Source organism: Jatropha curcas, chromosome 5, assembly GCF_041381405.1.
Source record: "Jatropha curcas cultivar XTBG-Jc1 chromosome 5, XTBG_Jcur_1.0, whole genome shotgun sequence".
Lineage (NCBI taxonomy): Eukaryota > Viridiplantae > Streptophyta > Magnoliopsida > Malpighiales > Euphorbiaceae > Jatropha > Jatropha curcas.
In genome coordinates, this window is record NC_143155.1 from 2,979,233 (window position 1) to 3,035,602 (window position 56,370).

A 56,370-nucleotide genomic window follows, 5' to 3' on the forward strand; every position below is an offset into this window, starting at 1 on the left:
GAAATCGCCGGAGAAGTTGCTACAACAGTGCTGACCGTTTCGGTTGAGATTTCTCTCAATTTGGGCTCAAATTGTGCAAACCAAGGCTGAATCAAACTGCTTGCGACGAGTAGATATTTTTAGAGCATTTATTTGTTAGATTATTTTAATAATCTGTATGTGGCCCATGTGATTAAAGGGCTGGTTCTAATTAAGGTGGCCCAAGATGATGGTTATTGGGCTTAATAGATAAGAGCCAGTTAGGGTTTTAATACCCTTCCTCTGCCTTATAAAAGATAAAGGAATCAACAGATTAGGGTGAACACAGAAACAAGAGAGTGTGACGGCTACCTCAAACACCTACGGAGATAGTTTGTTTGAGAGAGCTCATAAAAGAAACTCCCGCAGCTGTTGATTATTCTCTGACCATTAAGAGAGCACTTACGGACAAAAGGCCAGAGTGAAGAAACGTAGATCTACTGTTACGGTGAGAATCGAATTGTCCCAACGAGGTAACCCATAACATAGATCTGCCGTTATGGATCAAGGTACGCTTCCGATTATTGTATATTCTTGTCAAACAAATTCTATGAACAATAGATCTGGGCTATATTAAAGATTATTTAACATATGGTATCAGAGCCTGTACCTGTTCTAGATTTATATGATAGCGTTTTGTTTGGCTCAATTAATGAAAATTAATTTCGTATGGTGAAATTTATTTATATGGTATAAGCGAAGCCAAAATTATAGAAATTTGAAAACTGTTTGTTTTCCTTATGCTTTATAAATTATTTTGTTATTATTTATAGAGAATGGTTATGACATATTATTGGGTTATATCGTTAAAGGTTTGATATATTAATTTAATCTCATAAAAGCTTTGCATAAATCAATGTTTAATGAATGGAAAACTTGTTAGTCACCAAAGTGGCCTTGTTTGGATTGTTTTAGACATTGATTATGCAGTTTTCAATTGTTCATATTTGTGTGATGCCGTTATATGACATGAAAGTGAAAATTGAACAATTGAGCTCGTTGATTATAATTTGTTAGGTTACCCAAAGGTAGACCATTAATTATAATCAATGGCATTAAAGAGACTTATCATTGTACGAATTAATATGAATGTATATCCAAAGATAACATGCATATTGTATGGAGCATTATTGAATAGTTGAATGGAATAAAAAAAAAGTAACTGGATTGCAGAAAGGAGCACGGGCGTGCTGCAATGAGCACGAGCGTGCTTCTCTCTGACTTGCATAAAGGCTCGAAAGTCTATTAAAGTATTTTTCTTCTTGGCATCATTATTGATTAAAGCTATGCATTTAAATATTACCCAAAGGTGAATCTAGGTGCATAATGAAAGTTGCTATTTGTTTGAATCCATTTTATGTTTACTCAAAGCATTAACGTATGAGTATATATGTAATGTTGCAGCTTCTTTTAACATGTTTGCTATGGGCACTGGGTTGATTAAGTTCAATGGATTGAACTATGCTGATTGGTCCGAACAAATCCATTATCAGTTAGGAGTTCTGGACCTGGATTTGGCATTAGTCTCTGAAAAGCCAGCAGCCATTACAGAGACCAGCACTGAAGCTGACAAGTCTCATTATGAGGCTTGGGAGCGGTCTAACAGGCTAAGCTTGAACTTAATGAGGATGACAATGGCTGAAAATGTTAAGCCATCAATGCCCAGAACAGACAATGCTAGAGAGTACATGCTGAAAATTAAGGAATACTCCCAATCGGACATAGATGACAAGTCCATCGTAGGATCCTTAATGAGTGAGCTGACGACCAAGAAATTTGATTGGTCACAATCCATTCATAATCATGTGATTGGCATGCAGAATTTGGCAGCCAAACTGAAATCAATGGGAATGGATGTGAGTGAATCCTTTTTAGTTCAATTTATTATTAACTCACTTCCTCTTGAGTTTGGTCAGTTCCAGGTGAATTACAACACCCTTAAGGAAAAATGGAACATTCAGGAAATCAAGGCCATGTTGATACAAGAGGAAGGGAGATTAAAGAAATTGAAGGAACACTCCATCAATCTCACACTTCATAATGGAGCTAGTAGCAGCAACAACAAATCAGGGAAGAAAGGGAAGAAAAGGGACAGTGCCCCAATGAAGGTTAATGAGGGCCAAATCCGTAAGGAATTGAAGTGCTACTTCTGTAGGAAGAATGGTCACTTTAAGAAGGACTGTCCTAAAAGGAAGATTTGGTTTGAAAAGAAAGGTATACTTTATGTCTCAGCATGTTTTGAATCAAATCTTATTGAAGTGCCTAATAATAACTGGTGGTTAGATTCTGGTGCAACTACTCATGTGTCTCATATTATATAGGGATTTCTTTCGATCCAACCCATAAACGAAACTGAAAAGTTCCTATTCATGGGAAATAGAATGAAGGCACGAATAGAAGGAATTGGGACTTATAGATTGATCCTAGACACTGGTTGTTAGCTGGATCTTGAAAAGTGTCTCTATGTTCCTGAATGTGCTAGAAATCTAGTTTCTGTAGGGAGGTTGGATAATGTTGGTTTCAGTTTTAAGATTTGTAATGGTGTTTTTTCATTATACAAACTTAAGTACTATTATGGTTTTGGTACTTTGATTGATAGTTTGTATCGTTTTAATCTTGATGCTGCATTTATTGAATCCCTGTTTAATGTTGAACACAATATAGGTATTAAACGTAGTGCACATAATGAATGTTCTGCTTTCTTGTGGCATCAAAGGTTAGGTCACATATCCAAAGAAAGGATTTTGAGGTTAGTGAAATGTGGAATCTTACCTCAATTGGATTTCACTGACTGGGATGTGTGTATATATTGCATTAAAGGTAAGCAAACTAAGCACACATTAAAGAATCCAGCCACAAGAAGCAGTGAATTGCTTGAACTTATACACACTGATATATATGGCCCTTTTGATGTTCCCTCTTGGGGTGGTGAAAAATATTTTATTACCTTTATCGATGATTTCTCACGGTACGGTTATGTATATTTACTGCATGAAAAGACTCAATCAGTGGATATCCTTGAGATATTCATTAATGAGGTAGAAAGGCAGTTAAATAGAAAGGTTAAAGTGGTGAGATCTGATAGAGGTGGTGAATATTATGGTAAATTTAATGAAAATGGACAATGTCCAGGTCCATTTGCAAAGTTCCTTGAATGTCATGGCATTGTGCGCAATACACAATGCCAGGTACACCTCAACAGAATGGTGTAGCTGAAAGGCGGAATCGTACTCTTATGGAAATGGTTAGGAGTATGCTAAATAATTGTACTGTACCTTTATCATTATGGATGCATGCATTAAAGACAGCTGCATATTTACTTAATAGGGTTCCTAGTAAGGCAGTTCCTAAGACCCCTTATGAACTGTGGACGGGAAGGAAACCTAGTCTGAGGCATCTTCATGTTTGGGGTTGCCCAGCAGAAGTAAGGATATATAATCCACATGAAAAGAAGCTTGATGCTAGATCAGTTAGTGGATTTTTCATAGGATATCCTGAAAAGTCAAAAGGGTACAGATTTTATTGTCCTAACCATAGTACGAGAATTGTTTAGTCTGGTAATGCTCGGTTTATTGAAAATGGCCAAATTAGTGGGAGTAGTGAACCACGTAAAGTGAATGTGCAAGAGATTCAGATTGAAAATTCAACTCAGATGGATTTTCCTAATGTCTCTTCTTCGGTTGTTGTTCCACTTATTGTATCACGGTTTAACAACATGGTTGAACAACAAAACAACATTCCGAACCCACAAAATGACCAGATAAATGATGAACCAGCAAATAATGAACAATTCACGAGTGATCAAGTGGTTTCACAAGAAATAGCATTACGGAGGTCATAAAGGAAAAGAAGGCCAGCTATTTCTAGTGATTATGTGGTTTACTCACTTGAGCATGAATGTGAATTGAGCATTGATAAGGATCCAGTCTCTTTCCAGAAAGCCATGGAATGTGATAATTCTGAAAAGTGGTTTAATGCCATGAAGAAAGAAATGCAATCAATGAGTGACAATCAAGTCTTGGATTTAGTCGAGTTGCCTGAGGGGTCAAAACAAGTTGGTTGTAAATGGGTTTTTAAGACCAAACGAGACTCTAAGGGCAACATTGAAAGATATAAGGCTAGACTTATTGCTAAAGGTTACACTCAGAAGGATGACATTGATTATAAAGAGACCTTTTCTCCAGTTTCCAAAAAGGACTCTTTAAGAATTATTTTGGCTTTCGTGGCTCATTATGATCTAGAGCTTCACCAAATGGATGTAAAGATAGCCTTTCTTAATGGTGACTTAGAGGAGGAAGTATATATGGACCAACCAGAGGGGTTTGTGGTCACAGGAAAGGAAAACTTGGTGTGTAAGTTAAAGAAGTCAATATATGGACTGAAGCAAGCTTCCCGTCAATAGTATCTTAAGTTCAATAATACCATCACTTCATATGGTTTTATAGAAAACACTATTGATCGGTGTATTTATATGAAGGTCAGTGGGAGCAAGCTCATTCTGTTAGTCCTATATGTTGATGACATTCTTCTTGCTGCGAATGATGTTGCGTTGTTGCATGATGTAAAGAGTTTTCTCTCTAAGAACTTTGAAATGAAAGATATGGGAGAGGCATCCGTTGTGATTGGAATAGAAATATTACGTGATAGATCACAAGGACTGTTAGGATTGTCTCAAAGAGCTTACATTGATAAGGTATTAGAGAGATTCAGAATGGAAAAATGCTCCACAGGAATAGTTCCAATTCAGAAAGGAGATAGGTTCAGCGAAATGCAATGTCCTAAAAATGATTTGGAACGTAAAGAGATGGAGTCTATTCCATATGCGTCAGTGGTTGGGAGCTTAATGTATGTTCAGACATGTACTCGACCGGATATAAGTTTCGCCGTAGGAATGTTAGGGCGATATCAAAGTAATCCCGGGATGGATCATTGGAAAGCTGCAAAGAAAGTACTTAGGTATTTACAAGGCACTAAGGATCATATACTCACTTATAGAAAGTCCAGCCATCTAGAAGTGGTAGGATACTCGGATTCAGACTATGCCGGTTGTGTAGATTCGAGAAAGTCTATATTTGGCTAGTTGTTTCTCCTAGCTGGAGGAGCAGTATCATGGAAAAGTGGAAAGCAGTCTGTCATTGCTACTTCCACTATGGAGGCTGAATTTGTGGCATGCTTTGAGGCCACTGTTCATGCATTGTGGTTGCGGAACTTTGTCTCAGGTCTAGGCATTGTCGACAGTATAGCTAGACCGTTGAGAATTTACTGTGATAATTCTGCAGTTGTCTTCTTCTTTAAGAATGATAGGTACTCTAAGGGTGCAAAGCACATGGATTTGAAGTACCTATCTGTGAAGGAAGAAGTGCAAAAACACAAAGTGTCAATTGAGCATATCGGTACTGATCTGATGATAGCGGATCCGCTAACTAAAGGCCTACTGCCCAAAATCTTCACTGGCCATGTTGATAGGATGGGCATTATAGATAAGTCCTTGTTAGCATGATGGTTAAACTTGTATATACATATACATATGGTTATTTTGCTCATATTATTGTGACACTTGGGAATTCAATTAAAGATGTGTTTTGCTTATTTATGTGTTATCCACATTATAGATGTATACAATAATGGTTTGAGTGAGATAACAATAACAGTTGATTGTAACAATGTATTGTTTGTTGAATAGTTTCTCCATTAAAGTTTTATGAATTGAAGTGGTCTGTGATATATGGAAGGAATCATGTCGTTCAATGACTTGTGACCGCCATAATCCGATCATCTTAATTCAAATTAAGGTAAACATGATAGACTCAAGAAATGCACATGGGCCAAGTGGGAGATTGTTAGATTATTTTAATAATCTGTATGTGACCCATGTGATTAAAGGGCTGGTTCTAATTAAGGTGGCCCAAGATGATGGTTATTGGGCTTAAAGGATAAGAGCCAGTTAGGATTTTAATACCCTTCCTCTGCCTTATAAAAGATAAAGGAATAAACAGATTAGGGTGAACATAGAAACAAGAGAGTGTGACGGCTACCTCAAACACATACGGAGATAGTTTGTTTGAGAGAGCTCATAAAAGAAACTCCCGCAGCTGTTGATTATTCTCTGACCATTAAGAGAGCACTTACGGACAAAAGGCCAGAGTGAAGAAACGTAGATCTGCTGTTACGATGAGAATCGAATTGTCCCAATGAGGTAACCCATAACATAGATATATCGTTATGGATTAAGGTACGCTTCCGATTATTATATATTCTTGTCAAACAAATTCTATGAACAATAGATCTGGGCTATATTAAAGATTATTTAACATTATTTGCCGGATTTGGTGACCAATGGTCGGAGAACGAGAAGAAAAGGGAAGGGGGGGTTTGTTGAGAGAGAATAGCAAGAGAGAGACGCTGAGTCTCTCTTCTCCTTTCTCTCTCTTTTTTTTTGTCTCGAATTTTCTAATTGGTTGATGGGATTTGGATCGATTTGAGTCTGGTTTGGTTTAAATCATGGTTTTAGCTTGATTTTTCAATTGATTTATGGATTTTTCATCTAGTTTTCGAAAAATTCAAGCTGGTTAACGGGTCCGATTTAACAATAATTAAATATTTGTTGTAAATTCTCATTAGTCGATTTTAAAATTTAGTTTTTAAATGAAAAAATCTATGAAATCAAATATTCGTGTCGTTTCACATAGTTAGATTTTAAAAATAAAGGTATTCTTGTGTTAATTTGACTATAAGTCCAGGACCAATTTATTTTTTCTCTTTAAAGAAGGATGAAATTAAAATTCAATTGTTTTTTTGATGGAGATTTATTTTCCTTTTTTATTTGTCTCAAATCGTAAGTCATTCTCCTTTTTAAAGGTACAATTAATTTCTTAATTCTTTAATATATGAGTAATTAGTATGTTCGGTTAACAATAATTTTTCTACTCTGATCTTTATTGAAATTACAATTTAATATTGGAAAGTGAAGCAGTCTTCCTTTTCTTCATGGACAGAAAGTGATATCATAATTAGCTCCACCAATGTAAGAAAATGTGCTTGTCAAATCATCATAAGCATAGCTATAAGCTTGAGGGCACCCATTCTTGAAAAACATGAATAATTCGTGGGTTTGCAAGTAGGTGGCGATTAAATGCTACACATGCACTTTTGCAACCAATCATGGAATTTCCATTTGGCCTTTTAATAGCTAACTGATTAGGGCAATCAGAGTTCATATTTCTTGCACAACTACTAGTAATGCAAGTATTACCGGAACCGCCACGTGGAGAGACTGACATTGGCATATTAAAACTGTCGACAAGACTAACGTCGTAGAAATCTTGACCACGGTTTTCTACTAAAGTGAATTCTATAAGAGAAACTAGTGGATTTCCTCCAGCACCATTGCATGAAATTTGTCCGGAGCCACATTCGCCAGTTGCACATGTGAACTTTCCAGTTGAATCGGTAGCACATTCTATTCGGCCCCAAAACCTTCCGGTGAATGGGGCTGGAACATCTAGAGATTGGGTTGCTTTTGTTGGTAACTCAAAGCCAGTTGTTGACTGTTGAGGTGAACAGAAAAGCAGAAAAGCAAAAATAGATGAAGAATTTGTATATTTCTTCTCTGATTTGAAGATTGTACATTGGGCTCTATTTATATTTACAAGTGTGTAGTATATTCTTATTCTAGGACCTACTGTATTGTACATTTCCTCATGTAACAGAATTACAACTGTAAAATGGGTTTGTTATATGGGTTGATGGGTTAGTTGGGTTTGTTATATGGGTTTGGGTTAAATAAAATGGATATGGTATGTGGGTTTGATATAAATAGAAAATGTCGTGTTTGGGTTTTAGGGTTTTCTTTGGTTTAGAACGACAGCTTCTTTGTGTTTGAGTTTTAGGGTTTTCTTTGTGTTTGGCTCATATTCGTTCACGCCCCCCTCAAGTTGGAGCTGTGGTAATGAAACCAAGCCCAACTTGACAGTCATGAGGCGAAAGTGGGAGATGGGTAACAGTTTGGTGAAAATATCAGCAAGTTAGGACGCGGAAGGGAGATGTTTTGTGTCAATAAGACCAGATTGAATGTGATGGCGGGTGAGATGGTAGTCAATATCAATATGCTTGGTGCGCTTGTGATAAACGGGGTTGGCGGCGATATGCAGTGCCGCTTGGTTGTCGCAGAATAAAGGTATGGGCTTTTTCACTTTTACCCGTAGATCTGTGAGTATCTTGTCAATCCAAATGATTTCGCACACGATATTTGCCATAGATCTGTACTCTGCTTCAGCAGAGGAGCGACTGACCACTGTTTGTTTTTTTATTTTCCATGAGATAAGCGAGGAACCCGGAAAAATGCAGTAACCTGTAAGGGACCGGCGAGTCTCGATGCAAGCCCCCCAATCAACATCACAGTATGTTTGGAGATCAAGCGTAGAAGAGGTAGGAAAAAATAATTTCAGATCTGTGGTGGAGGCTAAGTAGCGTAGAACATGGGAAGCAGCTATCATGTGACCTTGACAGGGATGTTGCATGTGTTGAGATAACTGTTGAACTGAGTAAGTAATGTCAGGTCTGGTGAAACTCAGGTAAAGTAGTCTCCCTACTAGTCGACGGTAACAGTCTGGTTCTGTGAGTAATGGTCCCATGTGTGCTGTGATTTTTTGACCTTGTATTAATGGTGTGGATGCATGTTTGGCGTGCTGCATGTGTGAATCTAACAGCATATCTTGAATGAATTTTCGTTGTGATAAGTAAATGCCATCAGTAGACCATAGGATGTCAATGCCCAAAAAAAATCTTGCACGGATGAGATCTCTGATAGTAAATTTGGAATGGAGAAATTCTTTGATGTTGCATATAAGTTGAATGTCAGGTCCAGCAACTAAAATATCATCCACATAGACAATAAGTGCTAGAAAGTCGTTGTCTTCTCCTTTGGTAAATAGGCAGTGATCATTCATTGATTGTTGAAATCCGTACTGGATTAATGTATGTGTCAACTCTTGGTTCCACATTCTGCCAGCTTGTTTGAGTCCGTAAAGGGATTTAGTCAGTTTGCATACTTGGCCTTTAGAAGCCTTAGAATATCCAGCTGGGGGTTGCATGTAGATGTATTCATCAAGAAAACCATGGAGATAGGCATTGTTAATATTGAGTTGGTGAAGATTCCATTGATATTTAGCAACTAGGGCAAATAGAATTCACACAGTCACCATTTTAGCAACAGGAGAAAAACTGTCATTGTAATCAATGGCTAGTTTTTGGTTGAACCCTTTAGCAACTAGGCGAGCTTTATATCTGTCGACAGTTCCATCCTGTTTGTATTTGACCCTGTAGACCCATTTGTATCCAATGGCCCGTTTCCCTTTAGGTAACTCAATTAAGACCCAAGTGTCGTTGTCTTCCAAAGCTTGCAGTTCAATTTGCATTGCTTGCACCCAATTTTCATTAGAAATAGCATGATGATATGATAATGGTTCATGAATTTTGTTGACATTAGATGCAAAAGATACATATGCATGTGAATAGGGTGAATTGGGTGAAAGATGTTTGTGATTGGAATTTGCACAATTTGTTACATAATCTATCATCCAAGCTGGTGGTCTGGAATTTCTTGTACTTCTCCTCAGTGGTGTAACTGGTTGGTCTGTGTGTAATGTCTGATCAGGGTCTGTCTGGATGGGTTGTTGGTGTTCTGGGTCAGTTGTAGGTGTAGTTTGTTGGTCTGTTTGGTCTGGGTTAGGCATATTGGTAGTTGGGTTTGTATGGTCTGCGATTGGTGGGTCATTGTCATCTAAACAGGTTGGTATGTTAAATGTACAAGACTCAAGAGGGGTGTTGTGATGGAAGGGGTAAACTGTTTCCTTGAATACAACATCCCTTGAGTAAAAAATCTGCTTAGTGTGCATGTCATAGATCTTGTAACCCTTCTGTTGAGCCCCATAACCCAACAAAACACATGGTTTAGCTTTAGAATCAAACTTGTCTTTGTGTGGTTTAGTATTGGTTGCAAAACACAAGCAGCCAATAACTTTTAAGTGTGTCAGGTTTGGTTGTGTTTGATTTAGTTTTTCAAAAGGGCTTAACCATTCTAAGAGTGCAGAAGGCACTTTGTTGGTCAGGTAAACAATAGATAAGAGAACTTCAGACAAAAAAATCTTAAGGAATTTAGCCTGAAAAAGTAGGGCTCTCCCAATATTCAATATTTCTTTGTGTTTTCTCTCCACTCTCCCATTTTGCTGTGGAGAATAAGGACAGGATAGTTGATGTGTAATTCCTTTAGAAAGAAATAATGTCTTCACTACATTATTCACAAACTCGGTGCCATTATCAGTCCTTATTGTTTTGATTTTGGTGTGAAATTGGGTGTCTATTAGGGTAGTAAAGTGGTCAAGGATTGAGTGGACTTGTTGTTTGTTTGGTAACATGTAGGCCCATGTGTATCTACTATAGTCATCCACAATGGTAAGCATATATCTGGCACCAGTTAAAGAAGTAATAGGATAAGGTCGCCATAGGTCAATGTGTACTAAATCAAATATGCCTTTAGCAATATTACAACTTGGATAAAATGGTAATCTTTGTTGTTTTGCAAGGGGGCAAACATTACATTCAAGAGTATCACTAATTGTATCAAAATTTATTACATGATTTTGTCTAGCCATAGAGATGTGACCCAATCTAAGATGCCATAATAGTCTCAAATGATCATCATGTGTAGTACAAGTAAGTAGAGCTTTAGTAGTAGTAATAGGCACAAAACACTTCTTATCAAGAAAATATAAGCCTCCATTCAACTTGCCAATAGCTACTACTTCATCAGTCTGCAAATCCTGTAATAAACAGTGGTCAGGTAGTGTTTTCACTGATAGTGCATTGTCTTTTGCAAGGGCTAATGCAGATAATAAATTGCATTTGAATGTTGGTATATATAACACATCCTTTAATAACAGTCTATCATGTATTATGATCTTGCCAACATGTTATGGTTCTGGTGGAGTTATCAGGTAGGGTTACTGTTCTAGGTTTAGGTAATTTGGTTAGTGTATGAAATAGATAATGCATGTATGTCATATGATCAGTTGCACCAGTGTCAACAATCCATGGAACTAATTCACATTTATCATGCACATTATAATGAAAATGAGAGACAATACCTGTAAAACTGACTGCATTAGCTGTAGGTGTATCTGCTGCCTTATCATCATACTGCATTTTATCTTTGAATGCACGCTGGATCTCCATTCTCACCATTCTAGATACATCATTCTCATTGCCTCCTGAGTTAACATTCAACTGTGTATCACCTGCTTGTCCATAATGTGCTTGAATTTTCTTCTTCTTTTTGAGTTCAGTAAACCAATCTGGATAACCAGTTAGTTTAAAATAGGTTTCTCTAGTGTGGCCAGTCCCATTGCAGTGATCACAATGCTTATCAACTTTAGATCTGGAGTTATGGCTTGTATTTTTATTATTGTAGTTTGATTTTTGCACATACATTGCACTGCTATTCTCACTTGAATCATTTATTGCAGTATTCACCTCCCTCTATTTTTCAACACTCAGCACCATTGAATAAGCCTTACTCATACTTGGAAATGGATCCATAAGCAGGATTTGGTTTTTAACATTGTCATATGCATCATTTAGTCCTAAGAGGAATTGCATGAGCTTTTCCTCTCCATCTAGATCTGAGACTGCTCTCATAACACCACAGGTACATCCTTCAGCAATTCCACAGATGCATTTGGGAATGGGCCTTAAACAAGCCAACTCATCCCAGAGTTTTTTAAGTTTTGTGTAGTAATTAGCTATTGTTTGGTTGCCTTGTACAGTTACTGAAATATCTTTTTTTATTTGGTAAATCATAGGTCCATTAGATTCACCATACCTGGTGGACAGTTCATTCCAAAGATCCTTGGAACTTTGATAATACAGAAATGCTTCAACTAAATCTTTAGAAATTGAGTTTAAGATCCAAGATGTTACCAGATTATCGATTCTTTGCCATCTCTTTCTCAAAGGAGATCCAGCTAAAGGTTCCTGTTCTTCACTAGTGACAAATTAATACTTGTCTCTGGCCTTTAAGGCTATGGTCATAGATCTACTCCATTACAAGAAATTCCGGCCATTCAAGGAAATATTCATGAGGTTTGAAGCTGAGTTTTCAGATGCAGAAACTTTATAAGTCTCTGATTCAATATTTATGTTTTCATTGTTTTGGTTAATATGTTCTGCCATTGATTTCAGGAAAAGAAGCTTGAATGAAGCTTTAGAATTTCAGATACCAGATCAGGCTCTGATACCATGAACAGAAAAGCAGAAAAGCAAAAATAGATGAAGAATTTGTATATTTCTTCTCTGATTTGAAGACTGTACATTGGGCTCTATTTATATTTACAAGTGTGTAGTATATTCTTATTCTAGGACCTACTATATTGTACATTTCCTCATGTAACAGAATTACAGCTGTAAAATGGGTTTGTTATATGGGTTGATGGGTTAGTTGGGTTTGTTATATGGGTTTGGGTTAAATAAAATGGATATAGTATGTGGGTTTGATATAAATAGAAAATGTTGTGTTTGGATTTTAGGGTTTTCTTTGGTTTAGAACGACAGGTCCTTTGTGTTTGAGTTTCAGGGTTTTCTTTGTGTTTGGCTCATATTCGTTCATGAGGCCTATTACCACCGGTAAGGGTTGCTGGCCAAATTGTGTATGGACAATTGTTGGTGAAAGTTATTGTTGCCGGCTGAACTCCTACAATTGTACATCATTGCATGATTAGATATTAATAATTTAAACCAAAGATTATATATATGTGTACATACATAAATACATGTAACTAAAATGTATGTTTAATTATTTTCCATTTCATAATTTTTCTATATATACTAGCGAAAAAAAATTGAAAATTAATAATTTACTTATGCATTATAAATTTATAGCAGATGTTAACTATATATATATATATATATATATATATAAATTCATCTTATGCACATAACTTATCACATAAAGGCACCTTTTTTTTTAGTTTCAACCGCCATGGTTGAAAGGCATTTCTTATTATATATTGTTATTCTAATGAAGAAGAAGAAAAAGACACTAAAAATAAGAAATGCCTTGCAACCATGGCGGTTGAAACTAAAAAAAAAGGTGCCTTTATGTGATAAGTTATGTGCATAAGATGAATTTATATATATATATATATATATACACGCACATACACATAGCAGATGAATAAATTAAGAAAGTACCATAAAAGAGAAAAGTGAAGCTAAGGCTCAAGAGGGCTAGAGTTTTCATTGTTGAATTTTTTGGAATGGTTAGTTAGAAGGGAATGTATAATTGGTACATATAGCATCCAAGAATTGGAAAATTCGACGACGTATGCTTTGGGGTAGATTAAATAAGTTGTATTCCATCAGCATCAGCTATAGTGTTCTTTGTTTTTTTTTTTTTTTTTTTTTTTTTTTTTCAGTTGGAGACTTGAAGAGAAATGAAAACGGAATGAAAAAAGAATGTGTATCGGAAATTTTTAATGGAATAAAAGTGGCGTATGATTGTCAAATCACTAAAATTTAAAATTTTTAAATTTTTATATTTATATATATTTTTACAGTTGGAATTTGAAATCACTAAAAATATATATTTATATATTTTTAAATTTGAATTTTTTTTTTTTTATTGGTTTTGGAATGTTAGTTAGAAGGGAATGCATTGGTATATATAGCCTCCAAGAATTGGAAAATTCGAGGACGTATGCTTTGGGGTAGAATAAATAAGTTGTATTCCATTAGCATTAGCTATAGTGTTCTTTGTTTTTTTTTTTCAGTTGAAGACTTGAAGAGAAATGAAAATGGAATGAAAAAAGAATGTGTATCGGAAATTTTTATTGGAATAAAAGTGGAGTATGATTGTCAAATCTCTAAAATTTAAATTTTTAAAATTTTGAATTTATATATATATTTACATGTGGATAAGGAGTGGTATATTCTAATTTAAAAAAAAGAGTGCATTTATCAAATAATTAACTTTTAAATATTACTTATTATCAATAAAAGAAAGAATTCAAAAATATTAAAAATAATAATAGAAACTGTCCTTACTATTAACTTAAGCTCTCTCATCCACATAAATGTATTAAGTTAATCCAAGCTCAAGATCAAGAGTGAATTTATTTTTTATTTATAATTTAAGTCTTAATTATAATTTAAGGTGCTATTACAATAAAAGGTTAAAATTCAAGATAAAATTGGTATAAAAGTCAAATTAGAGTGAAATTGTAATAAACTATTAAAATTAGGTGAAAATTAGTATAAAAATTAAATCAGAATAAAATTACAACAAAACATAAAGTTGAGAGTGAAATAATATATTGAGTCATTAAAATATTGTCTCCAAAGAAGAGAAGGGCATGAAATATATGTTTGATTATTCCAAGCACAATCAAAGTTGTTGGAGCACATTAGGCACCGCTGATTGGTGAATGTCAATTAAAATTTCGGTTTTCATCAATTAAAATTTCCACCTTTAATTGGACTTAGAAAAACAATAAATCTTTCATCTTGCAATTACTTTTTTTTATTATTATTATTTAACTAGAAGGTCAACAGGTCCATATCCATTTAACGTTCTACACAATCTAAATATTTTTCGTTCGATTCAAAAGGCTGGGGAACTAAGTCATTAAACAATCAAATAATAAATTTATAGGCTAATTGTAGATAAAAATTTTACAGAAATGAACGTCTCATATGAAAACTCATCATTTTCACAAGAAGCAATTTTATTCAATCCACAAAGGAAGTAGAAGTAATTAAATATTATGTGTTTTTGCAAACTCCAAATGCAAATAAAACTGACTAAAATAAAGATGAAAATTAATAAGTGGGAATTGTATTGAATAGTACGAAGAATTAAGAAAATGACGAAGTCACTGAGAATTTGTCCACTATAAAAACTAATTTTAATATTTTTAATAAATATACTAAAATATTAATTTTTTTTTCCAAATTTAAGGGAGCCCATTGTGCCCTTGGCCCATTCTGGGTCCGTCCTTCGCCACAAATGCCGAAGCAAAGTTAATCTTATAACAAAAAAAATAGTGGCTTCACCTACTAGTTATGGTTAAGTTCGCAACGCAGGCCAAATATAGAGGAAGAACTCTCAGATTTGATTCTTATTAAATATATCTGTAGTGAGGGGTGAAAAGTCTTAACTATGACTAAGTTTCGAGCCAAATTAGGCAATCCCTGATAATAGGATCCGGATAGTTTTAACTGTAACTAAACCCTGAGCTAAATTAGATGGTACCTGATAATAGGTTCCGGATAACCTTAACTGTGATTAAGTTTAAGCCGAATTAGGTGGTCCTGATAATAGGATTCGAATACTGATGGTTTACACTAAAAAAAATAGTGGCTTCAAAAATCAAACCCTAACTAATATATATACTGACATGATCCTTATTTTAAAATTGCCGGTTTTCAATTTCAGAACCAATTGTAGATTAAAAACATTTTGAATTTTAATTTTATAAAATTATAATAAAATAAACTGTTTTTTTCTTTGATTTCACAATTCTTTCATTTTTTTATGTTAATGATTTCAAATGGGAACCACTTGCAATAAATTGAAACAGTTGGTTCGGATTTCAAAAAATTAGGAATTAGAACCTATGTTAGTCACACAATCTCAATTCTAGTTTGGAATCAATTGAGCATCATTGGTCAAAGTTTAATTCTAATTTTTACTTTTGATTTTGGTTTGATTTGAATTTAAAATTGAACCATGATAGTATAAGATACACAAAATATTATGTTTTGCACAAAATTGAAAAAAATAAAAACATTTTCCAACTTTTACACCAAAGGCATCATGTAATGGCAAGTGCATATATGACCTGCAATACACCCAGATTCGAATCTCCTCTTCTGTTATTAAAAAAAAAAAAAAAAAAAACCATTTCCTAACTTTTCAATTTTTATTGCCTACAAATAAATAGTCCCAAAACAATCATGGACAAAATGTGATAAGATAATTTGCTCCACCACTACATGTAAAAGTGCTAGTCTTATCGTCATAAGCATAACTATAAGCTTGAGGACATTGGTGCTTGAAAATCAATGAATATTTCGTCGGTGGACATTTCTCTGGTGTACCAAACTCTCCGGTGCAACAATATTGCGGTTGATTAAATGCTACACATGCACTCTTGCAAGCAATAACCCCACCTACTCTAGTAACTGCAAGTTCCGGTGGACAATGGGGATTCAAATTAACCGGACAACCGGTTCTCTTACATTCACCAGCACCAACGCCGCCTTGTGGAGTCACCGAAATGGGCAAGTTAAAGCCATCAACAAGACTAACATCATAAAAATCCCTTCCATTGTTTGGTGCTATAGAGAACTCTACAAGAGAGGCAGGTGGACTTCCGGCAACACCGTTACATTGGACTTGGCCGGTGCCACTGTAATACCCTCAATTTTTATTTTTAAAAAATTATCTAATTAAATTAAATGAACCGCAATCTGGAAATTAATATTAATATTTTAATGCAAATACTGTGAGAAACCGAACCGAAAACCGATTGAAAAAGCCGAAAATCAGTGGAAAATCGATGATTTGGGCCGAATCGAACCGAATCGAACCGGTTCGACCCAAATCATCTAGAAGCTCCCTCTCCCTTTTTCTACACGCTCATCCTCACCCTCTCTGCGCCTCCAGTCTGTCGACCACCACTCCCCCACCGCGCCACCTCCTCTCTTTTCCCTTCTTCTTCTTCTTCTTCTTCTTCTTCTTCTTTCTTTCTTTCCTTTTTCTTTCTTTCTTTCTTTCCCTTTCTTCTTCCCTGCAACTGGGCCTGCGTCACTGCCAGCCCCTCCTCTAGCTCATCGCGCCACCACAGCCCCTTCTGCCTTCGATCGAGCAAGCGCCGCGTCTCACCCAGCTCGTCACGCCATCACCACCGCCTAGCCGCCGCTCCAGTACGCCTCCGATCACCAAGCTTGCAGAAAGTCAACAAAAAAAAAATTATTATGGGGTATAAATTAATTTAAATGCATTTTAGTTAATTAATTTAATTTTATTAATGATAGTTAATTAAATTTAGTTAGTTTAATTTTAATAATTTTAGTTGATTTAGTTAATGTTAATAATATTAGTTAATTAACTTAAGTTTATTATTTGTAGTTAATTAATTTAGTAATATTAGTTAATGAAATAAAATTTTATTATTTGCAATTAATGAGTTTAGTTAAGTTTAGTTAAGTTAGTTTTAGTGAATGAAATTAGTTAATTGTAGTTAATTTATTTAGTTAAGTTAGTGTTAGTAATATTAGTTAATTAAATTAATTTTAGTATTTGTAGTTAATTAATTTAGTAGTAGTAGTTAATGAAATTAATTTTATTATTTGTAGTCAATTAGTTTAGTTAAGTTAGTGTTAGTAATATTAGTTAATTAAATTAATTTTATTTGTAGTTAATTAATTTGGTTAATTTAATTTGGTCATTGTGAATAGTTAATAGCTTTATAATATTAGTGTTGATATAATTAAGGTAGTTTTAAAATAATGTTATTGTAATGTATAAATTGGATTGTGTGGTGATGTTGAGATTGAAGGAGGATGGGAAAATGTTATTTGATTAATTGCCCGATGGATGGGCTGTGTGGTTTGAAATTATTAGATAAACTGTTGATATTTTAACAGGTGGATAATCCAAATTTTAGGGGAGATGCTGCCGAAAAGTCGGTAGAAAATAAATTGTATTTTAGAAACTAAATTACTTATATCGATTAAGTTATTCATAGAAATTAAAAATATAGAATAAGATTATGAGAGAGATAAATAAACAAAGAAATAAATAAACAAGAGGAACGAATTTATATATAGTTCAGTGAATTAAATACCGACTAAAGTTATTAACGTTAAGAATATTATATGATCAATCATATTATCATTATTAATATTATTATTATTAATCATATTAAATATTTTGATTAGTAGTATCATAAAATATTAATTACCAAATAATTAGACGTTTTACTTAACGAATAAATTAGAAGAAATAAATCAAATAAAGATGCACTATAGATATACAATTTAGTTTGATAAGTTAGTGAACCGACGAGTAACGAAAACAAATAAATGAAAACAAATAAATGAATGTAAACTGCATTTTCCAAATTAGAATTCTTATGTAGAATTTTCTTATTATATAGATACTTATAAAGTTTCGGACTGTGAAGACAAAGGCTGGGAGCGCACAATAAGAAAGGCAGTCCTTTGAAGGACAACAAAAAAAAACTGTGAGTAGTGTTAGATAATTCGCCTCATCCGCCTGCATTCATGCATTCACGACTAAATGTTATCATGCATTACTGCTATATTGTGATGCACTATTTGTTGATATTAAATAATGCTTGATTACCTGTGATGTGATATTGCTGTGCCTTGTTTGTGTGGAATTGGGATGAAGTGGACCACCATGGATTTGTGAGGACGGTCTATGTGATATGGATCCTGAATATGATATGATATGGAGTTTGACCGTCAGCCGGGTAAATGGGAGATCGGCGCCCCCGTGTGCACCTGATGATATGGATTATATGGAAAACCACAGGATGGCTTCTTGTTGTTGCGCACCTGATGATCTAGATTTGATTGTAGCCCGCAGGGTGGCCTCCTGTTGTGAGCACTTGATGATCTAGATTGGATGGAGACCACCGGGTTGCCTCCTGTTGGCATTTTAAAAAAAAAAAAAAAAAAGAGAGAGAATGGAAAAACAATGAGAGGACTGGTCAGTGAGGATTAGACTAGTTGGCCGTATGGGGGTCGGCTCCCTGGTGCACATGTAAGAGAGGGCGAGCCATGTGTGAGGACGGCTCGTTGGGGTTTTAGGTGGTGCCACTGACTAATTTCCACGTGATGTGATTATATGAAGGTGATACTAATTGTGGTTGCTGTTGTATTGCCATTTGTCTGACATTGCATGATCATAAATTTAATCGATAAACAAATAAAAAATATTTTAGCATCTGTGTGATTGTGTGGGGTGAGAGGGTTATCTAACCCTACTCATTGAGTTTGGCGCTCACCCCTGCCTACCTATTTGTTTTCCAGGTAATAGAAGAAAGAAAAATCCTATGGAGTTGAGACATAAGTATAGAAGACTGTAAACGATAAATAAATGATGATGTAAATATACAGGTAGAGTTCTGCAATTGTATTCTAGTGGGTTGTACATGAACTGTACTAGTGGTACATAATTGAAATAAATTGTTGGGCCTGTATCCACAATTATGAATAGTAAATGAGATTTGCATAATATAGGCTTACTACAGGCTTCGGGGGCTTTAAGCCCACCCAGGTCCTAGTGCCGGTCCGGTCCATGGAAATGGGTTGTGACAAAGTTGGTATCAGAGCATAAGTTGGGCCTTAGGAATCAATTGCGGAACATAGGAAATTAAATAGAGAGCTCCTATGTTGGGATCGGCCGTAACCAACAAAGGAGGTGTAGTCTGGATTGACTTCCATTTTAGTGCCGGTGGACGCATCGTGCACGAGAATGGAAGGAAATCTGTATGAAACTTAGGATGAGAACTAAAGGTACATAAATAATAGGAAGTTATAAATAGGTCTGGGTAACTGACGTTTATAAAAGACATATTTTGAGTTTGCTAAATCCCCTCTATAAAATTTTGAAGTAGGAGAATTGTTGGAAATTGGTGTAATGGCCTGATCACCCAGTACACCATGATTCGACAAGAGACACAGCTTCAAAAAAAAAAAAATATTTAATTTAATTATTTGAAAGTGTTTAGAAAAGAATATGGCGTTTTAAGGACAATATGAAAGTAAATTTATTTGAACTTTGATTTGAGAAAAATGTTTGATTATTTGCTTATTGGAAATTGTTTTGAAGTTGCAATTAATTGTTTGGTTTTATTGTGCTGTCGGCATGTCGAAAATTTATCTGATTTTAGAATTTAAATTATTTACAATGATTGCATATTTGCTTAATTTTTATCATGTTGTCTATCCCGAGGACTAAATTAGGCCTATAGAAATTAATATCGATCAATTAATAATAAATGGTATAGAATATGAGTTTGAATGAAAAGTGCAACTACGATATAGGTTAATTTCTAGAAATGTTCTGGTTGGGGATTAGAAAGTGGAAATTTTAATTTAAATTAAATTAAGGGTTAGAAAAAGAGGATTTAGGACAGATAATCATACTAGATAAGAAATCCTCAATTTACCTAGGCGAAACTTATGAATATAAAAAGCGAACATTTGTAAATTGCTTAAGTAGAATATTAAGGAGAAGAGAGACTTATTAGAATAATAAAATAGAGTCGGATATAGAAACAATAACTTGTGTCTAAGTACAATTAAAGGTATTGATTGAGGTAAATCTCGACATATAGAATTTAAATAGAGTAATTAAAACAATATAAAAGACAAAGGTAAATTAATTATGTGATTAAATGTGCGGAGAATAATTTTTAACTGGATAGGTCATATTGAGGTGAGGCAGAATAACTGAATATAATAAAGAAGCAAGTAAAAACTTCCTTTGAACAAATGGTATGAAGGGTACGATTTTGGGTGTTTAAAAATAGAATTAGAAGTGGTTAGTAAATAATTGGGCAAAAGTTGGCATTTAAAATTTGATTAGTATAAAAAAAAAAAAAAAATTATAAGGTGAAAATTTAGTTTGTAATGAATTCATTAGATATTATATAAGTAAGATCCTAGCACATGTAGGATACTTAAAGGGGCTAGACTAAATTCATTAATCTATTATACTAAAATGAATGTAGAAGATGGTGCATAACTTTACATCAGAAATGGGGAATGAATGGGGAAAGGAACGTGGATGCGCTAGGAAAACTTAATAAATTAAGGGAATTTGATATATTTAGATAGGGAGTTATGTAAAAAGGATTAATACTATTTATTAATCTAAGTTAAGTCTAAGAAATTTACATAAAATCTACTTTAAAGAATTAAGTACAAAATTAGATGAGGTGCTAAATAGAATGAAATAAAGATTTAATAACATTTGGAAAGGGATAAAACAAATCAAAGATAACTCATAATGATTAAGTAGAGATTGAAAAATTAGAATAGGAAATCTAAGGAGTAATGGCCTTACGACGGAATTAAAATTTGTGTAGAATGATGGTTTTACGCCATAGATTCATGTATCCATTATTAAACTCTTTTACGGATAAGATTTAAATGAGGTTAGGTACACTAAGAAGATATGGAGGATAAAAGAAAGATGAAGATAAATGAAAAATCTAAAGAACTTGAATAAGACTAGGAGATGTTGAATAGTAGAAAAGCCGATAATATAGTCAATTAATTTCTCTTTTGTGGAATACTAGAATAAATAATCAGAAACAAATCGGGAAAGAAGTTCAGATGTAAGAAATATGTATACAAAATAATACTAATAATAATAATAATAATAATAATAATAATAATAAATCAACAATAAGAATAAAATAAGAATAAAGATAAATTTTGGAACAAATTTCAAAGTGTGGGTCAATTTACTTGACAGACTAGAAATAGCGAAATGAATAGTAATGATGGAGATTAGAATATTCTTGGGTAAGAAGATCATTTAGGGATGAAATATGTAACAGTAGACTGGAACTAGATGATTTGAGGATTGTCCTCGTGGAGATAGACAATTCATTTTTGTGAAATATCAGAACGTTTTCAAAAAAATAAAAATAAAAATAAAAAAAAAATAAAAAAAAAAATACAGCGGGTATTGATTTTCAAACTTGATGAAATTTTTTTTATACTGCGATTGATATGGGTATTTAATGATATTAAAGTAAATGCAAATATTTATTATAAGAATTTTAAAGTTATATGTGTGTGACATGCCGATATTGTTACAAGTGGAAAATATATATATATATATATATATATATATATATATATATATATATATTTTAAAATTTTAGTCAGTTACCCATAAGATGGTCAACCTTGCCTGTAGTTGATAATTCATTTGTTGAATTTTTGAATAGACGATTAATCTAATGATTTATATTGGCGAAATAAGGTATATTAGAACTATCAGTAAATAAAGACTTTTAAATTGCTCAAAAATCTTTAGTAGACACAGTTGATGAAATGTCTGATATGAGATAACTAGTGTTGCAAACTATTATTATAAATGAAACCATTGAAATAGAAACTTTCTTAAGAAAAAGAGATTTGACATCAGTAACAGAAATGAACTGTAGAAATTAACTTAGAAATAGATATATTAAAAATAGAAATTTTGAGTACTATGCCTTTTTAACTATAGTAAATTGTGATAAATTAGAATTAAAGAGACTTGATGTGGAAACTTAAATTTTTAGGTAATTTACGAAATCATAAGAAAACTATTCTACTTTAGAGGACGTTTTGGAGTTAAAGATATGTTAATAAAATACAATTGAAACATGTGGCAATTAATATCTCCGAACTCTTCGATAAATAGGAAAATTAATAAATTTAAATCCTTACAGAAAAGAGAATGGAAGAATCTAGGGAAGTGAATCGTCAGGTAATTGATAAAACTTTTGACGTGTCAGCAAAAGGAGGAAAGACCTGAATTAAGTCGAGGTGTAGATGATAATACCAGGTAGCCTTGTGCTAACTTGGAATTTATAAATATCTTAGCTAGACAGAAATAAGAGAAAGACTAATGAACTAAAGACAGGTGAGATAGATAAGTTGATATTATATTTGACAACTTTGATGACAAGTGAAACAATTAGTTTATGTATTATAGATGCTAATTAGAGATTTGCTACTATTTCATAATTATGGCATAGACTGAAGTCTCAAATAGAAATGAATAAATTATTTAGTGGACATAGAATTTGACGCCTATTTATTTGATGTAATATTTTGATGGTAAGGTAACATAAAGTCGGGATTTAAGAAATTTCATTTAAGACTTTTATATATTTATAGGTATTAGGTAAAAGGTCAATAGTTGGGGCAAGTAATAAATGCTAGGTTGAAACATTTTTAATGAGATAAATGGGATAAATTACAATTAATGGAATAATTTAAAAAAAAAATGCTTCAATATTCTTAGGATGAATTAATAAGCAATATAAGTGAAGTGAGAGGGTAATATGAAAGTCAACTTTTAATGATACATGTTAAGATAATTTAAGGCATAGGTGTTAGACGTAAAGACGACGATTAAATAGACGGTGTGGAGATCCCTATAGAGAAAGCTAACTAATAGTGCAGGGATGTTCTTAGTAAATGAACTATTTAAATAATTCCGCTAGTGTACGATAAGGATATAGGACTTGTATAAAAAGGAACTGGTCGAGTGAGCTTGTATAACCTTACGATAATATAGACAACGAGAGTTATAAGAAAATTTTTCTTAAAATTTTGGATTAAGGTAATAGTTTTTCAGTTTTGAGTAAGAAAATATTTAGTCATAACATATGTACGTTAAAGAAGTCTATTTTGCTTATATATATATTTTTGCAAATTATATTTGGTTTTCGTAATTTAATTTGGGAAAAATATATGTATTAAGCATTTTATTATCAAACTCGTTTAATTGTAAGATTTTTATTTAAAGAAAGATTTTCTAGTAATTGTCTGTATGATAGTTTGGAGATTAAAGTACTAAAGCTTCCTATAGCATCGGCTAGGTGGTACTATCTAGCTTGCTTGAACCAAATTTTATTCTAAATATGATGATTGGCGGTAGACGTACATTCAGAATACCCTACTCACTTTATTTCTTTGACCTGTATTTTCATTTTGAGCTCTCCCCTTGGTATTGGAAGCAATTTCTTATAACTTTATAATTTTCCTTGCGTCCATTCTTATTCTTTGCTACTAGATTCAATTCGAGGACGAATTGTCTTAAGGGGGGGAGATTGTAATACCCTCAATTTTTATTTTTAAAAAATTATCTAATTAAATTAAATGAACCGCAATCTGGAAATTAATATTAATATTTTAATGCAAATACTGTGAGAAACCGAACCGAAAACCGATTGAAAAAGCCGAAAACCAATGGAAAATCGATGATTTGGGCCGAATCGAACCGAATCGAACCGGTTCGACCCAAATCATCTAGAAGCTCCCTCTCCCTTTTTCTACACGCTCATCCTCACCCTCTCTGCGCCTCCAGTCTGTCGACCACCACTCCCCCACCGCGCCACCTCCTCTCTTTTCCCTTCTTCTTCTTCTTCTTCTTCTTCTTCTTCTTCTTCTTCTTCTTCTTCTTCTTCTTCTTCTTCTTCTTCTTCTTCTTCTTCTTTCTTTCTTTCCTTTTTCTTTCTTTCTTTCTTTCCCTTTCTTCTTCCCTGCAACTGGGCCTGCGTCACTGCCTGCCCCTCCTCTAGCTCATCGCGCCACCACAGCCCCTTCTGCCTTCGATCGAGCAAGCGCCGCGTCTCACCCAGCTCGTCACGCCATCACCACCGCCTAGCCGCCGCTCCAGTACGCCTCCGATCACCAAGCTTGCAGAAAGTCAACAAAAAAAAAATTATTATGGGGTATAAATTAATTTAAATGCATTTTAGTTAATTAATTTAATTTTATTAATGATAGTTAATTAAATTTAGTTAGTTTAATTTTAATAATTTTAGTTGATTTAGTTAATGTTAATAATATTAGTTAATTAACTTAAGTTTATTATTTGTAGTTAATTAATTTAGTAATATTAGTTAATGAAATAAAATTTTATTATTTGCAATTAATGAGTTTAGTTAAGTTTAGTTAAGTTAGTTTTAGTGAATGAAATTAGTTAATTGTAGTTAATTTATTTAGTTAAGTTAGTGTTAGTAATATTAGTTAATTAAATTAATTTTAGTATTTGTAGTTAATTAATTTAGTAGTAGTAGTTAATGAAATTAATTTTATTATTTGTAGTCAATTAGTTTAGTTAAGTTAGTGTTAGTAATATTAGTTAATTAAATTAATTTTATTTGTAGTTAATTAATTTGGTTAATTTAATTTGGTCATTGTGAGTAGTTAATAGCTTTATAATATTAGTGTTGATATAATTAAGGTAGTTTTAAAATAATGTTATTGTAATGTATAAATTGGATTGTGTGGTGATGTTGAGATTGAAGGAGGATGGGAAAATGTTATTTGATTAATTGCCCGATGGATGGGCTGTGTGGTTTGAAATTATTAGATAAACTGTTGATATTTTAACAGGTGGATAATCCAAATTTTAGGGGAGATGCTGCCGAAAAGTCGGTAGAAAATAAATTGTATTTTAGAAACTAAATTACTTATATCGATTAAGTTATTCATAGAAATTAAAAATATAGAATAAGATTATGAGAGGGATAAATAAACAAAGAAATAAATAAACAAGAGGAACGAATTTATATATAGTTCAGTGAATTAAATACCGACTAAAGTTATTAACGTTAAGAATATTATATGATCAATCATATTATCATTATTAATATTATTATTATTAATCATATTAAATATTTTGATTAGTAGTATCATAAAATATTAATTACCAAATAATTAGACGTTTTACTTAACGAATAAATTAGAAGAAATAAATCAAATAAAGATGCACTATAGATATACAATTTAGTTTGATAAGTTAGTGAACCGACGAGTAACGAAAACAAATAAATGAAAACAAATAAATGAATGTAAACTGCATTTTCCAAATTAGAATTCTTATGTAGAATTTTCTTATTATATAGATACTTATAAAGTTTCGGACTGTGAAGACAAAGGCTGGGAGCGCACAATAAGAAAGGCAGTCCTTTGAAGGACAACAAAAAAAAACTGTGAGTAGTGTTAGATAATTCGCCTCATCCGCCTGCATTCATGCATTCACGACTAAATGTTATCATGCATTACTGCTATATTGTGATGCACTATTTGTTGATATTAAATAATGCTTGATTACCTGTGATGTGATATTGCTGTGCCTTGTTTGTGTGGAATTGGGATGAAGTGGACCACCATGGATTTGTGAGGACGGTCTATGTGATATGGATCCTGAATATGATATGATATGGAGTTTGACCGTCAGCCGGGTAAATGGGAGATCGGCGCCCCCGTGTGCACCTGATGATATGGATTATATGGAAAACCACAGGATGGCTTCTTGTTGTTGCGCACCTGATGATCTAGATTTGATTGTAGCCCGCAGGGTGGCCTCCTGTTGTGAGCACTTGATGATCTAGATTGGATGGAGACCACCGGGTTGCCTCCTGTTGGCATTTTAAAAAAAAAAAAAAAAAAGAGAGAGAATGGAAAAACAATGAGAGGACTGGTCAGTGAGGATTAGACTAGTTGGCCGTATGGGGGTCGGCTCCCTGGTGCACATGTAAGAGAGGGCGAGCCATGTGTGAGGACGGCTCGTTGGGGTTTTAGGTGGTGCCACTGACTAATTTCCACGTGATGTGATTATATGAAGGTGATACTAATTGTGGTTGCTGTTGTATTGCCATTTGTCTGACATTGCATGATCATAAATTTAATCGATAAACAAATAAAAAATATTTTAGCATCTGTGTGATTGTGTGGGGTGAGAGGGTTATCTAACCCTACTCATTGAGTTTGGCGCTCACCCCTGCCTACCTATTTTTTTTCCAGGTAATAGAAGAAAGAAAAATCCTATGGAGTTGAGACATAAGTATAGAAGACTGTAAACGATAAATAAATGATGATGTAAATATACAGGTAGAGTTCCGCAATTGTATTCTAGTGGGTTGTACATGAACTGTACTAGTGGTACATAATTGAAATAAATTATTGGGCCTGTATCCACAATTATGAATAGTAAATGAGATTTGCATAATATAGGCTTACTACGGGCTTCGGGGGCTTTAAGCCCACCCAGGTCCTAGTGCCGGTCCGGTCCATGGAAATGGGTCGTGACAGCCACAGTTTGCCGTGGCACAGTTGAACTTGCCGGAAGGGTCTGTAGTGCAACCAGTACGAGCCCAGAACCGGCCGCTCCATGGTGGCATGGTGGTTAGGGTTAATGATGCTTTGGAGGTTAATTCAAAGCCAGTCGAAGACAATTGAGGGCCACTGCCTGCCAAGTTTGCCGGCCATATAGTGTAAGGGCAATTGTTCATGACGGTGAATGTTGTTGCTTGAGAATCTGCATGCAAAAAATTAAGGAAGAGCTATTAATTTCTTGCAAAATCATTAGTTTTTAAATGCATCTGGTAACTCATCATTGTCTAATTTTAAAATAAATTCACTTCTAAAAGAAAAATCACAATCACTCTGTTTCCTTTTAAACAAACATTGATGTTATATAATAAAGGACTTGTCTATTAAGGATATATATAACAAACTAATCAAAAATAACTCTTTGGTTTAAATAAAGATATTTCTGACTATTGAGGGAAAAAAAACTTTAATGAATTAACTTGGTATATGGATCAAGCGTAGGCAATATATATATATATATATAGCAAAAATATTTAAATCATTGCTTGAGAAAAAAGAGATTATAAAGAAAAAAAAAAACAAGAAAACCAAACCTAAATGATTTTTTTTTTTTAAGAAATAACAAGGAGGTTATTTACTAGAGAAGAAGAGGACGATGAAGGAAATGCCAAATATTGTTTCAATCGCCATTCTTGAGACTTCTATGGTAATTCCTTTTTTAAGATAATTTTTGTGCGTCGAGATTCGTTTTGTGTTGGACGAAACCCTCATATATAGGTAGGGCCATGCAAATCCCTACTTATATATAGAGTTGCAAAAGGCAATTAGTTTAGCAAATCCCTATAAGCATGACCTCTATATAATTTCCATTAGAGTGTGTCTTAATCTAGTAAAAAAACGTAAACTTATGGTGTCAAAATTCAAATCTTACTCCATCAAAACTTGGAAAAAAAAATACCTAATTTGAATTAGCAATCAATAGATGCATTCAGTAATGGTTAGATTTCTAATTTTAAGTTGGTTATTTTCCTAATTTAAGTTGGTTTGCTATTTTGGTAAGTATTTATTTTAATAAGTTGGTTAGTCGAGAGTTGCATCTTGTGCATATTGCTTTTGGAGTATATCTCCTTGTTTGGTAAGTAAATCTCAATAATTTTTTTTTTAAGTGAAATGAATATATTTCAAACCAAAACATAAAATATAACATTTTAGTATTAGAGGAATTTTCAATTTAAGTAAAGAGATTGAACATTTTATGAATCCTTATTCTTGCAATAGCTTACCAAATGAATTCCAAAACATGACAATTTCTTATCAAAAGTTAAAAGAATAACATATTCTTTTATTGTTCTATTTTATCAGGCTGTAAGCCCAACCATCACATGGCTCAGCTTTTTGATCTAATACTTTAAGAGTTCAGCTTAGACTAAAACTGTATTCGTCAATAACTTTTTAAGTAGTATTTTAGTGTTTTAACTAGTCAAAATGGTAAAGGTTATGTTTTATACTAACTCATATAATGCTTGACTTTTAACGTTTTATGAAAAGTTACCGAAACAGCTAATAACTAAATGCACGTTTTATAAAAAGTTTCTGAAACAACTAACAACTAAACGCTATTAGAATAACTAACAGCGACCAAAACATCTAATTTTTTCAAATAGACCCCTAATACAACGAGGTCTAGAACACATGGGCTCAAGTCAAGAATTGATTTGATTCTCATATGATTCTAAATATGCTCTTAAGTGAATTTCTATAAAGGCTCTCTGAGTCTCCTTTGTTCATTTTAAAATAGATATTTTTGTTTGGAAAGCTTATTTAGATAGAATCCTAGTAAAATTATAATTTTGAGGATTGTGCGTGCCCTGCATGCGAAAAGGAAATTGAAACTCCTGATATCATTGTTTGACAGAATGTGATTTGGCTCATAATGTGCAGAATTCTTTTTTTTGTTTTTTCTTGGTGGAATATCTCAATATCGCTTCTAAGTCCTTCAACAATCTAGGTTGGCAATGGGAAAGCATGGTCACTGTAAGGAGTAAAAAAAGCAGCTTGGATGCATGTCCTCTCACCTCCCGTTTAACGATTAGATAAGAGATTAATCTTTTTTGGGCTAGGCAGCGATTATATTGTCCTCTCCAAAATACTGATTCCACGATTTAATTCTGCTATCACTATGGTGGTATCTAGTATGCTTTAACCACTAGACTAAGCTATCTTCAGTTGGATGCTTTTGTTTTTTGTTGTAACTTTGTCGTTGTGGTTGGGAAAACAAAGCCTTATTTAGTTCTACCACCCGAAGAAGTGATTGACAGTATAAAATTCAGAAGTTCAAGTGTAAATGTCCTTCCCTTTCTTATGATGTTAAGACTGGTATTATGAACCTTTAACAATTGTTAGTAGTTGAATGGTATCTGAAAATACATTCCATGTATGATGAAATATCATTCTTATGATGAAATACATTCTATATATGGTGTCTGAAAACACATTCTATATAAATTATTATTGGTTGTTAATTACATGCTTTTAGCAAAAACTGATTATATATACACACACACGTACATCAATTGAAACATGTTTATTAGATGATATTGTGGCATTATACATATTTAGAGTGGATATTAGATAAATGGTGATTTATAAATTGTTTTGACTATTATTTATTATTAATTTCAATACGAAATCATATTTATAATATGACAGGAAAAATTATAACCAATACTTAATAGTATAAAAAATAATAATAAATGAATAACAAGTACAAAACGAGTAATAATAACGTGCAATGCATGTCAAAAAAAAAAAAAAAAAACTAGTGTATATAAAAGAAAGGATATGGAGGAGAAACATTAGGGTTGATAAAATACCCATGCTAAATTTTTGGATTGAAAAAAATATCTTTTAAGGTTTTTAATTCTATTGATTGAAAAAATAAGGTGATTTAATTTGATTGATTACATTGGTTTTCTATTTAAATCTAAATTTTATTGTCTAATAAATAAAATAAAAATTATTATTACAAAATACTATAATTATAAATTTTATTTTGGGAAGTTAGTTGTATGTTACACTTCACTCCCTTATGGGACAACGTCCTGGTTGAGGTTTGTCCCATCACTGATCAAAGGGGCAAGAACCGACACTGATACCAGATGTGGTGCTAGCTTGAGATGTCAGATTACCGTTAAGCAAGTCCCACATTAGATAAGTGCGCGAGAGAAGAGGTGGATATATAAGTGCTAATATACTTTAGACTTGTAAGAGACCTTTTGAAGGCGATGGATTATCACTCTTAGAAATAAAATCGAAATTAAGGCCTACCAACTTAATTAGAAACTTTTTTTTTAATTACTGGGGCTACCCCCTCTTTTGCTCACTAAATTGGTAAAAACAATTATGGTCGAGAGGATTTGAACTCGAAACCTTTCCCTCCTCACATAACTTAATTAGAAACTTTAAGGATTAATATTTTACAATTGACAATAAAAAGAATCCATATTGAAAATGAATTATAAACTAAAAATTTTTTAAAAATTATATTTCAATATCAAAATTTAATAGAAAAGACAAATATTAATAAGAATTAATATTTAAATTTAAATTTATTATTAAGAAATATCAAAACACGGGTATGAACAACAAGTAAATGTTGTTAAAACCCAGTTCTCATAGAAACATATAACTTGGGAAAGGGAGTAACCATTGTTGTTATAATATTAATTATCATAATTATTGTTATTTAAAAAAGGAGTCTAATATCATAATAATGGCTAACATTTACAAAATATTTAATTATATAAATTAAATTTCAATATTGCCATTTTCAAAATCATTTATGTAGAGATCCAAGTATAAATATTAAAAAATAATTTTAATGAAAAATGAAATATTAAAACTGCAAAAACTAAAAAAAAAAAGATTAATTTTTTCCATTAAATTTGTATATGGCTACTATATCTAATAGTTATTTTACCAATGAAGTTAATTTAAAGACATACCGCATTTAAATATGTAGCCGGTCAAGACCCATAATGTCTTCAGATATTTATGTTATGGTTTGTCAGACTTGACACCTTATTGACTAAAAATAAAAATTCCAAAGGTATAATTAACTTAAACTTATATCTATTTATACTATTTATAAAAGTGAGAAATAGAAGATAATGAGATTTTCGATAACGCTCTTAATAAACTTTAGGATATTCTAAAATAACATTAGTTATATCGAATTAAAAAATTACGTTTTTGCCATATTTCAACATTTTTTTTTTCTAATTGTTTAGCTGTTCCTTATTTTTTGCCATGTGGCTTTATTAGGTTACCTCTTATTTTATAATTGATAACTGTGCCTATAAGGCAATAACCTTTTATGTATATGTTAAAACTGTTTCCATAACAATTTAAGAATAGTCTATTTCATAGAAACAATAAATACAATTAACTAAAAATGTATATAATGTGAAGAGTGAACCGACCAAAATGACTTAAGCCATTTTGTGTTAAAGGTAAGCCTAACTCATTATAAGTCTAATATTAAATATATAATTGAATTTGATTTGATTAATTTGTTCCTAGGGCCCAGATTCTCAACAGAGCCTGTATTTGTCTATTGTTCAATCAAAATTAATGATAAGATGAACAAAGATATGTCTGCAATTTGAGCCTATTTGAATTGGAAATTATGTAACCAAAGCTTTACAATTCAAATTTATAGGCCTCCTAGCAGCTATTCGTAAAGAAAATTAAAAAGAGATGCCAGTAATTTTTTTCATTAAAATTTTTTATTATTTTTAATTTACGTAAATATATGAATGTGGGGAAATATATGAATTGTGCAAAACGGACATTAATATTATTTATATTTACAAGAAAAGCCAGTAATGAATCTTAATTAAATTTATTTACAGCCCCATAAATGAACTTGATCCATAATTTTAACCATATATGTGTTTCCTAATTAACGTAAACTGCTTCCTAATTAATATATTTTTACTTCTTTCTGTACAATTTCATTTAGTTGTAATAAATATGGTAGTAATACATATGTTCAATATTATATAAACATAAAAGTAAGTATATTTGAAGAAAAAATATAGTAAACGTATTTATTTATTTTTTCTTGACTTATTGCTTTAATACATGTTCTATTTATTATCATCCTTAGATGGATATTGTTACTGTCATTAGTATTAGTTAATATATTTTTAGTTGAACATGTTGCAAAATGTGTTAGTCGTTGCTTGAATCCCATTGGACTTCGTGTTCACCATATTTATGCCTTTTTGCCACTTAGGTTGTTGTCACACAAATGAATGGTGTGTTGTGGCGGTGCCCACTCAAGTGTGATCCATAAATTGTTTTGTAAGTGGTGTGGCGGTGCCCACCCACGTGAAGAAAAAAAAAAAAAAAGAAAAAGAAAAATGAGGGGAAAGAAAAATTGGCAAAGGCCCTTCTCCCTTCTTCCTCTCCTATAAATAGGAGAGGATTTGCTTCATTTGAGACACACCAACTGAGAGAACAATCTCAGAGAGTATTTTAAGTTTTAAGAAAGGGTTCTTAAAACTAAGGGTTTAGAAAAATAGTGAAGATTGTTAGGGTGTTTTTGGAAAACACTTGTGAGTGTCATTATTTTGTATTACTCTCTTTGTAAGCCTACTATTTTTAATAGTGGAAGAAATATTCGGAGTTGGTCCCGTGGACGTAGCCCTAAATAGTTAAGGGTGAACCACGTAAATTTCTGTGTGTCCCAATTTTTAATTTTTCCGCTGCGTAATTATTTTCATAATTTTATTGCCAATATCCTAACAAGTGGTATCAGAGCCTGGTTCAGTCGGTCAGATAGTGGCACCGGATCCGTGGATATATTTTGAAAATAAATATACCACGACGAAGAGAAAATTACGACGAGTCCATTGGTGTTGTCCGCTCAGAAAGACGTTACAGAATCGACTTAGTGATGAATAGTAAAATAGTAACACGTGGTTGATGGTGAATAGTTACTATTGGCTTGTTGAGCCCGTCACTGTTAAGCTCAGCACTATTCACGTATAGTACTATTCACGTATATTACTATTTACGTGTATAGTTACTATTCTCGTATACTGATGCTATTCACATATACGATTACTATTCACTCAAAAGTCATGGAAGCTAGAACGAGCAAAATGATCAGTCTAAATGGCGCAAATTACCATATATGGAGAAATAAAATGAGAGATCTCCTTATGGTAACCAAAATGCATCTGCCCGTGTTTGGTTCAAGTAAACCAGCAGATAAGACTGATGAAGAATGGGCTTTCGAGCATGAGCAAGTTTGCGGCTATATTCGACAATTTGTCAATGATAATGTGTACAACCATATTTGTAACGAAACTCATGCCAGAACATTATGGGACAAGCTTGAAGAGTTATATGCCTCAAAATCCGGCAACAACCAATTGTTTTATTTGACGAAGCTGATGAATTTTAAATACCAAGAAGGTACTTCTGTAGCAGATCACTTGAGTGAAATGCAGGTGACTATTCATCAGCTGTCAAATATGGGCATAAAATTTGATGATAAAATCCTCGGTCTTATGGTGCTTGCCTCCTTATCAGAGTCTTGGGAGACTTTGAAGATATCAATAACAAACTCTACACCACATAGTGGAGTTGGCTGGGAATTTGTTAAAAATGCTGTTCTGAATGAAGAAATGAGACGCAAAGCACAAAATCCTTCTTCATCTCAGTCAGACATTTTTTTAGCAGATGCTAAAAGAAATAACCATCCCAGAGGGAGGAGCCAATCTAGAAGTTCAAATGCAAGAGATAAGAGCAGGGGTAAATCAAACAGATTTGCCAATATTGTGTGCCATCATTGTGGGAAGAAGGGGCACATTAAAAGGTATTGCCGGAAGTTCAAAAGTGATCAGGAGAAGATCAAAGGCAAAGCAAAGAAAGAAGAAAGCTGTGATGATGAAGCCAATGTCATTGCTGAGTTCCAACTGTTCATTGAAGACACTATCAATCTTGCAACCCAAGCGACCAGTTGGGTAATTGATAGTGGGGCTACACTTCATGCAACATCTCGGAGAGAAAATTTTTTATCTTACACACCAGACAATCTGGGTGTGGTCAAGATAGCAGACGGCAAACTATTGAAAGTCATCGGTAAGGGAGATATTTGCCTGGGGACAGAAAATGGTTCGAGATTAATTTTAAAAGATGTCGTACATGTACCAGACATGCATTCTAATTTAATCTCGGTTGGTAGACTTGATGATGAAAATTTCTGTAGCACCTTCAGAAAAGGCCAGTGGAAACTCACAAAAGGTTCCATGGTGGTAGCTAATGGAAGGAAAGATCCAAAGCTATACGTGACGCATGCGAAGCTCTCCCGAGATACTTTAAATGTAGCGGAGGATGACAGTGAGTTGAATTGTAGCATAAACGACTAGGCCACATGAGTGAGAAAGGAATGACAACTCTGGTAAAAAACAACATGCTATCTGGATTGGATAAAGTCCATTTAGAGAAATATTCTGATTGTATGGCAGGAAAGCAGAATAGAGTAGCCTTCAAGATTTCTCAGCCTTCCAGAATGAAGAATGTGTTAGATCGAGTACATTCAGATCTATGTGGACCATTGCCGATGTCATATGGTGGAAATCGATACTTCGTAACATTTATTGATGACCATTCTAGGAAGACCTGGGTATACACTTTGAAGTCTAAAGATCAAGTTTTAGATGTCTTTAAACAATTTCTAAACTTGGTTGAGCGACAGACAGGCAAAAAGCTGAAGTGCATCAGAACAGATAATGGTGGAGAATACACTGGGCCATTTGATGCTTTCTGTAAAGAGCATGGTATTCGACATCAAACAACACCTCCTAAGACGCCGCAATTGAATGGTTTGGCTGAGAGGATGAATAGAACTTTGATGGAGAGAGTCAGATGTTTACTCTCACATGCAAAGTTGTCTAAAAGATTTTGGGGTGAAGTTCTTCTTACTGCAATTCACCTTTTAAATCGTTCACCTTGTGTTCCTCTACAGTACGATACTCCAGAAAGAGTATGGTCAGGAAAGGATGTTTCCTATGATCATTTGCGTGTGTTTGGTTGCAAAGCTTTTGTGCATATTCCTAAGGATGAGAGGTCTAAGCTTGATGTCAAGACTAAAATGTGTATTCATTGGCTATGGCCAAGATCAATTTGGCTATAGATTTTTTGATCCAATTCAGAAAAAGATGATAAGAAGTAGAGATGTTATATTTGTTGAAAATCAGACTATTGAAGATGTTGAAAAGACTCAGAAGCAAGCTGCCGATAGATTTGAAGATGATTCAACAGATGTGCAAATAATTCCTCCAACAACAGAACAAAGATAAGTTGGATATGAAGAAACTATTCCACAAGAACAAGAGCCAGAGTTAGAAAATCCAGAAGTTCCTTATCAAAATGAACTGGAAGATGATTTTGATGGTGTTCATGTTCAGCCACCAGCACCAGAAGGTTCTCAAACATTAAGAAGGTCTAATAGAGTCAGACAACAATCTACTAGATATCCAGCAAATGAATATTTATTAATGACTGACGGGGGAGAACCTGAATGCTTTGAAGAAGCAATGGAAAGTGAACACAAAAGGAACTGGATTGAAGCCATGCAAGATGAAATGAAATCCTTGCATGAGAATAAAACATTTGAGCTGGTGAAGTTGCCCAAAGGCAAGAAAGCTTTGAAGAACAAGTGGGTGTTCAAGATCAAGCAGGAAGAACACAGCTCCCAACCACGATTCAAAGCTAGACTGGTTGTGAAAGGATTCAATCAAAGAAAGAGTATTGATTTTGATAAAATTTTTTCACCAGTTGTGAAAATGACATCCATTCGAACAGTGCTAGGAATGGCCGCCAGTTTTAATCTGGAAATCGAGCAAATGGATGTGAAGACTGCCTTTCTACATGGTGACTTGGAAGAAGAAATATACATGGAGCAGCCAGAGGGTTTCATCGAAAAAGGAAAAGAGAATCATGTATGTAAGTTGAAGAAAAGCTTGTATGGCTTAAAACAGGCACCAAGACAGTGGTATAAGAAGTTTGAATCTGTTATGGGGGAGCAAGGTTACAAAAAGACTACTTCAGATCACTGTGTCTTCATAAAGAAGTTCTTTGATGATGACTACATTATTCTCTTGCTCTATGTAGATGATATGTTGATTATTGGTCAGAATTCTGTCAGAATTAATAGCTTGAAGAAATAGCTAAGTAAGTCTTTTGCTATGAAAGACTTGAGACTAGTAAAGCAAATTCTTGGTATGAAGATTAAGAGAAATCGAAGAACCAATAAATTATGGTTGTCACAGGAGAAGTATATTGAGAAAGTACTTCAAAGTTTCAAAATAGAGAATGCTAAAGCGGTTAGTTGTCCTCTTGCTAATCACTTTAAATTAAGCTCAAAACAGTGCCCTTCTACTGATAGAGAGAAGGAAGAGATGGAAAAGATCTCATATGCTTCAGCAATTGGAAGCTTGATGTATGCCATGGTTTGTACACGGCCAGATATTGCTCATTCAGTCGGAGTAGTGAGTCGGTTTCTTTCAAACCCGGGAAAGGAACATTGGGCTGCAGTGAAATGGATTTTCAGGTATGTTCAAGGTACGACCAAAGTATGTTTATGCTTTGGAGATGAGAAGCCAGTATTAGTCGGTTATACCGATGCAGATATGGCTGGGGATGTTGACTCGAGAAAGTCCACATCAGGGTATCTAATCACATTTGCAGGGGGAGCCGTGTCGTGGCAGTCCAGATTACAGAAATGTGTTGCTTTATCAACAACTGAGGCAGAATTCATAGCATTAACAGAAGCTTGCAAAGAGTTGCTATGGATGAAGAAGTTCTTAAATGAACTCGGAATTCATCAAGAACAATATTTGATATTCTGCGATAGCCAGAGTGCAATTCATCTTGGGAAGAATTCCTCCTTTCATTCAAGGTCAAAGCACATTGATGTTAGATATCATTGGATCAGGGATGTGCTGGAGATGAAGCAGTTACAGCTTGAGAAGATCCATACAGAAGAAAATGGATCAGATATGTTAACGAAGATTCTTCTAAAAGACAAGTTTGAATATTGTCGATTAGCTGCAGGGATGATGGAGAGCATGGCTAACGTCCCCACTTGAGTGTGCAGGGGGAGATTTGTTGTGGCAGTGCCCACTCAAGTGGGACCCACAAATTGTTTTGTAAGTGGTGTGGCGGTGCCCACCCACATGAAGAAAAAAAAAAAAAAGAAGAAAAACGAGGGGAAAGAAAAATTGGCAAAGGAGAGCCGTACACGGCTCTCCCTTCTCCCTTCTTTCTCTCCTATAAATAGGAGAGGATTTGCTTCATTTGAGACACACCAACTGAGAGAACAATCTCAGAGAGTATTTTAAGTTTTAAGAAAGGGTTCTTAAAACTAAGAGTTTAGAAAAATAGTGAAGATTATTAGGGTGTTTTTGGGAAACACTTGTGAGTGCCATTATTTTGTATTACTCTCTTTGTAAGCCTACTATTTTTAATAGTGGAAGAAATATTCGGAGTTGGTCCCGTGGACGTAGCCCTAAACAGTTAAGGGTGAACCGCGTAAATTTCTGTGTGTCCCAATTTTTAATTTTTCCGCTGCGTAATTATTTTCGTAATTTTATTGCCGGTATCCTAACATGGTGTAGATTATAAATCAGACTCAATTCATGTGCTTCATGTGGGAAAGATGAGAATGAAGCTTCGTAAAGGAAAGTCGACAATTACTAAAGAGTACTACTCCACTTTAATGCAGGTAAATGATTTGCAAGTTAATCCTCTTCTTGGAAGATGTTTTGATGTTTGAATTTTTATCCTTTTTTCAAAGATCATTTTTTTCTTGTTCATTAGTCTTCCCATAATTTTTAATTAACTATAAATTGTTCTGTTCCACTTCTGTCAAACAAAGAACTGTTATGTGGAGCATTGCTTGGGGGAAGAAAATAAATTCATTATACTCATTTCAAGCAATGTACCTAATCCACATTTATTCTTGTGCTCCCTCTCTTCTCTCTCTGACATAAGCACGCACTCGTTTTATGTTTAACTTTTTAGTTAAGTGAAAAATGGTTATACTTATACCTATTGCACTTTCCTTGTATCTTAGCTATGTGGGGTTAGAGGAGGTGGGAACGTTGCAGCGCAGGCCTTGTATTGGCAAGCGAGTAAAGGACTTTCTTTTGTATTAGCATTTGAATCAGAGAGGGATAGAAATGCAGCCATTATGCTTGCAAGGAGTTTTGCCATTGATTGCAATCTAAGTATTTCCAAAATTTATCAACTTCTACTTGTACACAATTTTTTGTTTATTGGTATAGTATTTCTTTTCCTTCCACCTTTTTTTTTTTTCTTTCTGTTCCTTCCGTATTATAATATCAAATTCTTGAAATGCCAGATTATGCTTGCTGGGCCTGATGACCGGAATCCGTTAGGAAGTTAACCAACTCCACATATGGTATTCCAATTCAGTAACTGTAATTATCACATTGAGTTTCCCCCTGTATTATAGGTTTGAAATAGTAGGAGGTTCCATTGTATGTTCTGTTATGGGCTTCCATCATTCTTTCTTTCTTTTGTTTTTGTTTTTGTTTCTCTTATTTTCTTCTCCTGCCCTAACATCAAGGCATCCTTTTTCTTTGCCTTTTTGTCTTTTTGTCCAAGTATAACATAATCCCAATTACATCAGGTGTTGTATGATTTATGTACAATGATTAATACATGATTGGTGTTTTGCTATAAGAGAGTTTTACTGTCTTTTCTTGGCTGGTTGATATTGTGACTTCCTGTTTGACAGTTCATATTGAATCTGAGCATCCTCTTTGCTTCATTGTTGTTGCTAGTTAAGAGAATGAACATAGCCGTAATAGAAATCGATTTTCGGACCGATGGGTATCTATTCTTATAGTATTGTTAGGGAAGTCGATAAGCTAATTCCTATAGATATATTTGCGGCAGTCTCAAGTCAGACGAGCTCCAAATTAGTTGCTTTTCCAGTTTGAGCTACTAAACTACTACACACTATTGGACTTGAATTAGTCGGACTTATGGATGGAAGTGCTACCGTGCTGCTCTGATCCGTTCAAAGAGGTTATGGGTAGGTATAAATAGATTTGAAATGGGTACGGATAATGAAATTATTACCTGTTATGGATGCGGGTAGAGCACGGATATAGATTTTTAGATATCCATTACTTGTTGTCCACTATATTAAACAGGTTTGACAATGGGCACCCATAGTTATCCTATTCCAGTAGTAAAAAATGTATTTTTAATAAGTTCAGATTTAGAAAGTATAAGATTTGTGGATACCTTGCTCGTATAAAGATACTTTAAATGAGTTTTGAATGGATAAGGATAGTAAAAATTTAAATGGGTTCGGAAACGAGTATTTAATTGGATATTTAAATAAATTTAAAATGAATATAGATAATAAAATTTTAAATGAATACAGGTAGTTTAAAATTTGTCGGGGTGCCGACTGCTCTATCCCTACCAGACTAATCTCATGCATTGAGAGATTTTAAACAAGCTACTTATAAGCTACTAGAGGAGCAAGCAACGGTTTTCTTGAGAACTCCAAGAGATCAGTAATAAATAGTATTACACGCAGTTGATCATTTTTTTTATCATCAATAGGATTTTCCCCATCAGCATTTATAGGCAGTTTTATAAGTATTACTTGACTGGCTTAGAAATAAACCATAACCAGCAGTGCTTTTCAATTAGCACAGAATTTGTTTAACCACAGCCCAATGAACCGTTCTAGGATTATGCAGGAACTGATTGAGCTTGTCAACTGCAAAAGCTATGGACAAGACGAATGATAGTTGATACTATCATTGGTCAACTGCTATGTTGAGTGAAATTCCCCACCGTAAGTACTGTTACTATTCAAAATTCTTCTGATAGTGGGTAGAGAATCATATCCAAGGTGTGCAAGCCACTCTTGATGGCCTCGTTTATATTCTTTATACTCTTTTTTACTCCTTTTTTTATTGATAGACTTACGGATTTAGAATATTTGGTTCGGTAATGCATACGAATAATAATTTAATGAAAAAAAAGGTAAAAGTTTAACGGAGAAAACTCAAATTATTGTTATATACACTGAAATTTAAAAAACCAGTGGGGCAGTTGCCCCAACTCCTATTATAGATTCTTCCATCTGGACAAAAAGTGATATCATAATTAGCTCCACTGGTGCAAGAAAACATGCTTGTTGAATGATCATAAGGGTAGCTATAAGCTTGAGGACACTGATTCTTGAAAAACATTGAATAATTTGTGGGTTTGCAAGTATTTGGCGTACTAAAGCTTTCTGTACAACAATATTCTGGCTGATTAAATGCTTCACATGCATTTTGCAGCCAATCACAGAATTTCCACTTTGCCCTTTAACAGCTAACTCGTTAGGGCAATCGGAGTTCACATCTCTTGCACAACTAGCAGTAATGCAAGTATTACCGGAACCGCCACGTGGAGAGATTGACACTGGCACGTTAAAACCATCGACAAGACTAATATTGTAGTAATCTCGATCGCCTTTTTCTGCAAAAGTGAATTCTACAAGAGTAACCGGCAGGATGATTCCTCCGGCATCGTCACACGAAATTTGTCCGGAGCCAGAATCTCCAGTTGCACATATGAACTTTTCGGTTGAATTGGTGGAACATCCTGTCCGGCCCCAAAGCCGTCCAGTGAACAGAGCCGAAACATTTACGGATTGGGTTGCTTTTGTCGGTAACTCAAAGCCAGTCGTTGAGAGTTGAGGCCCATTGCCGAGGCTAGGAGTTGCCACCCAGACTTAGTATGCACAATTGTTGGAGACAGTTATTATTGCTGAGTGAAGTCCTACATTTGCATATGATTATATGATTAGATATTATTAATTTAAACTAAGGATCATATAAGCATGAAGAAAAGGAGCAAGAGGATGGCTAGAGTTTTCATGATTGAATTTCTTTCTTTGATTTTGGAATAGTTAGGAAGAAGACGATGTATTGGTTTATATAGCCTTCATAAATTGGAAAATTCAATGACTTACGGTTTGGGGTAGACTAAATAAGTTGTATTCCTTTCATATTACCCGTCGTGTTCCCATGTTATTTTCTTCGATGAAAGACAAAAATAAATGGAGAAGAACTTTTGGAATGTACCAAGTAAAAGTTAAAAGATACACTTGAAGAAAAAATGAGATGCAATTAATAAGATATAAGATACTTCTATAAAGTGAGGACATGTATACATTGGAAATTTTTAATGGGGTAAGAGTTGAGCATGGTTATGAAATCTTTAAAATTTAATATTTTCAAAATTATTATTTATTATTTTTTTAGTTTGCATTTGTGTTTCTACATTTTAGTCTGAGTAGTATTGATTGTGGCGACTTGAAATTTTGAACCTTGATCTTGTAGGTAAAGTTTACTTTGGTATTGCTTGTTGGTATTATCAAAATTAATATTAAAGGCGGAGTGTGGATTAAAAAAATTGAAATTTTTTTTAAAATTGAAAATGACTTAAATATTATTAGAATCAGAAATCAATACATTATAAATTAAAGATGGTGACATCATAGTCCATTCAATCAAACCGGACGTAAAACCTGAAATTATGCATTGAAATTTAATAATTATAAGAGGTAATTAATATTTAGCAGAGATGTTAAAATCGTTTAATAGTTAATTACCAAAAACATGCTAAGATATTAAGATTTAATAATGTCCCAAATAGGGATGATTACGGTTCGATATCAAATCAAAACCGAACCGGTCAAAACCGGTGTTTAACCATAGTCAACAGTTTTGGTTCTAAAATTATAATCAAAACCGTGAACTTAAGGTTCAGTTTCGATTCTTCATTTTTTGAAATCGAAATCGGTGGTTCCGATTTGAGACCGTGAAAAATATGTTCTTAAAAAAAATCTCAAATTTTTTTTTTTTTGTTTTATTATAGTTTTTTAAAGTAATTTTTAAGAAATTTATTGAATTGATTTAGTGTTTTTCAATAGTAATATTTATTATTATTATTTATTCAAGCTACAAATCTTTAAAAAATATTTTAAAAATTTAAAATATATTATTTAATTTCGATTCAAAATCGAAAAAAGTCGAAATCGGTAGTTCCAAAACCGTTTTAGAAATCGTCTAAAAACAGTTCGATTTCGATTCCACCTTTTCTAAAACCGTGGTCATGCCTAATGCCAAAGATATAATAATTTAAATTTAATTATCAGAGAGCCGACATTTTTTATTGAAATTTTAGGATGCAAAATGATGCTGCCTCCGTATATTAATGAATTTTGATTGTTTAATGATAATAGAATCATATTAAAATTACGATGTTATGAATTTAAACCCCAATCAATTAAAAAAGGTTAAAGAATTTAATTTTAACTAATGCGTTGACTTTAATCCTAATTAATCTTAGAAAGTGTGTTATTCAATATACATGATAAAAAAAATAACAAAAATGGCACCAAAATAAAATATTTAAGAAGAAAGAGATGATGGAAATTCACTCAATTCTATACATTCCAACCAAAATAAGCATTTCACCGCTAAAATACCACATGAGTAGTATCATCTATAGATGCGCGCATGCTATGAAAGATGGAAAAAATTTGCATAAATTGGGTCTAATTTAGGGGTGTCAAAACAGGTTGCTGTATCGGGTTTGACACGGATTCGCCTAACATGCAACATAATTAGGGTCAACATGAATATGGTCCGTTTAATAATCGTGTCAAATTTCTCAACGCGAACACGACACGAGAATTAAGCAGGTGACATGAACACGACACGTGTAATCCGCCTAATATCATAAGCAGGATAAGTGGGTCGTGTTGACCCATGTAATCCGCCTAATATCCTAAATAGGTTAAGTGGGTTGTATTGACCCGTATATAACCCACTAAACCTGCTTATGATATTTTTAAGTTTTAACCTATTTAACTCAAATCATATCTAAAAATAAATTTTATACATAAAATGTATAGATTCTCCAAGATTCATAATTAAAATAACAATAAATTTTAAATAGGATTTTAGTTGGGTATTTATATTTGACACTAAAATTATCTCTTTATCCTAAAGTAAATGGGTCACTTGCCTAATCCGCGTGTCAATCCGTGACACAACACGTTTATATTTGTGTCATAAACAGGTGATACACTCGTTTATGACACGAACTCTTTTAACCTCAATCATAACCCATTTATTTCACGTGTTAGATGAATTGTGTTCGCGAGTCATGACCCATTTTAACACCCCTAGGGTCTATGGTCTCATTTATGGATCAAACAAATGAGATTAAATATTTTTTTAAAAGTATTCTGACTTTATCTTTATTTTCCAAGTGTATGGTCAGAAATACTTTCATTTTAATAAAAATCCTTAATTTCATTGGTTTGGTCCATAAATGAGGCTATAGACCCGGCCAAAATGTTTTAATTGGAGGATTAACTAATTAAGTAATGGGTGGTGAAATTTGATTAATTATGGTTCCAATTAAGGTATTATTTGCCTGGATCCGGTCAATGAGCCAACCCATAAATTAAATCAATAAAAAAATAAATTTTTATTGAAATGATGGTATTTCTTACTATACACTGAAAAAAAAAAAAAAAGAAGTATAAAGTGTAAAACAATATTTAGAAATGGATAAATTATAAATTCACTCCTTAACTTTGCAATTTTTAACTTTGTGGCACCCTGAACTTTGTGAATGACCCATCGTCCACTTGAACTTACAAATTTTGATAACATTGCATATCTTTCCATGCTAATAGTAATAGTTTTTAGGATTTTTTACTATTACATGCAAAATATTGATTCGATGTATAGTTAGCATAATTTTTAGAACAATAATTTTCACATTTTTTTAACTATGTAATAAATATTTAATTGATCTAATTTTACAAGTTGAAGTGTTTAATAAAATAATCTTAAAAGTTGAAGTGTTTAATAAGTGTAATTTTATAAATTAAAGTATTTAATATATCAAAGTAAAAATTGAGGATGTCGCAAGGTTAAATTTACAAAGTTCAGAGGTGAATTTATATATTCAACCATTTAAAAATCTCTATTTCATTGGTTTGATTCATAAAGATACGTATAGGTTCAATTTTTACAAATCAATCCTTCAATTAATACCCTTCAACCCGTAATAGAAGCCACACAAACATAAATCAAGAGACTCAACAACTACAAACCCATTTACAATCTCGTCACGAGAGTTAAAATATTATCTCCAAAAGAAAAGATGTGCAAGATATGGAAATTTCTGCCTTTTTCTGAATGCAAATTTCCAAGCAGAATCAAAGTTTTAGGACCAAATTAGGGACAGTTGATTGTACTTTCATCACTGAAATTTCCAACTTCATACATAAACAGCATATACAAACTTTTTTTTTTTTGGCTTCAAACAGCAAACCGTAACTAATACGTGTGCAGTATCACAATCTTAGAATCTTTCGAAACCATCAATTTTAATTTTAAAGAAGTGTGAAACCATAATCAAACTCTTCTTTGACCACTTTTAAAATAATTTTAGAATCTTCCATTTCAATTCAGTTTTAGTTTAAGATTGGATTTAGACAATTAAGTAGTGGAGGGTTAGATTTACTTAAAATTTACTGATTACGGGTCATTCAATCAATCACCCTTTTTTCAAAAAAATAAAATAAAATAATAATTTAAAAAATCACTCTAATCTCTTTTTTTTTTTTTTTATAAACGGCCACTGGCGAGCTCCCTTTTTCCTTTAGCTAGTTTTTTAAACTTTCTTTTATTTTTTTATTTCTTTTTCAAATAATTTTTAAATTTATATTTTTTTTTTATATAGATTTAAGTTATTATTGCCTTCTTGGAATTAGTCTTATACATATTTTGGATTAGTGTTCCCTATATCTTGGAATTCATCGTCATGGTGATTTTATTTATAATATTCTGTTATTTGGGAAGTTATGTAGAAGAAGTTACAGATATTCTCTCTCATAAAATGAAGAAATTAAAAAGTAATTAAATCAGACTTGTCGAAAGACTATAGAGTCAGAAATTGATCATAAATATCTACCAAGTGAAGCAAGCGGCCGCCTATAACACATATTATATTCTATTAATTTGATCAGATATTTTAAACCAAAATTGCATTTTTTTTTTTTGTAAATAATTTATTATTAGGCTTCCTATACAAAAATAGAAAAACTCATCCACCGATATTCTATATTTGTATATTGTTCACCCTTAATGAAATTCTTCTAAAAAAAAAAGTCAGTTACCCTTCAACCCATAACAGAAGGCAGAAGCCACACAAACACAAGTCAATAGACTCAACACCACCACAAACCCATTTACACTTTTCTCTCGGGAATTAAAATCTTATCTGCAAAGGAGAAATGGCCAAGATATGGAAATTTATTAAAAAATTAAAACTCAATTTACGTGAGATGAGACTCAATTAAAACTCAAAACTATAAATGATCGTTCAATTTGCTACCACTGGTGTAACTGTGAAAGCAAAATCATGAGGACTTTTTGGCTTGCGGAATCTAATCTAGCAGTCTTCCTTTGCGAAATATTGCAAAGCAGTCTTCCTTTTCTTCATGGACAGAAAGTGATATCATAATTAGCTCCACCAATGCATGAAAATGTGCTTGTCAAATCATCATAAGCATAGGTATAAGCTTGAGGGCAACCAATCAATATTCTGTGCAAGTAGCTGGCGTATTAAAGTTTTCTGTGCAACAATATTCTGGGCGATTAAATGCTACACATGCACTTTTGCAACCAATCACAGAATTTCCATTTGGCCCTTTAATAGCTAACTCATTAGGGCAATCAGAGTTCATATTTCTTGCACAGCTACTGGTAATGCATGTATTACCGGAACCGCCACATGGAGAGACTGACATTGGCACATTAAAACCGTCGACAAGACTAACGTCGTAGAAATCTTGACCACGGTTTTCTGCTAAAGTTAATTCTATAAGAGAAACTGGTGGATTTCCTCCAGCACCATTGCATGAAATTTGTCCGGAGCCACATTCGCCAGTTGCACATGTGAACTTTCCAGTTGAATCGGTAGAACATTCTGTTCGGCCCCAAAACCTTCCGGTGAATGGGGCTGGAACATCTAGAGATTGGGTTGCTTTTGTTGGTGGTTGAAAGCCAGTTGTTGACTGTTGAGGCCTATTACCACCGGTAAGGGTTGCTGGCCAAACTGTGTATGGACAATTGTTGGTGAAATGTATTGTTGCCGGGTGAGCTCCTACATTTGTACATGATTAGATATTATTAAAATGAACCAAAATGTACGTTCAATATATATATATAACACTATAATGTATTTTTTTTTTTTTTTTCAATTTCATAATTAAGTGAAAACTAATAATATACTTATGCATTATAAAATTATGATAGATGTTAACATAATCATATAATTATATATAATGTTATTCTACTGAAGAAGAAGAAGAAAAAGGCACTTAAAAGAAATAATTCCTTAAAACCGTTAATCGGCAGTAAAGAATGCTCTTGATAGAATAGGAAAAAAAAAAGTTCTTTCTATGCATAAAATGAATATTTTTTATATGGACACACTAGATGAATAAATTATTAAATAGAAATTACCATAGAAGAGGAAGACTAGATTTTTCATGGTTGAACTTTTTTGATTGATTTTGGAATAGTTCGTAAGAAGTATATATAGCCTCCTAGAATTTCCTTATCATTATTGGATAAATTTATGATAGACGTTAACATAATCATATAAATAAATAAATAAATATATAGATAGATAGATAGATTAGCCTCCAAAACTAAATTCAAGAACTGGAAGATAAAAATCGCTTCTGGAGGGAGATATGTATATATTGGAAATTCTTGATGGGTTAAGAGTGGAAATTTTTAATCGCATAAGAGTTGAACATAATTATGAAATCTTTAATCTTTAAAATTTAATATATTAAAAAAAATTTTTTACATGCTTTTCCGTTCTAATTGAAAGTAATATTTAAATAAAGTTCTTTCAACAGTAGTCACTTTAGATATTTTTAACGATTCGAGAATTAATTAATTAAATAATTGAGGGTTAGATTTACTTAAAATTTCTTAATATAGTTGGTTCAATTTACTCTTAAACCCACATAATAGAAGCCCTAGAAACACAAGTCAACACCAGCACAAACCCATTTACAACTTTGTCATGGGAATTAAAATCTTGTCTCCAAAAGAAGAGATGGGCATGATATATATATGGAAATTTCTGGCTATTTTTGAATGCTTATGGTCTCATTATTGCAAGCACAACCAAAGTTGTAAGACCAAATTAGGCACAGCGGATTGGTGAAATGCCAGCCGTTAATTTCGGTTTTCATCAATAAAATATCCAACTTTAATTGGACTTACATAAACAATATAGACAGCACATTTGGGTCCCTAGAAATTTTTTTCTTCTTTCCTCAACAAGTTTAACAGCACATTACAAACCCAAGAGTGGTTTGGTTCAAGTCGTAAATTTAATGGATAATTTATGGAAAGTCAAAAATCTAAACCTAGTGAAGACATTTATATATAGGAGGAGGCAGCCATGGATGCACAAACGAAATTAATTTTATAATAAAAATAAAATTTCCGATTCATTAATTACTATTATTTAAACCATAACAACAGTAAAATTAAATAGAAAAATTTCCAACAAATAGTTTTGAGTATGCTCTCGTAGCATGAAGTTCTGAATTTCTTCGTTTGTTTTTCTTGTTTCTTTTGGCTGCGATGGAACAAGATAGTCACAATCGATCCCTCGATGATGAGGAAGAGGAGGGTCTTTCCTTCAATATTGCTCTGGTCATCGCTGATCAAGGTTTTGAATTCTTTCTCGTCGGGATGCTTCTTACATACAGCCCGATTAATTTTACCTCGATGAAATCTGTGCTAGTAGATCTGTGGCATCCTCTTGGGGGAATTACGATTACTGATATTGGAGCAAAAAGATTTCTTTTTCGGTTCTATAATCAGGTGGATATGGATCGTACCGTTGATGGTGCTCCGTGGTTGTTCAATAAAAACCTCTTGGTGTGGAGTAAGATTAAACCAGATGAAGACCCTTTGAGGATTCCTTTGATTACAGCTGATGTTTGGGTGATTGTGAAGAATTTGAAGCCTAGGTTTATGCGTGAAGAGGTTGCGAAATCGTTAGGTGATTTTGCTGGCAAATTTGTGAGCAATGATGCAAAATACTTGACTGAATCTGCCGAACTGGAAGATTATTCCATGCGAATTAGAACTACTCTGGACATTCGTCAACCGTTACGAAGAATGAAGAAGCTTTTAGATGTAAAAGGGGAAGCTTTTTATGTCTGGTTTTCGTATGAAAGAATTTTTGTCTTTTGCTATCTATGTGGATTACTTGGCCACACAGATTCGTACTGTGAAATCCGTTTGAGGAAGAAACTGGATGAACTGATTTTTGGTTGGGATGAACGGCTCCGGGCTTTACCTCGCCGGAATCGTCGAGCTCCTAGTCAATGGCTGTGTGAAAATGGTAAGCCTCAAATTAGGCCATGGAACATGGCGGGTTTGAAGGAAGGAGTTACTACAAGGGATGATTCTCGTCTATTATATTCCCAGATTTATCGCACTTCACTTTTTGTTAATAATTCAAATTTGAATGGTGAAGGTGATGATTTTGGATTGATGGAGACTGAATCCATAGGAAGAATGAGTATCGGTGGGCTTGAGGATGATAGTGGGCCTATTATACATGGTGATCCAAAGAAGAGGCCCAGAAGTGATAAAAATGATAAAAATAAATCACCACCAGCTAATATTTCTTTGACAAAGGATTTATTAGGTGGAAATCAAGTTGGCGGCAATGCTTCAGCTTCTAAGATATCGGCTGGTCCCGTGAAGCGGGATAGCCGGAAGCAATGAGGATAATAAGTTGGAACTGCCGAGGCATTGGCAACCCTCGGGCAGTTAGAGCACTGAATGATCTAGTTACTAATTATAAACCTGACATTGTCTTTTTATTGGAAACCCGTATGCATGCTAGTCGGTTAGAGGAAGTTAGAGTGCTTATCTCTTTTGATAATTGTTTTTGTATGGATAGAGTGGGGTTAGGTGGTGGGCTTTATTTGTATTGGAAGTCCCATGTGGACTTAACCTTATTGTCGTTTTCTAATAATTTTTTCGATTGCAAAATAAATGATAATGGAACTTTTTGGAGGTACACTGGGTTTTATGGCTTTCCCGAATCTAATAAAAGGAGGGCTTCTTGGGATCTCTTACGCTCTTTGGCAATTCGTTCGTCCCTTCCGTGGCTTATTTCGAGGGATTTCAATGATACTATGTTGGATTATGAGAAATTGGTGGGCCTCCTAAGCCTAATTCTCTTTTAAATGGGTTCAAAGAAGCAGTTTCTGAAGCTGGGCTAGTGGATATTGTTTCTTCAAGCCCATTTTTTACTTGGTTTGGGACTAATCCAAATGGTCAAAAGGTCCAACAGAAACTTGATAGGGCTATGGGCAATGTTGACTTTGCTTTTTTATTTCCTAATGCTGCTTCCTTTGTTCTTGTTACACCCGTTTCAGACCATTATGCCATTTTTGTTGACGTCTCTCCTTCGTTTCATGATGGTCCTGCAAATCGGTCATTTCGGTTTGACAATTCATGTAACATCCCTTCCCGGTCCACCCATAACGCGAGTAAACCGAGCCGAGACGTTACAAACTGGTTGACTGTATGGTTTGACATGCTGAAATCATAATGTATAGTGAATATAATCTCATACTGAAGTTGTTTACATTAATAATGTACTTAAGATTTACAAAACATGATACTAAGTTCAAAATGGAATGGGCCCAACTGTGTGCCCTGTACATGCCATGAAAAGGATGGACAAAAATACACATCCAAAAGAGTAGCTACCCTGAAGGCTGAGTCTTCTACAGATGAACTGCAGCAGTTGTAGGCGGACTCTCTACGAACCAGTCTCAAAACCTGCGAGTTAAACAGGTAACTCGCTGAGCAAATAAAGCTCAGTGGATATCTCAACATAAAAAGAAACAATTAATGCACATACATGTGTAGAAAGAACCATGTAAACACATATGGCACACATAAATCAAGATATTTGTATGGCTCCATAAGGTTATAGCGAAACCGAAGTGATAAGAAAAACTGTATGAACACTGTATGCTTGGCTGCTATGGCCCATATAATCATATCCACTCAACGGCCTTTAGCCGGAGTACGAAACTGTATGAGGTGCAGATCTGCTATCCTATGTCGCGACATGGTCTTATCTACATGGTTTCTACCTAACCTCAATGGAGCATAATGTTGGTATGTCAAAAGTATAACACAATATCACATTACTAGTTCATAATGTATGTCATAACTTCATAAATCATAATGTTTACTTGATTTCACATCATTTGTATGCTTTCATGTTGTTTGATACATGTTCTCATGTTGTCTTTTTGTTTTAGAATGATTGGATGCATACAAGGTGAGCAAAGGAATCAGATTGCATTGAAAAAGAAATCCAGAAATGCATGAAATCACAAGTCGCGAGCGCGTCTTGTAAGGTCGCGAGCGCGTAAGTGCAAAAATGAGAGACAGTGAGTATCGGGCACAAGTCGCGAGCGCGTACTTGAAAGTCGCGAGCGCGTAGTGTGCCACTTGAGAGTCAGTGAGTTTCAGTCCAAATTCGCGAGCGCGCGAGGAAGGTCGCGTGCTCGTAATGCACAAGTCGCGAGCGCGCACTGAGAGTCGCGAGCGCGTAATGTGCAGAATGAGAGGCAGAGAGTTTCAGGCCAAAGTCGCGAGCGCGCAAGTGCAAGTCGCGAGCGCGCGACGTGTTTCCAGCCTACGCGGTCGCGCGACGTGTTTCCAGCCTGCGCGATCTGTACTCTTTTGGTCATAACTCTCAATATACAACTCCAATTTGGGTGATTCAAAAACCCATGCAAAGCTAACACATAGAGGAACAAATAACTCTTCTATGACACTTCCTAATTCCATCATTAAATGGGGTCAAAATCAAGATGAAGTTACTGGTAAAATTTCCAGCAACCCCTGTTTCAGCCTAACTCCATCTTTACTTCACTTATTCAATACCTCCCCTGTTTTCTCACCATTACCAGTCCTCCCACTCAACATGAGACAACACATGGTCTCATTATCAACACACCACACAACTTCTCATGCAAAGAAAATGGTAAAAGAAAAGAGATATCAAACCTTTAAAGCTTGAGTTCTTCTTTAGCTTCCTCCCCTGTTTTCTACACTCTTAGAACTTCCTTCACCTATAAATAAGAAGTCTTATAAATAGTCTCAAGCACCAAATGATTCAATTATGAACTTCAAGAAGGTTTACTTACTTGGATAGAAGAGAAGTTGAAGTTAAGGCTTAACTACCATGAAAATTGAAAGGAAGGTGGAAGACAAAATGAAGAAGATGAAGATAAGGATGACAAATGGGAAAGTGCAATGACTAGTACGGGTAGGCCATCAAAAGATAAAGGGATTTAAGTCAAACTTACAACTAGTACCTCAAAAATCAATTTGTTCCAACTTAAGACCCAAGCTTGATCTTTTAGTGCAATTAAATCCTACCCTTTATACTTTAATCTTTTCTCTCATTCAAGTAAGTCCACTTATACACCCATTCTACCCCAACCGGGTTTGGTTCGGCCTGACTCAACTCGACTCTATGAAATGACTCGACTCGGGAATGTCACAATTCATGGCTTATTGAAGATGGGTTTGAGATGGTGGTGCGTGACTGTTGGGAGGGGCTGGGTAATACGGATTTTATAGAGAGAAAGGAAACTTTAATTTCTAAAATCAAATCGTGGGGAAGGAGGCGGAATCATCATTTTTGGGAGAGAAGGAGGATTATTGTTAGACAACTTGAAATTCTTGGGGGAGTAGCAGATGGTTCAGAAGTTTCAAGGCTTAAGGAAGAGTGGAATGAAATTCTTCTAACTGAGGAGATTAGAAGGAAGCAGCAAGCCAAACTCTTTTGGTATACAAATGGTGACAAAAATTCTAAATTCTTCCATAAGCATATTAAAGGACGTCGTGCTTTGAACAAGGTGAAGTTATTGAAGTTTGAGGATGGACAGGTGTTTCTGATTTGGGAGGTATGTCGGATTTAGTGCAGAATTATTTTGAGAAGCTATTTAAGAGTAGCAGTACAGCAGATTATAGCAGGTTGTTAGGGATTACGAGTAAAGTTATTTCAAACGCGGATTCGGCTTTTTGGTTGAGGCTTTTCGTAAAGAGGAATTTCGCGAGGCATTGTTTAGTATGCATCCGGATAAAGCTCCTGGTCCGGACAGGCTAAATCCTGCATTTCTTCAAAAATATTGGCACATTCTTGGAGATGATATCTTTAAAGCAGGCTCGACTTGGCTTCAGGAAGGTACATTTCCCCCTGCCCTAACTTTAACTAATATTGTGCTCATTCCTAAAATTGCTGCTCTAGAAAGTGTGAAAGACTTTAGGCCTATTGCTTTATGTAATGTGATATATAAGATTGTATCGAAAGTTCTAGCGAATAGGCTTAAAAGAATCCTCCCACACATCATTGCTATCAATCAATCTGCTTTTGTTCCTAATCGACTAATTACAGATAATGTTTGTGTGGCTTTTGAGACTGTTCATAATTTGAAGAATAGAAGTTCAGGAGACCTTGGTTATTGTGCGTTAAAAATTGATATTAGCAAGGCCTATGATAGAGTGGATTGGGGTTATCTGAAGGCTATGTTGATTACTATGGGTTTTCCTGCGATGTGGGTTCAGTGGATGACTATGTGTTTTTCAAATGTCAGCTATATGATTAATTTGAACGGCTCTTTAGTGGGGCCGATTGTTCCTCGTAGAGGTCTTCGTCAAGGGGATCCGATATCGCCCTATCTTTTTCTTATTTGTGCTGAAGGGCTTTCCACACTTTTTAGGGATGCCGAAAATAGAAGATTGTTACATGGTTGCAGTGTGGGTAGGGGCTGTCCGCGGGTTTCTCACCTGTTATTTGCAGATGATTCTCTTCTCTTTTTTGAAGCTAATGTGGCAGAAGCAAATGTTGTCAAGAATATTATGTTGGAATACGACTTAGCTTCAGGACAATCTGTAAACTTTCAAAAATCTGGTATCTTGTTCAGTCCGTGTGTTCGCAGGGAGGTTAAAGCTACCATTACGAATTTGTTGGGAGTTACTTGCTCACTTGGTAGTGGGTCTTATTTAGGACTTCCCTCACTTATTGGTCGTAATAAAAAACAGATTTTCAACTTTATTAAAGACAAGCTTTGGAAGTGGATTAACAGTTGGAACAACAGGTTTCTTTCGAGAGCCGGTCGTGAGGTTTTAATCAAATCTGTTACCCAAGCTATCCCGTCTTATTGTATGTCTGTTTTTCTTCTTCCTCGTACATTGTGTGAAGAATTACAGGTTATTATGAACAAGTACTGGTGGAATGGGAAGAAAGATTCGGGTGGAAGTATCAATTGGCTTTCGTGGGAGAGGATGAACGCATCAAAGATGAAGGGAAGTATGGGTTTTCGGGACCTTTATCAGTTTAACATTGCTATGCTTGGCAAGCAAGGGTGGCGTTTGCTTACGAAAACTGATACTTTGTTCTATAGTATTTTTAAAGCTAAATATTTTCCGTTGGGGGATTTTTTAAAAGCTTCAAGGGGTACTAACCCGAGCTTTGTTTGGACTAGTATCTTTGCTACTATTGACTTATTGAAAAAGGGTGTTCGATGGAAGGTGGGAAATGGTAGGAGTATTCTTGCTGGTAGTGATCCTTGGATACCGAAAGAAGGATCTTTTATTGCTGATGATGGGGCTATTTTTGTTGATGGTGCCTTGAGAGTCTCGGATTTGATTTTGGATGATGGTAGAAGGTGGAATATTGAAAGGCTCATGGAATATTTCTCTGCCCGCAACGTAAGTGCTATTCTCTCTATTCCTCTTAGTATGTTTAATGCTAGAGATTCTCTGATATGGCACTTTGATAAGAAAGGCATGTATACTGTTAAATCCGGCTACCATATTAGCCATGCCTCCTATGATCTTGCTGTGACTCAAAGTGAGTTATGGAAGCGTATCTGGAGCCTGAAAATTCCTCCAAAAATTCGTGATTTCATGTGGCGTGCTATGCGTAATGTCTTGCCAACTAAACAATGTCTTCAACATAGAGGAGTTGATATTGATAGCATTTGTCCCTTATGTTTTTCTATAGAATCTGTGGATCATGCTTTGCTTCATTGTGCTTTGGCTTCTCGTTGTTGGAGTGTAGTGGGTGTTTTCTCTTTAGTTCCTGGAGATTCCTTTTCCAATGTTTTCATGAATATTTGGAGTCATAAGGGAAGAGAGGTGGCAGAATTATTCTCTTTTATTGCATGGAACATTTGGAATTCTAGAAATAATTTCTTTTGGTCTTCTAAGGGTATCTCCCCTAATCAGCTGGTTTACAATGTTGTGTCGCATTTGGTGGAATGGAGATCAATGGATAATCTTAGGAATTTGCACACTCAAACAGGTAGATATGTTGCTGATGAAGTTAACACTATTGGCAATTTGCAAACCTTCCTGTCCAATGGAGGTTGGAGTTTATTTATAGATGCTGCTTTATTTCGACAAGAAGGGTTCATTGGGTTTGGTGGCGTTGTGGAAACTGCTGAAGGTAGTTGGTTTGGGGCAGTTTCGGGGTTCTTAGATGGAGTCCACGATCCAGCAATGGCTGAAGCTTTGGCTTGCCATTCGGCCATTATTTATTCTTCTCATTACTTGAGTGATGGTGCGGTTATTTACACGGACAGTCAACAGCTTGCTTTGGCTTTGCATTCTTCAGCTTTGGATAACTCCACTACAAAAAAAACGGCCTTTTGCGACCGACCAATCGGTCGCAAAAGGCCACAAATCGGTCGCTAAATTTTATTTGCGAACGATTTGCGACCGACACACGTCAGTCGCAAAAATGCTGGTCGCAAAAAAAGTTGCGACCGATTTTTTTGTCAGTCGCAAATTAGTGACCGATAAATCGGTCGCAAAATTAAAACAATCGGTCGCAAATTTGGTCGTGTTTTCCTTTGGAAACGCTGTCGCAAATTGGTCGCAGAAAAAGTCTGTCGCAATAGTGAAATTCGGTCGCAAATCGGTCGCAAAATTGAAAAAAATAAATAAAAATAAATATTATTATAAAACCATAATTTTTTCGCACATGTAAAAATTGAACCTAGAACCTAGGTCTCAAGGCATCAGCCTTACCACTCTTGGCTGGACATCATCTGCATATTATACTAAAAAGATAATGTTTGAGCCTTATTTAGAGTTCTTTTCTTTTATTTGTTAAATAAATCTATTAGTTATAATTAATGTGTTCATAAAACATATTTTTGAATACATTATACATATTTAGACAACCAAAAAGAAAATTGAGTATCCCACAAAATATATTAACCTAGCAAAGAATCATGACATTTTGATTGAATGGAAAAGAAAGAGCTTCTACTAATAAAAGTCTTACAGCTTCTTCTTCTTCTTCTTCTTCTTCTTCTTCTTCTTCTTCTTCTTCTTCACTCTGCCCTTACTTGATCCAATCTCACATGAAGATACAAAAATGTTATGGTGAAAATTATGGTCATACCAATACTGATTTTGCTGCATCTAGATGATTAAGTCGACATGCTCCAAGAAATTCTGGAAGCTCTTCTTCAGTTTCAGCCTACACACAATTTTTATTTTGGATTTTAGGTGTCAAATATATATTTTGCATTATTCAATGAAATAAAATTCACCAAAAATAAGTTCTCGCTTGCTTTTATTTCTTTTTATTTTACTTTTCTAGGAAATCTGATATTTAGTAAAACTGAAATCTATATGTTGAAAATTTTATTAAATGAATAATATAAGTGCTGAAATTTCTAACTGTAAATGTACTCAAAACTAAAAAATTTTAAATGGTATTAAAGAGTGAGAAATTTTCTTTTTTACCTGTATCAGAAATGCCATTTCTATGACCAAATTGTTCAAGTATCCAAGAACAAGATTGACCACTCCTCTTTGCAACTGTGGAAGATTGAACATCGATTTCGAGCTGAAAATTATCAGACATTTGAATAATTAAGCATTTTTAACTCAAATACTAATATTAGGATTAATACTTAATTTTCGAGCTGAACAATGCTTTTACATTACATTTGAATAATATTTAATTTTGATTACATTACATTTGCTTAACAGACATATTCCGAATGTAATAGAGTTCTATAATAACCTAAACAATGCTTTCTGGACGACCACCGAGATCATCTTCTCGTTGATCAGATCTCAACCAATCTGCACCAACCATTTG

The 56,370-nt window shown here is 34.1% G+C and overlaps 1 protein-coding gene, 2 long non-coding RNA genes and 3 pseudogenes across 3 annotated transcripts; 2 read left to right on the forward strand and 4 right to left on the reverse strand.

Moving 5' to 3' along the window:
* Positions 1-7,003: 7,003 nt before the first annotated feature.
* LOC149496059 (thaumatin-like protein 1) lies at positions 7,004-13,312 on the reverse strand (annotated as a pseudogene).
* Positions 13,313-16,024: 2,712 nt separating this feature from the next.
* LOC149496060 (thaumatin-like protein 1b) lies at positions 16,025-27,687 on the reverse strand. Its single transcript, XM_089721620.1, has 3 exons — positions 27,600-27,687; positions 26,939-27,166; positions 16,025-16,491 (listed from the first exon to the last, which is right to left on the reverse strand). The coding sequence occupies exons 1-3, from the start codon at positions 27,649-27,651 to the stop codon at positions 16,025-16,027; spliced, it is 747 nt and encodes a 248-aa protein (XP_089577746.1). The 5' UTR covers positions 27,652-27,687.
* Positions 16,646-26,857, forward strand: LOC119370435 (uncharacterized). The gene is made up of 5 exons (XR_016320922.1): positions 16,646-17,054; positions 18,234-18,320; positions 19,135-24,572; positions 25,752-25,838; positions 26,653-26,857. It is a non-coding gene; the product is annotated as an uncharacterized LOC119370435 (long non-coding RNA).
* A 9,959-nt stretch (positions 27,688-37,646) lies between the features above and the next one.
* LOC149496061 (uncharacterized) lies at positions 37,647-38,745 on the forward strand. Its single transcript, XR_016321005.1, has 2 exons — positions 37,647-37,762; positions 38,114-38,745. It is a non-coding gene; the product is annotated as an uncharacterized LOC149496061 (long non-coding RNA).
* Positions 38,746-40,055: 1,310 nt separating this feature from the next.
* On the reverse strand, positions 40,056-45,355 carry LOC105635469 (thaumatin-like protein 1 pseudogene; annotated as a pseudogene).
* A 107-nt stretch (positions 45,356-45,462) lies between these two features.
* On the reverse strand, positions 45,463-47,195 carry LOC105635470 (thaumatin-like protein 1 pseudogene; annotated as a pseudogene).
* Positions 47,196-56,370: the final 9,175 nt, after the last annotated feature.

Bases quoted from the DNA above. Each gene is read 5' to 3' on its own strand.
- LOC149496060 (XM_089721620.1), bottom strand. From the start codon at position 27,651: ATGGCGATTGAAACAATATTTGGCATTTCCTTCATCGTCCTCTTCTTC. The intron at 27,167-27,599 runs GTAAATAACCTC...TTTTGCATGCAG, and splicing joins CATCGTCCTCTTCTTCTCTA to ATTCTCAAGCAACAACATTC. The intron at 16,492-26,938 runs GTCACGACCCAT...ATAAAAATTGAG, and splicing joins TGCCACGGCAAACTGTGGCT to GGTATTACAGTGGCACCGGC.